This window comes from Sebastes umbrosus, chromosome 11 (genome assembly GCF_015220745.1).
Source record: "Sebastes umbrosus isolate fSebUmb1 chromosome 11, fSebUmb1.pri, whole genome shotgun sequence".
NCBI lineage: Eukaryota > Metazoa > Chordata > Actinopteri > Perciformes > Sebastidae > Sebastes > Sebastes umbrosus.
The window spans coordinates 22,919,273-22,991,361 of record NC_051279.1 but is presented as its reverse complement, the minus strand read 5'-3'; the positions used below and the strand labels follow the sequence as shown (position 1 = coordinate 22,991,361).

Below are 72,089 nucleotides of genomic sequence, written 5' to 3'. Positions count from 1 at the left end.
ATTCATTTCCTGTGGTGTAACCTCTTTGGCCCATGTGCTCGGGAGTCTGGTAGATAGAAAACAGAGCGCAGAGTTTGTAAATCAGCTTGCAAACATGGGGCAACACCGTTTTTTACCTGCTATCATCTGTCTAGCTACAAGACTGGGACAAAGTTTGCATTTTTTATCCACGGACAGCTGCATCAATTTCGGGCAAACTGCTCACTGGACTTGTGGGGGCTGGGTTTTGGCGCAGTAGTAAATTATTTTTATTCAGGGTATTATGTAGAGTTTATTTTTGCAAATCTTTTGGTGTGTGTTAACAAAATAAGATTGTACCATTAACTCAGCTGTTGGGCTTGAGTTTCCCCAAACCCTGTTCTTCAGCTATCACATTTAAACACACAAAAAATGTGTGCGCACATGTGTTACAGTAAATGTGTATGATGTTCCTGAGCTGTCAGATACAACCCATAATACCCATCCATTATCTTCATCTCCCGCCCCCCCCCTTCGATGACAGGCCGTTTCCAGCTGCTTTGAAACAGTAGCGCCCTCAGCTGTGTACAGGTCTCTGATCACACAAGAGCTGCATTCAGAGGGAAATTGAGTGGATAACTGGATATGGATCATAAAGGATGCTGCTCACTCAAAATATCCCATCCAAAGCATTCCACTGTAACTCAACTCAGCAGAGGAGGGAGGAGGAGAGGAGAGTTCAAACAAAATGTCAGGAGGAAGCATGAACAGGTGTCTCCTCATGTTCACTGCAGGGCAAAGAGAATGAAAAACTATATTCAGTCAAATCCAAGTTATTAAACGGTTTATATGTAGTATTTAGAAGCAGCAAAATAAGTTATTTTTACTATAGAATTCTCAAGAACAGAAGTTTAATTACAGCAACTAATGATTTGCTCTTTTTTTTTATTTAACTGCATCTCTGTATAACCTATGTATATTTCTGAAATTAGTATTTTAACTATTTTAATGAGGTGTACTTTGTGTTGTGTTGTTGTACTTGCCACTGCAGTGGCTCCATTTTTAGTCACTTTATAACCAGAGTGGATTTATTTTTAGGGTTTGTAAGAATCATTCCGGGGATTCTTCTGTGCTCTTGCAGCCTATTCGCCACATCTTCATCAGAATGTGTGTTCTCTACATTACTGCTTATATTTTCTTTAATTGGAACAAGGGGAAAGTGTCATTATTATAACTTTTAACTATCCCTGCTAAATGAATACATAACAAATAACTCAAGCTCCACTCTTTGTTTGAGGGCGTGCCAAACTAGCCTCTAGGCAGGAATTACACAAATGTGTTACTTGGTGACATCACCACATTATGGAAGAAAAGGCGGGACTTCAAGCGAGGCGTTTCAGGCAGTTCAGGAGCAGTGTTTCTGTGGGGAAAAGTAACTCCCTTTGGCGAGGACTTTGGGCTTTGTAACTTTACAGACCTTTTACGTGCACAAAAAAAAAAAAAAAAAAATATATATATATATATATATATATATATATAACACTAAAGGAAAGAGAAAAAGCACAAAAGCATAATAGGTTATCTTTTGGCAAACATAATTTCAGTTAGATAACGGGAAGCACACAAACAGTAATTTGCTAAATTCAGCAAATATACCTTGGAACTACATTCATGTGGGACAATTCTGCCCCTCATCATTACATTCAGTGATAATGAGGGAAGTATAGTGTGACTGTGCCTTGTAGTGAGGCCGGCGGAGAGTAAGAATGTAAAAATAGGGGTGGTGGATTGGTGTAGTGGCTCCAATTTGCATGCAGGGGTCCGGAGTCTTCTCCTTCCTTTCTTTTTATCTTCAACCACAATCTTTTCCTACTGTCCCTATACTTTGACCAAGTGATTTAGTTGCCTAACCTTAACCATACCATAACCGTCTAGTTTCCATAGCCACAATCTTTTCCTTAACCATACCATAGTTACCATGCACATATATATTAAAGGGAAAGAATGTGACTTGTGGCTTTTGGAGAATTGTCTAATATCTGCATTCTTGTAAGGTGATAGGGTTGGTTAAATTTGAACTGCTTCATTTTGTTTTTGAAGATGGAGAATTGATTTGACTTTAGTTTAGGTCCTTTCTCATTGAATTGCATATGCTTTGTTCATTAATGTTAGATTCCAGTGTCAGTTCCAGGCCAGTACCATCCCATCAGTCTAAAATCTTTTTCTGTGTTTGGAAAAATTGTAACTCTAAAGAGTATGATTTGTTGGCAATGGGCTAAAACATGAACATTGTATTTTTACACAAATGTATGTTAACTAATAGTGTATATCCAGAGCACTAATGAAGTTGAATATGTCCTTAAATAACCCCAGAGAAAACACACACTCCAAACTCCTTCTTCCCTCTCTGTGAAAAACTTGGGCATGACCAAAGAACATGATTTAGAAATAAAGATTGCTTATGCTCTTTGTTTATCTTAGATGGCCTTGTAGATAAAGTCAACATCACAGCTGGTGCACTGAGTTTGATTCAATCACACAGCTTTCATCTAATATCCCCCACAACACACACACACACACACACAGACACACGTAACCCACCCCCTCTGATTCAGGGTCAGCCATGCCCATCTCCTCTGCTCTGCATTTAGGACTCATGAATAAGTAATGACATCTCTCATCACCTCAGAGCGCTGACAGTCAGGCCAAGAGCTTTCATCTGCTCCAGCCCATGTTCAATGTTAATGTTTTTCTTCCTTTCTGATCATGTGACAGACAAGCAGCTGACCCGAAACCACCATAAACAGTGGCAACCTGTAAGTGCATGACGGTGAGGAAATGGAAATATCGAGCTACATTATTTGATTTTGATTTAAAGTCATTACTCAGGCAGGATCAACGCTAGAGTTTGCAAACTTTTTCAAACCCCAGTATTAAAATGTCTTTCTGAAATATTCTTGAAAAACAAAAAAAACAGATTGAATTTTTTCAAGGTATCCTCATGCAGCGGTTCATATCTTACAAAAAGTTATTCTTCATTTTTCGTGCATTTTCTTGGTAATGACCAGCAACACGTGACAAATGTCCAGCAACACATGTCAATTTCCGCTCATTACATATATACAGTCTTTTCAAAATAAAATTCTGCTTTCACAGGAAACAACTTGGTTAGGTTTAGGCAACAGAACTACTTAATTAGGTTTAGGAAAAGATCGTGGTTTGGGTTAAAATAACTACATTTGAAATACTTGGTTAGGTTTAGGAAAAGATTGTGGTCTTATTTTCCTATGAATGTCCAGCAACACGTGTCAATTTGTACTTGTTACATGTCTTTTCAAAATAAACTTTCATCTTCGCAGGAAACAACTTGGTTAGGTTTAGGCAACAAAACTCTTTAGTTAGGTTTAGGAAAAGATTGTGATTTGGGTTAGAATAACTCAGGAAGTGGTGTAACTGGTTTCACACCGGGTACAAACATCGGTCTCCTGGGCGAAAATCCGGTGTTGATCCAACCCGACCTCATCCCTACACTGCGTTTGTCGCTCTTTATACTTCCTTCGTCACCATTATGTGGATTATATACAAATTGATTTCATGGGATATACAAATTACAGTGCATTACTTTTCATAGGTAGCCTGTAGACGAACGGTGTATGAGAACAGCCTGATCTGTTATATTGTTTAGTAAGTTATTTTAAAGTGATATATTTGGTAACTTAAATGTAGCCTGTTTCTGCCAGGAACTACAATGAAAAGAGAGTCAATAAAGAAAAATGCCCTTAAGTGAGGACTCACAAGAATGGGTTGCTCTCAGGCCACTGAAAACAAATGCAGATAGAGTTAATTCAATAAAAACACAAAGGCAACAACACCTTACTCCTATGTCCATTGACTTTTTCAGGACAATTAAGACCAGCCTGGCAGTCAGTACCAGACCGACCAATTAGATAATCAGATGATCAAATCCATCCAAATATAGTGTGTAAACAGAGCATCAAAAAATGGCATAAAGTAACTAACTAACTGTGTTTTATTATAAACATGATCTATCTGCAGTAGCAGTTTAATGACAGAAGTATGCAATATAAGCTTTGTCTTTTATGGAAAAAGTCATTTTTCTCTACAGGAAGTGGTGTATTTCACAGCTGCAGTGGTTTCTTTGGAACACATTGGCATAATAAAAGAAGAACCTTTACAGCAGCAAAGGTAGCAAAAGCCACCGTGGCTGAACAGATACCAAAATTATACGGCTATTTGTGATGTTGAGAGCTTCTGTCAGTCCAGTGATGGCAAAGAAGTAGAGACAGTGCTGTAAGCACAGGGAAATGCAATGCAAAACACCAAAGCAATGACCATTTACAACCAAAGGGGACATACAAATCACCAAAAACAGGGATTTTGCCAGTTCGAAAAAAGACAAAAAAAGTGAATGGTCTGGTGTAGAAAGCACAAGATACCGGACATCGGCATTGGTGTTACCTTAAAGATGTCCCGTAGAGCTTTCTTGTAAACAAACAAAGTTTCTGTTTGCATGCAGTATTACTCACCGAAATACATCACGTGTATGATGTGTTTGCAAAGTGGATTTTTCTTAAACCATTGTTTACATCCATGTTTACTTGCTAGCCGTCTTCTTCTTCTTCCCTACTTTTTGCTGGTGTATTACTGCGTGTCCCGGCCAAGCGGCAACCTCCGGTACTGAGAACGAGGAAGTGCCAAAAACTGCATGGCTTCAAATGGCCACTTGAGGCTGGCTCCAAAAGCGAGTCACTCTCCATATACCCCCATGTTAAAATGGCCGACTTTACAGCAGAAATAAACATGTTTACAGCCTGGTACAAAAAACGATTTAGGTTCTCTATAGCTAATTTCCCCGTTTATGACTACGACAGAGTATTAGGGCCACATTGAGGGGAAAAAAAATCTGAGATTTTATTACGAGAATAAAGTCATAACTTTACGAGAAAATAATATTAGGAAAACATTACCAGCAACCAACCAAACGAGCAATTATTCTTGTAGGATTATGACTTTTTATCTCGTAAAATTACGACTTTATTCTCATAATATTACGACTTTTTTTCTCGTTAAATTACAATTACCGTCTCAGGTTGCTAGCTGCTAGCTGTCTGCTCTGGTGCTTCACCTGGGCAACCTCAACTCCACCAACGATCCTCCTCTTTGCCCATTTTTGGATTAGCTGTGAGTTCGGCTATGTCGTCACTGCCAAGATGGCGGTGGCCGGAGCCACCCACTTTGACTTTCACATCGGCTCTTCAGAAATCTATGTACATCACGAGACTACGTCCATTTTACACACACGTCTATGGTCCTGGCACAATACCACCACCTGTAGATGAGTGGAATAGTGTGAAACTTTAGCAAGAATGTGTATCATGTCCACTGCTGCATGTGTTCTTGAACAAACAAAACAGGGACCCATGTGTAAAAAAATTCTCTATAGAGCTACTAATGGTCAGAGGGCATACCTATAACATTTAGTTAAGGTTAGGGAAAGATTGTAGTCCCCCCCCCCACAGGTCTGTTGATTCATCTTAAATGTTACAGTGGTGATGTAGCTATTTTCATCAGTAGATTTATTGATGTGTGCAATTGTGCTTGTGATTTGGCTCCACTACATCTTATTTGTCATTTTGAAATATGGTGAAAACCAAAACATCCACTGATGGATTCGCCTTGAAGATGAGAATATGGTTTTAGGAGGTAGTAACTAATAATATCAAAGCCATCCCCATCCATTATGTCTCTCTCTCTCTCTCTCTCTCTCTCTTTCTCTCTTCCCTTTCATTTATTTGTCCTCCTCTTTTGTCATTGTTGAAGAGGTTGGTCGATGCCCTTCCCTCCTCCCTCCCCCCTCCCCCCCCACCCTCACTTTTGCATATTCATTTCATGTTAAATTGATGGATTAAGTTATCCCTGGCTCAAAATCAATCGTGGCTTGCTATTCCTTCTTCCTTTACACTGCTGGACCGCTATCCCAGAGAGAGAGCAAGAGAGAGAGAGACTGGGAGAGAGAGAGAGGATGCATTGAGACACTGATAAGGCTCAGTCCCATTATATGTCATTTTAAACAAAGAAGCAAAGCAGCCTGTGGAGACTCCCTATCAGCTATTAAACAGAGACGTAGCATGCAGCCTGAGATTGATGATTAGCATTTTCTCCTGGTAGAATAAAGATGCCGGCCTGGACCAGCGATAACCGGGAGAGAGTAAAAAAAAATGCTTCCCCTTTTTCTCCCCTCTTTTCCTCCTTTTTCTTTTAGTATTTTCTTGAATCCATAAATATCCATATCCATAAATTTCTCTTTTTTCTTCCACTCTTTTTTTCTAACTTACTCTCTCCTTTCCTCCCTCTCCCATCGCCCTCTTGACTCCCTCGCTTCTCTCTCTCCCTCTCTCTTTAGCAAGGCAAATAAATGCACAGGCCGTGTTGCGGTTCTTTTGTCTTTGCGTCCTTGTGTAATCTGTTAGGAGTGGACAACATGGAATCCCTTATGTCACAGTCGGAGACTTGTAAGTCCTGGCCAGATACAAGGCAGAATGACACGGAATGAAAGCGGGGTAAAAGGGGGATTTAAGTAAGAGTTTGATAGGAGCGTGTAGGGCCATTGTTTTCTTTGCTGCAAGACCAATGTCAACCATTGTGCCGGGACAGTTTTAACACTGTGTAAGGGCTGCGAGACAGCTGGGTTTAAGATGTAGAGAAAGGATGTTTCTGCTTGATAATCTATCTGCTGCTGAATGTCATTGTATGCAGCCACATTGGAAAATTACATTTACTGTTCAAAACTACATAGAATCCTCTCTTGCTTTTTTTTTTTTTTTATTTCCTTTAGAAAACACTTGTGAGAGATTTTGCAAGAATGATCTGTTTCTTTCTCATAATTACAAGTTATGGGACATGTCACCCCGAGTCACCAGACTGACCTTCACTGACTTGACCTTACTTTCCTCTGTCTTTGTTAAACTGCTTTTGAGTTTTGTCTCCTTCATTTAATTCTTTTTTATGAAGGACAAACGCATTTCTCTTTTTTTCTTTCTCTCATTAATGCAAGGCACACATTATATGGGCTGTAATTACACCACATTACTCTGTTACACTCAACAGTTCGTACGATTTAATTCTGTTCCTGGATTTGACTTTCTTCGTTGTTTTTCTCAATTCTGCTCTCTTCAGGAGTCAATGCTGAGAATCAGAGAATCACTTCTGCTTGGTAAAAGCAAACCAAATCTCTATTGAGGTGTACTCTCCAACATCTTCGGCTTCTTCTAAGTTCTAGTACCCAAATGTTTTTGCTTGTCTTCATCATCCAGATACCTTCAAACAAAAGACCTACATCAGCTAAACTTTACTGATAGTCTCAAAATATTTCTGACTTCTCAAGCAATAACATTTTCATAACTTTCCTGATGGTGACATCATAACAGACACTTTTACTTATTGGCCAATATTAGAATTGCTTTCTCTATACCAATGTAAACCAAATTAGATTCATACTGATTTCTGACAATTTGACTTTTCTACATTGCTACTTGCGGCCATGTACTGTATGTATGTAGGCTGTGTCATTGGGCCTCATGCAGGAGGCGATATAAGAACAAATTTCCTCTTATTTTTTGTTCGGATCCACGATTTGTTCTTATTTTCTTAGAACCTATTGATTTCTGGGATTTACCAATGTTTTCTTAATTTTGCTCTTCTCTTAGGTAAGAGAACATTTTACGAGCGGTCGAGAGCACTCTTACCAAGATAAGAAAAAAAAGATCTTGTTTTCACATTCCACAAATTGAGACATACGTTTTAAATTTGAGGAACATAAAAAAAATGCATGAATATCATATAATCAAATTAAGATTAGTATATGTTTTAGAGTAATTATAATGATTGGATTATTCAGTTTGTGGCCTAAAGAAATACTATTGGTCCATTGATCCAAATTAAGACTATAAAAACCCTCAGATGATATTTCATGCATTCAGCCTCTGAATTGCTTAAAACTTCTCTTCGATGCATTTTAATTTTCCTGTAACTCCAGTACTGACACTCTGGAAAATCACATTTTTACATTGTCTACTTTTATTTAACAGTACCTACCTCAATTTCACTACCTGCTGACGTTCTTCTTCTTCTTCCCGTATTTTTTTGTGGGATCTTATCAATTTGTGTAGAGTATTTGCACACAGCACAACACCTACCCTTATATAGTGTTTACAATTGGCCACATACCTCCAATTTATGATCAAGTGGGATTCATCATTCAGCACACCTGGGTAAGAGCAGATTTGGATGGTTAAAAATGTTTCTTAACAAAAAAATTAAGAGGAAATTTCAGAGAATGTTGATGCATGAGGCTCTAAAGTCAGGATACATGCTTGTGATAAAATTGTTAACAACGTACAATACAAATAAATTGCAGCCAATCACACAAAACTTTCCCTCAGGATAGTTTATCATGTTTTCATTCTGACTTAAAGAGCAACCTTTCACCAGCTATACCAGTTATTATCTGTTGCTTCCACATTGTTTTCAGTTGATATACTAGAATTCACATTGTCACCCATAAACAGTGTACACGTAGGGACATGCACATACTGTTAATAGACATTTATAATCACACTCATAAAGCTATGCTTGGCCCCCATGCAGAGACATACAAAAACAAAATGATGTCCACAAATGCATTGTGCAGTGCTATACACACATGCTAAACATGCAGTAGTAACACATATACATACAATAAAGAGGCTTGTACACAATCATGCAGATGTAGATGTTCACACACACACACACACACACACACATAGACAGACACAATGCTTGTCTTGTGGTCCTCCCAGTGGTCTTCCCAAGTGGTCAAAAGAACATCACTAGAGCTCCTCCACTTGCTCACAGCAAGTACTGCAACAAACAAAATCATGTAGGACATATCCCACTTTGTAGCAACTGACAACACATACATTTACATGTATCTATAAAGAAATAACGTTTTATAACATTGTTGCAAGTGGCTTTTTTTTTTTTTTCATCATAAGTAATAACAAATGTCCTTTAACTCAAAACAGTGGTGAGTATTAACTAGTGAATTAAGCCAAAAACAAAGCTATATGTAAGGTATTACTTTTTACACCCACATGAGTGGAAACAGAACCCCAAATCAAACTTAGGTTATAGGAGCAGTTATGTACAAAGACATAACAAGTTATGACTACATTTGTTTATACCATCACAATCCTATTTGAACCATACATGGTGCAAAATGAGCAGTTAATTATGACCTATTTCATACGTGTTCTACAACATTTTACATGCCTATTATTTACAGTGATAGTCTTGTGACACTTACTTGTACCATATACCATATATTATAGTTTACAAAAAGAACATCCTAAACTACCTTGTACAAAAATATTGCATAGGAAAATATAAATATGTACCTCAAGTGTGCATGCAAAGCAAAAGTAAATACAAAACATGAAGACAAAAGAAAGTAACTCCAATGGTCATCTTTAGATGATGCATTGAATCAACCAAACTTGACAGAAGTGAACATTAAAAGAAACATTTAAAGACCAACACAATGGTGGCATATTGCTCAATATTGAAATGAAAGTCAGTGCTGTAGCGAAAAGGCTGATGTGTTTCCTAGACAATATTACCAATTATGTTATACTGAGCAGCTCCATTAGGTTAATTGGTGGTTGTTTGATTTACTCAGCAGCAATATGCCAGTTATTTATATAGGGAGAGGGGGCTCTTCTTATTCATTCACATCCTACACTCAAATTTCCCTGAAGTCTGAGGATTAGAACTGGCTACCCTACAATCATAATCTCTAACCTCTGGGTTGTCAACACCGCCATAGAGATTTGAACTAGATGCCCTGGAGAAGATGAGGAAATGGCCGAGGGAAAGAGACAGAAAAGTCCAACAGGAAAAGAGAGCGTGAAATCAAAATCCCATTGCTTTGATACCTTTGTCATCACCATAGATGGTCAATTAGACTAAACAGTATCTGCCTTACAGAACAGGACGTGACAAGAGAGACAGAGACAGAAAAAAAGAGGTGGGGAAAAAGGACACATTTGTTGTAGTGTTGACAGATGTGGAGAAACAGAATGACATTTCCCAAAAAAAAACTTACCGAGAACATCTGACACAAGAAATATGACATCAGCCTTTCAGCAATCTGAATTCATCCTCCCACACTCCCCCACGCTTCTTCCATTCTCACATTCCCTGACCACTTGTTCCTATCAAAGGAGGGCAATTTTGTTTTTGTCTACATCTTTTCAATCTGCTTGTCGAGGAAAGAATTCACCCTCTGTTTCTCTCTCTGATTCTCTCTCTCCTTAGCTGCCCACTACTTGTCTACTTGACATTTGCCCTATCTGTTATGATGTGATATAATGTTTGTACTGGTCCTCTACTGTGTCGTGTAATTGAGCCAAAGTTCTCTTTCGATATGCCGGTTATGTTGCCTGTGTTGCTGCTTTTGAATGAGTGAGACTGACAAGAAGGAAGGGAAGGAACTCACTTCTCAGTCACCAACTGAAAATCATTTGGATACTTTTTGTAAAGATATTTTTGTGGTTATATGTTTGTCTTTCTTTTTACAGTAAAGAGGTTAACTGTACAAGGATCTTGGGGACATTATAGTTACATACATGTCTAAGTGCACAACTCTGCCACCATCGGGGCGTGAGTTTATGTGTGCATGAGAGTGTAAAGCGCTTTGTCCGCTACGGTAGAAAGATGCTACGTAAGTGCAGTCCATCAACTGTTTACATGTCTAAGGCCAATATGGCTCCATGACACCCAATCATATGGATATTTAAAATTAATAGAAATAGTTGCTTCTTTAAAACTTAAAGAACACTTTTTCCCTCTCGCCGAGAGTGAGATTAGTAACTTCCTGTAATCTCCGCTGGTCGCTTGGCAACCTCACAGTGATGACGAGACCCTAGCCAAGAAATAGTCTGGAACATAACCTACACAACGTGACGTTTTTACACTTTGATTTATAAGATAAAATGGATTAAACCAACTCCCATGGGAAGGCATATGAATAGTACAACATTATAGGGACATTCCGTGTGTCATGAGAACGCATTTTAGCGTTTCCGTAATTTTTACGTCACGCAACAAAACTACGGTAATGTCCGCAGCTAAGTTTAGGCAACAAAACCACTAAGTTAGGTTTAGGTAAAACATCATGGTTGGGCTTAAAATAAGTACGTAAACTAGCAAAAATACATACGGAAACAATGTCACAGAAATACGGAAAACACGAATCACAAATGTCACTTTGGGACACAAACACCGGCCTTTCGGTTGAAAGGCCGGTGTTTGTTGGACCCATCCACCTCCCACCCAGCCAGCAGTCTCTCTCACTAGTTCTGAGCTTAGCATATTTACGCGGATGTGTTCACATTACAGTCAATACAGTCTACATGGTGTACAAATGATACGACTGCAGCTAGAACGGCGTTGTCATTCTTATGCCATTTAGTGCGACCGGGCTGATTAAACAGACCATATACAGACCATATGTGTTAGTTAGTGTGTTTTAGCGGTGCTTGGTGGTAGGTTTCCAGTCTGACTGCCGACTGTAGCTTTATGTTTATACACCCATGGGAGTGGTGTCAATCTTCTCATGTAACTCTCTGCAAGAAAGCAAATAAACCCAATTTCAAAAATGTCAAACTATTCCTTTAACTATTCTCTTCTGTACTATTCTTTAATGTTTCATTTGATACCATTAATTAAAAAAAATACTTTGTGGAAATATAAAATAAACCTGCATTTTAACCTTCAAAAACCCTCTACTGTGTGTGCTCCAAAATCAAGACATACATTAAAAGATAAAGTCATCTATCCATCTCAAACACAGCAGCTTCAACTCCTATGTTTTCACTGCCAATGAACGACTAGAAATAATTTTTGGAAAACATAAACTAAATATGGGGCATATTGTTATGACAAATTTTAAAGCGATGCCTATTTTATGGTCTTCGGCTGAAAGTACATCACGCATAACAGGAGATGTGAACCACTGATGTGATGGGTGTGCCTTTTAGTGAGTATCATTTAAGCCAAATCATATACATAATGGATTATTCCTACTAAATTATGAAGCATAACACCTGCCACACTGTGATGTTGGCAGTGTTGTTGTTATACTTCAGAAACCAGAGTGATGCGTGTTGAAAGACCTGGTTCAGTGTATCATTAGTCTGGTGGAAGATCGAGTGAGCAATTGTCCCAATTATGATAGAAATAAAATGAATAAGAGGAAAGAATGTAAACTATCAGTGATCATAGCCTGTAGCCGCTGTATTCCCTTCTAAAGCAAAGCTTGGGGTTTTATGTGCATCTCACATACGCACCCTCGCACACAGACACAGGTCACCGATGTCCTAGTGCCTTATCACGGTTTTAGCACTGAGGCAGATCAGTGGTTTCTGTCAACCAACACTCGACCCTTGATGATAGCACAACAGGGCATGGGTATCTGTATTGTGTGAATGTGTGTGTGTGCATGCAATAGTTTATCTGTTTCCTCTTCCTGCTCTCTATCATCCAGTCACATTCCGAAGCCATGACCTCCTCTTTCATTCCCAAACAGGCTTACATCTGTATTTGTTGTCCTCCTCCTCTGTTTTATTCAGCGCTTCAGTCTTTCTATCTTTTACTTTCTTTCAAGAAGCTTGAGAACACCGCTGAAAGTGAAGCTTACACCGGTCATACCGTATATACGGCTTTCTCTCAAGGTCAAAAGGCCATCTCTTGACTATTCCAGCAACATTTTTCAAGTGTCAAATCTCACATCCACGTGTTCAGTACATCAGTCTCACCTCCTGAAAGGCTGTCTCTTTTTTTGCGATGGAGGGTGATGATTTTCCCCATCAAACATTACCCTTCAGAAGAGGGCACTCAGCACCACTTACTGAATTCTTTACAAAGAAAACACACACACAAACACACGCCTGCATAATCCCTCTTTACACGCTCCCCCCACTGTGTATCATGTCTTTGTTTTTGCCTGTGTAAAATTACAGTTGTACAGGTGTCCAGCCGGCAAAGCGATGCCGACAGACAGGCACGCAAGAGGACAGCCAAGCACTTGTGTTCGCCACAAAGATCTTTCTTGTCTTACAACTGGCTGTCCTGCCCAGCGTGTGGCTTTGGTTACAAAACCCGCTCTTCTAGCGGGAGCCCCCTTCATCTCCCTGAGGAACACAGAGGACGACGGAAGGTGCTTTCCAAGATGAGCGGCAAAGTGGCTTCCTCTTTCAAAGGGCCGCGGATGTACATGGCTCATGGATTCCTGTGTTAGCTGTGAGATAGCGCGGCACCTGGAGAGGCCATACAGGAAGAAAGGACAAGAGACCAGAGGAGAGAGATGAGGGGGAGAAAAAAAAACAGAGAGAAGCCGCTTGGATTTGATGCCAGAGAAGGGACCGGCAGCTTTCTCAGATTTCAAATGTCCGTTGTGTGAAATTGTGGTTTCAAACGCTAACAATCTGACTACCCTCATCCTGCTCTCATCATCAGCATATCATGAAATGTGTAGATTAGCGCTTTCACAAAAGCATCCTTGCACAGAGCTGAGTATTGTAAATTCTGCTTTTACCTGTTGGACAAAATCCCCCTCTGTGGAATAAACCTTACAGTATTATACTTTTTGTTTGAGCGTAGAAAAAAAGTGGTTTCTCTTGGAGCCAAATGTGAAGCCTAAAATCCATGTGTTTATATCGCGCACAAAGACAAATGACACAAAAGGAAACGTCTTTGTTCTTGAAGCTCGGGACAGCAGTAAAACAAAGGGCCTTTGGTGATTGACACATCCAGAGAGTCCCCTGCCAATCTTGCGCACAATCCATTTCCTCAAGCCAAAGTGTTCTCTTTGTGTGTTGAATATGTTTTGGAACATGCCGGCCATTGATTGACATGGGCGCAGGGGCTGGTAAAACATTACTGTGGTGTGAAGCAAACAACGGTCCGTCTGTCACACTGCCTCAGATGTTTGGCCTGAGGGGGTATACTGGTATAATAGTGGTACAAAAATCTGGACATTCCCTCTCTTGTTCTCATTCTCTCTCTCCTCCCTTTTCTTCCTTTCACTCATTCTTGCTGCATTCCCATTTGTATGTTTGCCCTTAAATTATCTTTCAACTCTCAACCTGGTCTTCTGACCGTCTGCATTGATCGGCTGTATGTCTTTCTCGTATGCTCTGCCCCCTCTTTCTTTTGTTTCAGCAAGACACATTCGGCCTTCCCTTCCTTCATGGTCAATTTTAAATAGTACAAGAAGCCGTAAAGGCAGATTGGCAATGATGGTAGGCACCCAAAGTGCTAGCCGTCATTCACATGCCCCTTGGGAAGTGGAAGTACACCAGATTGTCCTCTGACTTTCCCTAAAGCAACACAATCTTAAACCACACTCTGGGAAATATCTGTGTATTAACACTAGCATGACTGTATATTTTAACAGAAATTATCCATAGCATGTGAATCACGGGCATATTTCTGTTTATTTACATTTCAAATTGCATTATGGGACCTTGACCTTTGCTCGGACTACTTCTGGCGGCACTAGAGGCAGCGACCGCGACCGGCGGGCACATCATAACATTTTATGTAAGTCTGCATTTCAGGTGTAAGTAGTGTAAGTTTTTTATGGAAAAATGAACAGAGTGAGTATTTTATTGGCAGTATCAGTAGTTTGAAATATTATATTGTCTGGTTTTGGTCATTGAATTTCCAGGATATAGGTTATATTGCTAATGTGAGCTAACATACTGTTAGTGAGCTGGTGCTCACAACGCCATTATATCACTTTTAATGATGATCACCACAGTAATGTTGACAAAACCTCATTAAAACATTGATAATTGTCCTATTTTTGGTTTGGCAGCACATCAAACGTGTGGCTTTTGAGTAAATACCATGCACAACAATGATAGTGACGTACTTCTACTTGTTTAGGATATTGAAACTTCCTTTTTTCCCTTCAAACAGTTGGAAGGCATAGTAGTGACACCCAGTGCGAGTCACCACCTTGCACCTTTCTCTCTCCAAATGAAAACAATAGGAAAAAACGCTGTATATATAAAACGACCTGATACTTGTGTATTTCCAAAATGTCATATGGATTGATTCAACACTGGCATTACAATTTTAATCAGCGGTGTAGAACCAGGTGTTAAAACGCATGCGGCAGCCCTCCGGGCCATAAGAAATTGGACAAGGCACCAGGAAATTGTGTCTCCTCCAGAAACAAGTGTTTTGTGATTGTTTACCCCATGTCTTTAAATTGCATTTCTTCCTTTTTAATTTAAGCACCTCAGCTATGGGATTGAGGGAGGGAAAGAGGGAGGGAAGGGGATGGAGGAGGAATGGGGGAAACCTTTTCCACTATTTTTTTCCCCTTTTTCTATCCCTCCATCTTCTCTAGTATTAACCCTGTCTGATGTGATTCCTGTCAAATGCAAATGTCACGACCTGATATGGTCAGCCCACGGGGCACTTTGACTACATGTTCCACACCCAAATTAAAATATGAAGTGTGTGAATGGTGTGTGTGTTTGCGGGTCTGTGCCTGCAAAATGTATGCCGGCACCGCGTGTTTGTGCACATGTTTGACTGGCTGATCTTGACATACTTGCAATTACAAAAACCGTAAGCAAAAGCAAGATTGCTGAGAGGACAAGGAGAAATCAAGTGTGATAAATAAAGTACGGCTTCCAAAATACAGCGCCTTTGTTCACACCGCATGCTTGAGTACCTATATGAACATGTAGTCCAATCAATGGGTTTGTGAATGGGGGGACTTTAAAATCTGCTGTGCACGCACAATACAGCTTATAAGCAGTTGAGTAAAACACTGTGGTAAAGATGTGTGCTGCTTTTAGTTTTTCTTTGTCTTCCAGAAACTTCTATTTCCCAAAAGTCAGACTATGATTTCAAGTTGTCCTACATAACTACAGTACTTCAGTATAGTTATTACTTCATCACATACTCAGACAGTGGACAAATAAAAATAAATAGCCAAATAAAATGTGACAGCCAGGTTTTTGTGGTCTGTTGAAAATTGGCCAAACAACACTCTGGAATAAATGTGTTTTTATTATATTGTCATGAGTTTTAATGACATGCTTTCTTAAGGCTGCAGTGGGTGGAAGTGGAGCAAATATGAATCAATATTCTGTTACTGTAATGCCTATTTTTGGCCTCAAATGTTTTCAGAAACATCTTGTAGTGTACTGTTTAGCTGTAAAATGAGAAAGTTTGTGACCCGGCAGCCATATTGAGATCAGTTTAGGAAATAAGCACCGGCTACCAGCCGGAGCAAACTTTCTCATTTTGCAGTTAAACAGTACACTACAAGACGTTTCAGAAAACATTTGAGGTGAGAAATAGGCATTACAGTAACAAAATATTGATTCATATTTGATCAGCGTTGCCTAGTTTGACCGTTTGATCGGAGTTCGAGAGTGATTGACAGCTGCCTCCGTTGAATGAACAGCCAATAGGAACGCTCTCTCTCTGAAATGACCTGTGATTGGCCAAAGTCTCCCGTCACGGGCTAGATTTTTTAAAGCCTGTTAACAGAGCCATGAGGAGGTGCAGTAGTCTAGTTTTCTCTCAGAACACTTGAATTACAATATGCTGAAAGGTTATTATGGAAATTTTGCCCAATGATGCCAAAAAACATTCTGCCTACTGTAGGTTTAACATAGAACATTTTATTCTATTTTTATTTTTAATTTTTTTTATATTCTGCGTACACCCTGCTGCAGTCACACATTCACACTTCCTCCTCTCACATATTTCAATGAGAATGGAACTTGGCATGGTGTAAAAGGGAGTCAGTAAGGCAGGATGTTGTGATTGCGACTCACTTTGAAGAATTAAAATGAGGTCACTGCTGACATTAACGTTTCAATCCACTCAAAGAAAGATAAAATTCTTGCTGGGACTTGTAATGAATAACAGCATGTTGGTTGGATATTGTTCTGTAATATCTTTCTGATTATCGATGAGCCTACAATTCTTTTGTATTGAGGATGAAAATCAATCAACTCAACATCTTGTGCCATAAATGCTACAAGTTTATTTACAAGTCACATGCAAGCCATCTCTATATTTCATCTGTGATTAAGTTATGAGTTATGAGTCAGTATTCTTATCCATTGAAAAGACAGTAGAATGGATGCTTTAAATGTAATTGTTGATCTTTGGAATAAACGTTATCTATTTTCCGGTGTCTTCTCTGATGAAAATGGCTGCTAATAAAGAGGCGGTAGTCCCTGCTCTGTTTGGAACAAATAGGAAAGGTTATTACTAGCAGAATACAATTGTTGTGGAGTGGATGAAAAATGTCTTGCCAAGTGGATTGTATCATCCTCAAGAGCTGTATCTGTAACTCTGCGTGTGTGTTTGTGTCTGTGCATGCATGTGTGTGTTTGCAGAAGTGATTTGAGTGGATGTAATGCTCCAGTTTTTTTTCATTCTGAAATACAGTACTCCTGAATGCACTGTAAGGTTTTAGCCACTAGAGGGAAGCATATAATCAGTTATGGAGAGCCATTACATTGAAACAAGACACAATAGGCCTAATAAAGTAAGTCATATGCTAAAAGGTATCAGGCCACTGTGAGAGATGAGTGCAAAATTGTCAGATGTCCTATGCACTATTTATAGTATACTGAGTAATTAATCTTCCATAGGTTTAAAACCATAGTGCTGAATGTGATCATATTTTCAACTACACACACATTTACTGTGCAATGGATCAAACTCAAATGCCCATATATATATGGAAAAACGTATTTATCTTTTATAAGTTTATGGGTTTCATTGAATAATTACAAAATAAAAATGGTTTCCAGAAAGGCAATAACTTCACAGGGCCCATTCTGCAAAAAAAATGTCTGTCTATATTAATATCATTCAAATACAAATAACCTAAACATTTGGACTTAAGAAACTGCTTTGGACATATGTATATTGCACTCTTTCACTAAAATCGCTGTTCAGTTGTAGCATCAGTATACTATATATATATTTACCCACAATAATCCAATGATGACATATAGGCTTAACTCTTTACTTATTGATATATGTTATCTATAAATATAATGTTTATGATGTCATGGCTTTTGTGAGTCATTTCACAGAGCTCATGACTGCATTCAGAGCATTACACCCACTCAGTTACTTATGTGTACGCATACATGACACACACACACACACACACACATACACAAAGGGCAGATATAACACTTGTGGTTGGTACATTGTTACCTAGCTGTCCAATAATAACCACCGACTTTTATGACTCCCACTCTTCTGAAGAGCTGGACACCAATTCTAGTCCACTAATAGGAACAGTATAACCTTTCCTTTTGTTCTGAGCAAAGCAGGCGGTTCTGCGTCCTCATTTGTAGTCTTAGCCACCAGAGTGCTCTACTATAGATAGATAGAGATAGATAGATATTTCAGAAAGTAATGGCAGAGATACAGTAAGCTACACAAGCTTATTTTAACATGGTCATGGAGCATATATACTGTATATTTGTATTCTGGGGGTATCGTTCCTATGCAGAGGGTAGTTTAGTTTATTTGTTGACTACACTGAGGGCGTTTTATATTTTAATAATTTATTTATTAATTGTGTTGAGTTGAATGTGCTACTTATTTTGTACTGTAATTACCTTGTGCCTTTTCTACCTTTTTTCATTTCTTAAAGCTGGCTCGGTGTAAACTGCTCAGAATTCCAATGTACTTATTATAGGTGCAAATGGCAAATAAAACTCTTGAATCTTGAATCTTGAATCTTTTCTACTTTTGGCCGAGGGCATGGACAAAATATGAGGAACTCATGTACAAGATAGGCTAAACAAATACAATAGCCCTACAATAAACACGTTTGCGAAGTTAATTTTTTTAAATATTTTGAAACTTTTATTTCTGTGTTGTTTTTTTACTTAAAAACAAAACAAAAACAAAAGACAACACTTGGATTAAAACATCCTTTATTGTCTCAATGGAAATGTAACCTTAATTCGATTATAAATTAAAAAAAAGTTAAGATTTCTTGCAGTGCTGTTGTGTTTTAGTGAACAGATGCTGTTTTTATTTTATGTTCTGACAGGACACTACAACAGACAGCATTGTAGAAATAAAAAAAATAAAAATACCTATGTTAATACCTATGGTTAATACCAATGTTGTGGCTGGTTGTTGTCATGTTTACTATAAGTACAGACGTAGGCAAAGTTGTTGGTAACGTTCCGTTAAAGAGAGAAAAACCCACAATGGTCACTGAAATAACTTGAAACTGACAAAAGTAATAATAAATAAAAATTTACTGAAAATTAACTATTGAAAATCAGACATTGCTTTTGAATTGTGGTTCAACAGAATCATTTTAAAAAACAAACTGATGAAACTGGCCTAGACAAAAATGATGGTAGCCCTAGAAAAGATGTAAAATAATTTGACCATAGGGACATATTAAACTAAGGTGTGTCCTGTAATTAGCATCACAGGTGTCTTCAAACTTGTAATCAGTCAGTCTGCCTATTTAAAGGGTGAAAAGTAGTCACTGTGCTGTTTGGTGTCATGGTGTGTACCACACTGAACATGGACCACAGAAAGCTAAGAAGAGAGTTGTCTCAGGAGATCAGAAAGAACATTATAGACCTTCATGTTAAAGGTAAAGGCTATAAGACCATCTCCAAGCAGCTTGATGTTCCTGTGACTACAGCTGCACATATTATTCAGAAGTTTAAGGTCCATGGGACTGTAGCCAATCTCCCTGGACGTGGCCGCAAGAGGAAAATTGATGACATATTGAAGAGACGGATAATACGAATGGTAACCAAAGAGCCCAGAACAACTTCCAAAGAGATTAGAGGTGAACTCCAAGGTCAAGGTACATCAGTGTCAGATCGCACCATCCGTCACTGTTTGAGCCAAAGTGGACTTAATGGAAGACAATCGAGGAGGACACCAAATCATAAAAAAGCGAGACTGGAATTTTCCAAAATGCATATTGACAAGCCACAGAGCTTCTGGGAGAATGTCCTTTGGACAGATGAGACAAAACTGGAGCTTTTTGGCAAGTCACATCAGCTCTATGTTCACAGACGAAGAGATGAAGCATCCAAAGAAAAGAACACTGTACCTAATGTGAAACATGGAGGAGGCTCGGTTATGTTATGGGGCTGCTTTGTTGCATCTGGCACAGGGTGTCTTGAATCTGTGCAGGGTGCAATGAAATCTCAAGACTATCAAGGCATTCTGGAGCGAAATGTGCTGCCCAGTGTCAGAAAGCTTGGTCTCAGTTGCAGGTCATGGGTCCTCAAACAGGATAATGACCCAAAACACAGCTAAAAACACCCAAGAATGGCTAAGAACAAAACATTGGACTATTCTGAAGTGGCCTTCTATGAGCCCGGATCTAAATCCTATTGAACATCTGTGGAAGGAGCTGAAACATGCTGTCTGGAGAAGGCACCCTTCAAACCTGAGACAGCTGGAGCAGTTTGCTGACGAGGAGTGGGCCAACATACCTGTCGACAGGTGCAGAAGTCTCATTGAGAGTTACAGAAATCACTTGATTGCAGTGATTGCCTCAAAAGGTTGTGCAACAAAATATTAAGTTAATGTTACCATCATTTTTGTCTAGGCCAGTTTCATTAGTTTGTTTTTTTTAAATGATTCTGCTGAACCATAATTCAAAAACAATATCTGATTTTCATTAGTTAATTTTCAGTGAATTTTTATTTATTATTACTTTTGTCAGTTTCAAGTTATTTCAGTGACCATTGTGGGTTTTTCTCTCTTTAACGGAACGTTACCAACAACTTTGCCTACGTCTGTATTATTGCAACTGGCAAATGTCGAATAATGAATTTGTGAATTTCTGAGATGGTAATCCTCAGGGGAAAAGGGAGCATAGAGCCTAAGTTACAGTAAATATGCATGAATACAATTTGTATTCCTAATGAATACTTGAAAATACATATATACATGAATTTGTACATTTGTTTTATTCTCTGTTAGAATTCCCCTGCATTGTTATACTTATGAGGGAACGTATGAGAAAATAAACTCTATTGCAATGGGAGATGTAACAGACTACATGGACAAAATAGTGTATGTTGCCGCAATAGGCCTACAACTTGTGTAGCTTACTGTATCTCTGCCATTACTTTCTGAAACATCTATCTACACTGTTAAGAATTTCCCAGTAAAATAACAGTAAAGAACTGGCAGCAGGGTTGCCTTTATGTTACTGTAAAATTAACATTTTTATACTGTCGCTGAAATTTACAGCTTTGTACTGTTAATGAAAAATACAGTTTGAGCTGTTTTTTTTTTTATTAATTTCACAGTATTTTACAGTTAATTTACTGTTTAAAGATATAGCTGTTTTTCACTTTTCTTTTACATGATCTTACTGATTTGTTTTAATGCACTATTTAGGTTGTATTTTTTACATATATTTTAATAAACATTATTTTTTGCCTAGATGAATAGAATTAGCAGGTTACAGAAATATAAATAGTCACACTAAATACAATTAAAGGCACTTGTTAGGAAAAAGGCTATAATAATAGACTTGTTGACACTTTTCCCCAAAAATGTCTGTCTATAGCTGGCTACAAGCACATAATGCAAACCATAACAACATGTGAGTGAAGAACAATAAAGCTAATTCACTGATTTTCCAATCATGTACAATGTACAAGCCTCACATGTGCAGATCAGGTCCCAGAATTAAAAAAATACTGCATGAAACTGTTTCTGATGATACTTTAGACAGATGATCAGCAGTAAAGTGCTGTTTTTTAAGAATACTATGAGTGTAATTTAACAGGTTTTCTTTTGTATTAACAGTAAAGCACTGTTTTTAGCAATAACAGGTTAATACTGTTGAAATCCTGCTGTAAATTAACAGCAATTGTTTACAGTGTATCTATCTATAGTAGAGCACTCTGGTGGCTAAGACTACTAATACAAATTACGATATTTTTGGATAGCTTTTGAAGGCATCATCACAGGTTTCCAGGACACACTGATATATATATATATGGATGAGGATGTTTCTGCGCATGCGCCCTGTCAGGAGAGCGGAATCGTGGCTCCCTTTAGCATCCAGAGCTAGCGGGCTGCTGCTGGAGGAGGAACAACACGGTGTGGTGGAGGGAAGGAAGGCGTCCTGCGCACTGTAGGGCACAAATATATCGGCAAATATCCCCAGCTAATCCTTGAGCTAACCATTATCCCTCCATGCTGTCCGGGAAAAGAAGATAACGGTGATAATAAACCACTGCCACCTCAATTAGCCTACAAAGGCGCTGATAAAGGGGAACTGCGTTTCTGCGTGAGAAGAGGAGTCTTTACCTTTGTATCTGTTTGGGATATTGTGAATATATCTGCAGCCTCTTGTTAAAGAATGAGGTTACCTAGTAACAGACACTGTGCGATGGAAGGAGACGGGAAGAAGATGGACCAAGCTCCTCCGTTCAGAAACCCTTTTGTGCACGTCTTGAGATTCAGCCCTCTGGAGAAAGCAAAGGTAAGATTATAGATATTTTGCATGCTAAATAAACACATTTCTCTTGTGCAGCTGTGTTAACATGTTGCTGTAGTAGTTTGCAGCACAGTGGAGAGGCTGTCACCATCATTTAACTTGCATGTAGAGTCAGCTGAGCTAGTGTTAGCAGTGCTAACAGTAGCAGCAACATACATGTTGCTTTCTCTCTCCATCCTGTGTTGTTGTTGCTTTGCTGCTTTAATGATGCTGGGAAAAGGCTGAGGCTGGGTTTTTTTTTCTTTAAAAATTGACGTTTAGCTGCAGCAACTGTGCTATTTCAACAAGAGGATGTATAAAAGATGGAAATCAAACACCTCTTCTCACCTCTCAGGAATCTGCTAACAATCCACTTAGGAAAATAAAGCTATTGGAGCATGGCCGCCTGCACAGGATGGGCCTATAGCTTGTTGCTCTTTTTAACTGTGATCACCTATCAGAAACATCAGAGCATGTTGTGAGTGTGGGAGCTTTTATACCACGATTTGGTGTTTTTTTTTTACTAATGTGCCATTTATTGTATACACAGGTTGTGTGGCTTCCCTTTAATTCCTCCATAGCTTTGTTGGTTTGTCTCATTCAATCAGCAACAACACGTGTGTGGATGGTGGCAGAATGGGATGGGAAAATTATTAATTTTTCCCAAATTTAACGTTATAACTTAAATATTTTAGTTTCTGTTTCTGTTCTGTTTCAGTTGCATGATTAAATTTTTTCATTTTGCAGCATGGAGCAGATATGCAGCCCAGTTTATCCCTCATTGGTGCTGATAATCAGATTTAGAGCTTCCAGGCTTCTCTGCAAAAAGGTGTTAACTTGCATGTTACTTCATGCTTCCATACACTGTTTTTTATATTTTAGAGCTTTGCTTCAAAAACTATTACAATGTATGCTTGAGATGCTGCCTGTAGAGTCATAACAAGACAGATACTAGTTCTTATCAGATTGAAATTGCACTTAACAGTTACAATTGTGTTTTTTGTGCAAACATTTGTTTGCATTATGCATAGAAACCTCCACCCATCATGTTCATTCTTGTGAGCATTAGATTATCTTGCTCTTTCAAACTGGGGCTGCTTATATATTTGGAGGGACATGTGGGATCTGTGTAGTTCATCTCATATGAACTCTCTGAATATGGTGTGTGTGTGTGTGTGTGTGTGTTTACGTCAACCCTGAACCATGTGTTAGCATTAATCAGTGCATCGATTAATAGATTCTGGTTCAATGAAACCTACATTTCAGCAACATAGAGATTCAGATGAGGTTTGAGAGGATTTTCTTTTTTTATTTGTGTCCATGGGCTTAAGAAGCTGCGTCAATGTCTTGTGATGTTTGAGTACGTAGTTCATTCAATTCACAACAGAGAAAAGTAAAAATACTAACAAGTAAAATTAAAAATGGAAGCATGTATTCTAAAATAGTTTGAGATGAGTGCATTGTTGGTCATCCATAGCTCTAAGATAAACAAATACATAGCCTACATGTACTGTATTAAGTCTGCACAATATGGTATACTGTAAAGTATTTGTAAACATCGTGGAATTGGGACACATCTGTGGGATATTTTCAGTAACAGAGTTCAGCTTCAGTTTTATGAATGGCGTTACTCTGGCTTAGCAGGCATGAGCGAGTATCTTGTTACAAGTGACCTAGGGAGGCTCACACCCCTTTCTTTCCTTCTGGCTCATTTGACAGAGACTGAAGGGGAAAAAGGTAGAATGTCAAGTGGATCAAAGCCAAAGGAATAAACAAAGGCAGGTTTTCTGTTTTTTCATATAAGGAAATAAAATCAAGGAAGTTATCAGTGGAGCAATACACATATTACATTTATTTAGACAAATTGCAAAATATGCCCTGTGAAAGCTTGTTAACCACACTTTGTGATTTATAAGGGCAAGTTATAGTCACAATTGCAAAATGATGTTTGATTTTGATAACTTTGCCATGAATAAATTGACACATATTACACACAACTCCTTCATTCTCCCCTACAGTGGAATTTAATAAGTCATGTTCTTGGCAACAGAGCTTTTTCTTTTTCTTTTACGCATGCACATGTTGTAACTTTACATTAAAGAAGATTCTTGTAAACACTAGGCCTATGTGCTGAAGTAAAAGTGGGCCATGACATGATGGAAATGAGTTTCCTAGTTGTTCTGATGTAACTGAGGATAACGGTTTTCAGCATGTTGAGCTGGTGTGTCTCGCTTTCGCATCCGCAGCAACACGAGGAAGATACAATCTACCAGTTGACAGACAGATGAACCCACAGAGTCCTTTTATGGGTTCAAAGAGAAAAGCAACTGGTTGTATGTGCTTCTGTTCTATTGTAAAAATGACAGTGCTAAGAGACAGACTGTCACTGATTGGCATGAGATGAGGATTGTTTCACCAGTGTTACAATTACTGTAATGAAACCTATGCATGGAAGGTTTTGTTTTGTTTGTGTTGCAATTATTGGCCAGATGGATAATACAAGCAAGCAAACAAGCAAATCTGTTCTGGCTACATTATATTTGTAAAATCTTCCATATTGGCCACTATGAGGGATTACAGATTATAATAGGAACAGATGAGTTTTGTTGGATTAACCCATGCCATGAGATTATGCTTGGTGTTCGACCATAAAGCTACATACGACTACATAAAGCTTAGCCTATAGGCAGTGGCTAAATTAAATACCATCCTATTTGTAACAAGCCAAATTGGCACTATTGTTCACAGTGCAGGAGTCTGTGCAGTAGACCCTACAATTGAGAGGAGCTGGGGATTTCTTTGCTAATCTGTGACTTTTACTTCTTTTTTGTGACAGAGTGTTGCTGTCAAGAAAAGGGGGCATAGTAGTAACGTGGATATGTTCTCCTAATAGGCGCACATTTGTCAGTTGACCCAAATCTTGGAGCAACTTGCAGGTTCTCATTAGTAGGCTGTACTGTAATTCAGTAGCCTGACCTTTCAATCCATATAAAGATGCTCTTGCAGTTTTGCACCTTGATGAGCTAATGAATTGATCAACAGAGTTGATTAGTATGGACCTAATGTGAGAACACAGTGCAGTGTTTTTTGTTTCAGATTTTAGGTGTATCAGCAAACATTCCAGCCCTAATCTAGCCATAAAGCCTAGAAGTCGGTAATGTGTCAGAGGGCAAGCTGCTAATGTTAAAGTTGATTCAATTCCCAGTTTAGGTTAGACAAGCCTAATTTACATTCCTTGTGTGATTTTTATTGGGGAACTCCACAAAGACCTAAATCTGTTTTGATCCTGCCAAAGCCGTAATGAGTCAATAGCTTATTCCCACACTATCTATAGATCAGTATGTCTGTGTATTGGCATCCAAAACGGGCAAATGATGTGTTCCTCACATCATACATATTCTTCAGACAGAAGTTTAGGTTGAAAAAGGTTCAATAACTCTCAGTATAGTGTCAATAACACAGCATTGCTTGTCATTGAGACCTGAGGGTGTAGTTAAAGCAAAGCCTAAATAGAGTCTTACAGGAATGAGTCCTAAAACCAGGAAATTAGTTAACATTTTAGTACTTCTGGTCACCCCGTCTGGAAGTCAATGGGTTTTTAGTTAGATGCCTGAAATAAGGTCTTTGGTTAACACAAAGCTGAAGAGATTTTGTTTTGTTTTGTTCTACAATATAAAATACATCAATAAATACCCCACTCTTGGATTTTGAAGCCTTTATGTGTCTTAAAAAAAGGCAATTGCTAACAAGTGGCTAAATGAGACTACTAAACATCATCACGCCAACTCGTCCGTCTTTACTGCCTTGTTGCGTATACTCGAGCTCATGGGACCGTGGTGTAGTTCATTTATAGCTTAACGTTAGCTTTTTACTTCCGGCGATTGCATTTACACTTCAAAAACCATAAAAGTGGTGTTCATTTGTGGCGATTATCTTGCTGAACAAAACGTGTAAATATCATAAACGTGTGTTTGCCACAGAGCTTATTTCCTGCAGTATTCCAAAACCCAATGGAAAAATCCCATTGGATTTGGTTGGCCTACAAAAATTTGTCATCCCCGGAGCACTCCATTGGTCTCTACTATTTCTATTTTGATTTATTTTTCATCTTATAAGCCTTTCAAACTCATGGAAGTATTACTATTTTTCATCTTCTCACCGGTACCTGAAGCAAAACGTCCACACGTTTTTTTTGACACTGCTATTTTTGGCCTGAGTTCCAGCAAACAGTCTTTTGAGCCCCAGCCCGCAAAGTATGATCACTTTATGCAAAGACACTGTAAAATATTACAGATTTCACTAATGATTATTATTAAGTGTTCATTTTGTTTATATGCCCCACACAGTACAACCTTATCAATGAGTTTGAGAAACTAAAGACTGTGCTGCATATTCTCCTTGATCTTAAACACAGTCTGAGAAGGTGTGAAACTCTGCATCTGAATTTTGAAAACAGGAAGCTCATACACACGTCTCTACTGCCAATAAAAAAGGTTACAGTTCAATCTTTTTATCTGTTAGAGATTTTTTTCTCTGCTTTATTTAGCACAACTTCCTGTTTCAGTGTGGCTCTAGTCAAGAAAAGACCATACAACGTGATAGAAGGCACGGATTGTGGCCATGTTTGTGTGTTTGTCATCGTAAAAACATTTAGACCTATAGATCTGATCACGTAGTAAAAAGAAAAAAATTAGGATAAATAACTATCAGCTACATGATGGCTTCGAAAAAGCAAGTCCTTTTGTTTTGACAATGCGTTCAGAATTAAAGGATGCACCTTGAGTGTGAAACTGAAACGGATGCTTGTATCTACTTCACTGACCTTTGGTTGCACATTGATGGTTAAAGATGCAGACTGGTTTCGACCTGGCGGGATCTTCTTCATCAGTGCAGAGATAATAACAACGGACTGGTAACATCTGTTTCACGATTGACTGGTTGACTGGTTTACATCTTGTTAGTAATACCTAGAAATAGCTACACTCTCAACATGGAGTAGAGTTCTGCAGTTTTAGACTAGCCTGTGATTCTGATACCAAGAAGCCCAAGTTCATTTTGTACATTTACAGTATTGCTACAATTTAGGCCCTGCTACAATACAATTCCCAAGTTGCAGCGGTCCAGATAAATGTTTATTTTGTTTCCGCGTTCACTTTTAAGGCTGTGACAAGCCTTATTGCATGGATTTAAGATGCCTTATAATGCAATGCTGGAATTCACTCCAACTCCTAAAAAAAGCCTCTCTGCTTTTGTAGCATTGCTTTTATTTTAATTCCAAGTGACATTCATGCATTCTCATGCTTTGGGTCTGAATAAATCTTTTAACAAATGCATTATACAGTGGCTCTCTCACTGCATTCCTGGCAAGACCCCTTTTTATTATAAGGAAGAAAAGTACTTACTCAGTTGTTTGTTCTTTCTTGTGCAAAACTGTGTACTTCACATTTGTATAAAAGGAGAACTATGTGTGGTAGTCATGTATAATTAATTTAAGTATCTTTAGAGGGATCTTGGGAGGAAAGTAAACAGTTTAGAGGACTATGAAAAGAGAGAGAATCTAGCGTGGTGTGTCACTGCGATAACAGTGGCAGGAGTAGTATGTAATGTCACGTTGCAACTTCCTCACCCGAAACCCAACAAACCACATCTATAAAAAAAGTGTTACGATGAGAAAAACCCTCCAATTAGTGTCCAAAATGTGTTCACTGCTTATTGTCAGTAGTTTAACAAGCAGGCTTTAAATTGATTGATTTAAATGGACCGTACTGTCAGACAAGAACTCTCCTCAGATTAGATAGTGCAGATATGCTTCACGCTGCCCCGTAGTGGTTAGGATCAAGACCAATATTGACAGAAGATAAGCGCTGCTCTCAGGCAGTCATAAAAAGCTGTAAAGTATACAGTCACCATTTGACCCAGACAATACAGCTCCTTTCTTAGAGCATTTAAGTGTGAAGAACACATGCTAGAACATATGTAGCTTTTACATGATTAGGATATATACATATGAATAAGAGCCATATTGTGACCTGAGAGCAGACACCCTCGTCCGATTTTAAATTGTCTAGTACAGGCCATGCTGCAGGCCCGCTGCTCTCTGCACTGTGTAGGACCGGCGGCACATAAGGGGGGAAAAAAAGCCTCTTTCTCAGCTTCATTACATGTTGGAAGTTAAACTACATATGCATTTTTTTTTTCTCCACACCAGATGCTAATAGTTAATTGCTTCTCATAAGACGACGCCATCATTGTTTTTTGACGGGCTTTCCTTTTATAGTGCTTTCTCAAAGATGTAATAAAATCAGTTATGTTCTTGCGTAATGTCAGTCTGTTTTTAGAGTAAACTTTTGGTAAATTTGGTGATTTTTGGCTTTCACGGTTAAGACTTCACATTAAAAGGCATTCATTGTGAAGCCGATGTAAGTCAAACTGAGACTGTAACGGTAGAATGTGTACTGTTGGACATATTTCTTTAACGCTTTTCCTTTTCTCTTTTCCTCGATCTCTTCCAGATTGCATTAATGACAGTCACACTGTTCCCCATCCGTCTACTCATGGCTGCATTCATGATGCTGCTGGCTTGGCCTTTTGCCTTCCTGGCGTCAGTAGGGCGCTCGGAGACCACCGTCGAACCCCAGTGCCTCTGGAGGAGGTGAGTGCTTTGTTTTGCACTTGTGTGTGTGTCTGTTTGATGGTGAATTAAAACATTTTTTTATTTTGTATGCAATGGGCCACCTATCGATTAGTTAATTGATACATTAATTGTAACTATCTCTTTTCTAGTAGTCCTTTACACCTGCGATTGTATGAATGCAACTGTGACAAGGCAGATGAAATGTCTGACATGAGTTTTAGGTTAAAAGAAATCATCATATGATGTTACCTATCTCATTTTATTCTGAATAATTCTTGATAGTTCAGTTCGACCCTCTGTCTCAGTCTTGTGCTCCGTACTGCCTGATTGTGTAATAGTCTGTCCAACAAACTCCTACAGCAGCTACAGGTCTCCTCTTCTTAAATACTAAAAATACAACCTGAAAGGTTAATGAACATTCAGTTTGAGTAATGTCATATTCATACAGGAGACTTGGGTATGGATGATGCTTGTAATTTAAATGTATGGGTGGGTTGGTGAGAGAGGTCGAGAAAGAAGATTTATTTATTTTGTTTTTTTTAGACTGAGTCAAGGTCAAGTAGGGAGGAAAAAAGATAAGATAGTGGAATGCAGAGAAGACACAGGTGGGTACCAACCAAGATAGGGATAAGAGTAAGACTAGTTTAATACATTTACAAAATTATGTCCTGTTGGACAAAGAGCATGCGAACTACTCTTCAACGTCACTGAGTGAAATTATTTTTTTTTCTTTGCACATTTTTAAGTTATCAATCCCCCTTGAATCTTTTAAAACTTTCATATCAAAGTGTCTATTATCAGGCCTATTTTAGTGCCAATGCCAGCTACTTAATGGCATTCTTAGCAAATCCAAAGTCCTGGCCAGGATGTCGACTGGTCTAAAGTGATGACAGTTTAGCATGTGACTTAAGTTGACCACGAAGAAAGAGGAGCGTCCAGTTGGGTAGAGGCAGAACAGAGTCAACTACACTAATTCTACATATGCAGTGGAAAAAGTGCCTCACATGATGTTAACAGTGTTATTTCTCACTGATAATGATGTCTTTTTTTAACTCTTGTCACGACTCACTGACCCAATTTATTTGATACCACAAGTTTACTCTAAAACTACCCAGCATTAATCTTCTATTTCAACTATGTCATGTCATTGGGCATATGCATCTATTATACTATCTGGTGTTAGAGATTTTACCCCCCATCTGCAGTTTTAGAGTGACCCTCACACATGCACGATCTTGTTTCCAGACTGGTGGACATAATTCTGAAGAGCATCATGCGGGCCATGTGGTTTGCGGGTGGTTTCCATTGGATGACTGTGAAAGGGCGAAGGGCATTGCCTGCAGAAGCACCCATCCTCACCCTGGCACCCCACTCCTCTTACTTCGACGCCATCCCAGTCACGATGACAATGGCCTCAATTGTCATGAAGGCTGAGAGCAAGGACATACCTGTCTGGGGCAGTAAGTAACAAACGAATACAACTATCTATGACTATGACCCATATTGTGAGCGGGGCGAACAGGCGATCTAAGGACTCCAGTCTGAAAAGAAGTGATCTGATTCTTCATGACAGCATCACATAATCTATTTGACTGAAGTACAGAATCTCTCTATGCATAAGCACAGTTATTACCCAAACTTGTTCAGCCACATATTATGGGCTCCAGGGAAGGTTAAGTATATACAGTATTCCCCTTATGTTGTGATGTACCACTTTGTAAAGGGCAGGTCACACCAGTTTCTGTGATTTGTTGCTGCTGTATCAGTAAACAGAGGGGATTGCCCAATCTACATTGCAGAAATTCTTTGCAAGAGTTGAAGCCAACTACAGCTTGGCTAATGTTCAAATGTGTAAACACACGGAAAATACACATGCCTTGATGAAGAGGAAGCAGATGATATTTCCAAAAATATGAACACTGAGTTGTCAACTCTGACTCAGCAAGTTAATTTTGTAAATGATTATGACTTTTCAACCTTCTGCGGTTTTGTTACACGGTCCTAATGATGTTGCTAAAGTCATAAAAACCATTCATGACTTGAGGAAGCAGAAATCAAATGTACTTCTCTGGTTGAGTGATCACACTCAGACCGGGGAAGGAAAATATCTCAATATTAACTGAAAATACTTAATGCCATGGATCTAAGGATTCAAAGTTATCCTATCAGACATAATAGCCAAGGAATTCTTTTATTTTACATTATTGACAGAATGGTTAGCTGGCTAACGAGCCTCAATTTTGAACCTGAACCAGGGGTCCATGGGGACTGAAATCCTACCTGAACCTTAGAGTCTCTGTATGCTTTGTTTCAACCTGCATCTCTGACTCAGTTCCTACCAATCAATTAATGTTTAGTGCTGCAACAAATGATTATTTTCATAGTTGATTAATCTGTTGATTATTTTCTCGATTAATTGATTAGTTAATTGGTCTATAAAATGTCAGAAAATTGTTAAAAAATGTCAATCATTGTTTCCCAAAGTCCAAGATGACGTCCTCAATGTTTTGTTTTGTCCAGAACTCAAAGATATTCACTTAACTGTCATAGAGGAATAAAGAAACCAGAAAATATGCACGTTTAAGAAGCTGGAATCAGAGAATTTTTTTTTTTTTTTCTCTTAAAAAATTGCTAAAAAACCGACTAGTCCATTATCAAAGTAGTTGGTGGTTAATTTAATAGTTGACAACTAATCGATTAATTGTTGCAGCTCTAATAATGTTAGAGAAAATGGTATCGCAAATAAAATCATCCACTTGCCGTTGTTGCCATTAAATTGTTAAAGGAAGACTTTATTGTGACTTTATCATATCACCACCAAGGATCCCACCAAGCAGCAGGATCATTCAGATAGCTACCTGGACTTATTGTCGGTTCACATGCAGAGGTCAAGCAGGCCTTGTTCCGTTGCAGTCAGTACACACAGTAGTGTAACAGCAGATCCTATTAACTAGCCCACAAGTTCAGTTACCTGTCTAGTTGCCAATTTAAGCATTTGTTCGTATACCCCTGGCAGCAGCAGGACATGCAGTGAAAGGCCTAGGTGTGTGTTATTTTAACCTCCCTTTCTCCTCCTCCTGCTCTGCCAACTAAGGCAGTAATTGGCCTCTTTGTTACCTCCAGGCTGAGTGAAGCTTGCCAAGTTACTGCAGCCTTATCTTGCTTGTGTTGCAGGATTGAGACCATATTTGGACACTTTTACCCATAGGTCATCATTGTCAACATGATGTTTTTTGAAGAAACCTCAGTAGCATATGGATACATGGACATACTATAGATCTTACATTTTCAGGATTCATTTATAGTATTATTTTTGGTTAAAAGGTTATCCACCTGTGTGTCTGCTCATTTTTAGTTTGATTAGTCATGCTGGCCTCTCAGTAGGAACCAGGCACCAGTGCCTGGCCAAGCAAGTGGAATCCAGAATAAGCATTAAGACCTGATCAGCCACAGTGACGTGTGTAGAGTGTCTCTCAGGGTACCAGCTAGAGCCCTAATCCCTTCCTGTCGGCAGACAGCTCACAGTTGGAATCAATTTCTTCATGGGCTAACTCTCTTCTTTCTTCATTTTATGTTGTTCCCACTCTCCTTAACTTGTTGTGTTTCTCTCTCTCTCTGTTTGACTCTGTGTCTCAGGGCTTTTCTGTGTATTGATAAAGATGGGCTGGACAGGAAAAATGCTTCCATCATCTAAAAAAAAGTCTCTGCAAGTTTAACCTAGAATATTGAACCCAGTCTTTGTCAGATCACAGTTCCTCTTTCATTTCCTTATACATTTTTCCTCAGTAGTTCAGCTGTGTTGAATAGGTCTCAAATGCAGGAGACATCCTCAATCTTTGCCCTGCAAAATTGTACACTTTGCAGATATGTTTTAGTTGAGTTGTCCTCTCATAGTGCACTCACGTTGTGTTCATTGCATTACTCTGTCCGACCTTTCAAGAAGGTTGTCTTGCTCTAACACAATCAAGTGGCTATGGAAAGGAAGTGAAATTGACATGGTGTCACTCCCGTGAGAACATTTTTGTTAGGCTGTCACGTTGCTCTTCAGAAAAATAGAAGTTGTATAGTGGTGAGTGGACTGTTGTGTGTCACTTAGAAATCAAGTTTGTTGCAATGGTGCTGTCGTTATTTTTGTTATATTTTTGAGGCAAACACAGTTTGGCTTGGTGGTAACTTTTAATTAATATTACAATATAAATCACATTTTTGTAATGGATCAGTATCAATCATGATATTGATGTGTGTAAAAAGTTGATGATGTTGATGATGACTATGATGTTTCTAGCCCGTAATCAGAGAGGGAATCCCGACCTTTCGTGCATTTGTGATCAACATGTGAGACTCATTCAGACTTATGCAACCAGCATGTTCCTGTGTTAAGTAGAGAAGTTACATCATCTACTGTATATAATAGGACTTTTCCATTGGCACTTATGGCAGCGACGAGTCAAATCATGCCGCGCTGATTTGCATTTCCATTGCCAGTTTTAGCGCACAGAGCTGTGTCGCGCGGTGCCCGAGACCATCTCCGGAGTCTGGCCAAAGTGCGCCCGACCTGCCTCCAAGCAGGTTGCGGTGACGTCTTGCCGGCCGCGGCTAACCCGTGACGACCCTTCTTCTCCCCCTCAAACAAGCTTGTGTTGTGTGCGAGACTCAACTCTGTGCAGGAGACCAGAGAGACTTTTTTAAAAGTCTGTAAAGACGAGCTATGCTTTCTTCTCTTGCTGGCTTTTTCTTAGCCGGTACAGTGAAGTGTTTGTGCTACTGAATCAGATTGTTTTAAAGTCATGATCTGATGATCATAATGTTAATTTAAAAAATATGTACTGTTTGAGGAAATACAGACATGGCCTGTATTACCAGGTTAAGAGAAAATGTCTAAACCAACAAATGCAGATACAGATAATGCAGAGAAGCTTTAGTTGCGTAGCTGTCTAAAGAAATAAAAAAAAGAATAACAGTTTCTGTATTCATTTGCATTTTCTGTTCTCTGTTTCTGCTTTCTTGCTTCCAGCTTTGATTAAGTACATCAGGCCAGTGTTTGTATCGCGGTCCGACCAGGACTCCAGGAAGAAGACTGTGGAGGAGATCAAACGCAGAGCCCACTCTGGAGGGGAATGGCCTCAGGTAAACAGATGGAAACTCTGGTGCACACTTGTGTATGTGGTTGTGGACCACACATACACGTAACAGAACCTGATTTTAACATTAATGGACTTTATTTGGATTGTTTTACAACATGTATGCCAAACGGAGGACAATATCAAGCAGTTATCCATTTTTAACTATGATTTACTGAGGTATGGGGGGGCATACATACTGAGCATCTGACTTATAGCAACTTGCAATACGATGCAAGCGAATACAGTACACATAGTTATTCTTTGTACCATTCTGTTTAGGAAATGGTAACTGATTTTTGTAACCATCCCTTCTTTCCCCCCAGATAATGATTTTTCCCGAGGGAACATGCACCAATAGATCTTGCCTAATCACCTTTAAGCCAGGTAAAGCTCTTCCCCTCACCATTTTTCTTCTTATTCAGCTTTCCTCTCATTCTCTTCCTTTTGAAGTCACACTGCTAGCTTGCTATAACATGCACACAATATGTCATACTCAACCTAGTGAGCACTCATTTAAATTAAATCACCTATTGAATTATTGTCCAATTTAGCTTTAAGTGTGATGTGCGGTCTTAATCGTCGAGGAACTAAAGTCATTGCTGGCATTCCCAAGGTTTGAATTATGATGTGAAAGTTGAACCTGATATTTGCCTTGTGACTGATTTTCTGTAAGAAGAACATTTGCGATTAGATAGACGAATAACAAATAGGTATAGGGTTGGGCAATTGGCTGTATCTATGGCTGATGGGCTTTATTTGGCAGATGTTTGAATAACCAAATGAGTGGATTTACATTTCTGCATTGCTTTCACTGGTGTTTTTGACAGTAAAATTTCATTGTGTGCACTTTTTCAAACATGTTATTAATATTCTGATTTGTGTGCTCTTGTTCTTAACCCAATTTATTGTTAATGCAGATAAATCAAATTAAAATAAATATTTTTTTACTCTTGCAGGGGCATTCATTCCAGCTGTACCAGTGCAGCCTGTGGTGATTCGTTACCCTAATAAGCTGGTAAGATTGGTTATGGTTACATTAGTAACACACGCTTAATGGCACGGTTATTTGTAGGAAATCTCAGACACAATTTATTTTTACGCAGTCAATTAAATGATATCTGTTTGATATTGAAACTTAATATCAAACAGATAGGGGGTAGATTGTGTCTCCTTTTTTGCAGCTAAACTGTGTGATAAATTGCAAACATGATTGGTGTCACACAGGTTTCCCTCAAGAATAATCAGTAGCCCAACATCTGCTCACTGATCCCCATCAACAACCCATTCTATAGTGTGTTCTTTCATTTAGCAGATAGCCTATAATACAAACTAAACACTTCAGAGTACCAGGAGTACGTATCAGCCAGGTATCCCAACTGTATCAACATATGAGAGGTGCATGTTATGCAAAGTATAAAGTTAAAATTGTGGCAGTACTAGGAGATTACATTACATGAATGGTCTGCAGTACTAAAATGCTAGCACTCTGTGTTAGTTCTGTGAGGCATTTGCATGGGCCATATTGTGTGTGTGTCTGTATGTATACTATGCATGCCCTGTAGCCCGCTTGGCACCTCACCAGAGTCTCACTCAGTGGGTAGGTAAAGATCTTGCCGGTCACATGGTGGGAAGAATGATATTTCAGTTATATATAGTATCCACGAAGGAGAAAATGTTCCGAGTAATGCAGAAATATCAGCAAACTCAGCAGAATAATATAAGGTGCTGTGAGATCCTCCTTCAGTCAACACTTGGTGTCGTGGTCATATTGTGCATTTTTTTTAAGCCCTCAGGGTCTGGTTAGACAGCGATGTCGTTTAAATATGAGGATAGCGGTGCACATTGTCAGACTCGGTCCATCCTGGAAGGCATTCATAGTGTTGCACTCAGTTTTTTTTTCACATGAAATGTGACATAAATAGTTGTGTACCAAATGAAAAAAGGGTTAGAGAGAAAGAAAGTTCAAACCCTGGCTCCTTTCTCCGCTTCGCACAGCTGGCCAATCACGGCGTGATGTGGGTGTAAATGTCAGATTGTCTGTTTTGGAAAGTTAAAGAAATTGGCGGACACAAACAGTGGCTATTAGTAAATTGTCTGAATCTATGTTTAAAACCAATGGATACCTTGGGTTTTCTGGTTTCAAATGATACCAGTATCTTCAGTCTAGCTTTAAAACTGACGTGTTACTATTACGTTAACTTTGACAGCCCTAATGTAGATACAACTGGCCGTGTGCATATAGGACTCATGTGGTCACAGCAGCAGTTTTGAGTGACTGTATTGTTTTGTTTTATTTATGAAACATTAACATCTGTTTATTTTTTAATTTATGATTCAAACTTTACTTCCCATTGTGCTTCAAAACAGCCCATGGCAATAAGTATCAATAAAGCTTTTTACTGAGAAAGCAATTTGTCCTGTTCCAAGTTCTGGATGCTCAGATGATGCTGAGTTTGTCAACTAAACTCATTTGTGCCTGGCATTCCGTGTAGAACGACGGACTCTCGATTCAGCTACTGGCAGGCTAAAGAGGCTGATTTAGTTGAAGTTGTTTGAGTCGGGTTATGAGAAGAATTCAGTGAAGCGTGCAGAGCCACTTTCTGATAGCCTCACTGGGAATCTGGCTAATCATGATATGACTCAGAAGGCAAGTCCAAGGCATTGCTCAGGCTTGTTGTTAGCGAGGCTGTGGAAAAACCAACAGAGGACAGTGAGAGAAGGGATTTTTTGATGATCTTCTAAATCCAGCAGTCTCTTACTGAAGGAAGTAGTGCTTCGATGTTTATGCAATATTTGAGGCCTGTTGCATAAAAATCACAATGTTGCAAAACATGAGTGGTGCCAGTCCTTAAACTGTGGTTAGGTTATTGAAATCACATGGTTGACACATGTCTTAAGTATAAAAACAACCCTTTGCTAAATCACTGTGTTTACATGAACTTTCTTAACTCCAGTAACTCCCCACTTTTTGCAGTAACCTGATTTCAGAAATGTCCATGTAAACAGGAAAGCAGGTTTTCTAACCTGGTTAACACAAGTACATTTCTGTTTAGGAGACCTGAGCACTTAGCCATGTCAACCCAGAGCTGAGAGTTTAAATGTCCACATTTGTATTTAAAATAATCTCAAATTTAAATACCCTAAAAAATATGCCAAAAATGGTATAACATTTTTTTTGATAGTAGGTGGCTGAGGAATGTGGTTATGCAAACTGCATTTAAACCAGTGTATTTTGAGTAAGTGCATGGGAACTGATGTTGACCTTACTTAACCTGATCACACAATTATCTGATTTTTGGTGTGAAAATAAGCATGTAAGCTTTGCCTTCTTATTTAGTGCAAGAACAGCTGCAGGAAGGAAGTTAACAATTGATTGAAAACAATGCATTCTGGAAATATTACTATTATTATTTCAAACTATCTAGCTATGTCTTTGTGTCATGTACTTTTTACAGGACTCAATCACATGGACGTGGCAAGGGCCTGGAGCGTAAGTACACAATTTCTTCATTTCATATATGGTGTGCTTCAGTTTCTACCTGTTGCTGTTAAAATATAGTAGAACATGTATCTGCATTGTGGGGTTTTTTTTGGTGGTTTTTTAAGTAAAAGCAAAATTTTTCATAAATAAATAAATAAAGTAAGCTCAAGTTCAATACAGAAATGCTGAAACTTAATATTATGTAGTAATGCTGTTTTGTGATCTTCCAGACAACAATTATCACCAAAATTATATATAGATATGATATTATTATTATATTGTATTTAGATTAAATGACTAGCACTACTGACTACTGAATACAAATAGAATATGAATGAAAAAATAAAAAAGCTTTTTGTAGTGCTTATTGATAGTGTCTGTCTCTGTTCTTCTCAAGGAAATTAACTGTAGGGATATCTTCTTTTTTATGATTCTATGATTATATGAATGGATTACACACAAGGTTGACATTAATTACATTCTACAATTCAAGTGCCGGCTACTATTTTGGAAACGAACATTGTGGTCTGAACTAGAATCTCAGCAATGAGGTCTCAAATAGACTGGAAGCAGATTAGTTATGGCTGCAGGAAAGAGACTGCCCTTGTTATCGGTCTCTGTAGCTTCCTCAGAATACTATGTCCTCATCATTATGGTGGGTCTTTGAATGCAATTGGCTGTCTTCCCAGCTCAGCTGAGCAGAGCTATACATTGTTTGACTAAATCTCTAAAAGACACACACAGACTCTAACATACAGTATGCATATAGAGTAGTAGTAGAAGTGTCATTTCCTCACAAACATGTAAAAGTAAGTTTAAAAGTAATACCACATTTGTATTCATACCTGGATTGAGCTTAGACGCATCTTGTTCTTAAATTATTGAAAACATTAAAAAATACCTGCTCCCTCAAAACGCAGACTGGCCAATCCTAGCATAGCATAGCATCGGCCAGCTCCGACTAGGGTCCGACGGCTATCCGGCTCTGCTCAATAGACTCTCAGACTCCCAATCGTTTCAGATTTTCTTCATTTTCAGGCTGGTTTTGTGGATTGCGAGCTAGTCATGGTTAACCGTTGTCCTTGGGGCACGTATAATGGTGATACCCGTTACCCAGAGAGGTTGGAAGGAGATATAAGCTTCTAAAACGTTACATTTCTATGTAAAAACCTGTAGAGTTCACATTAGCAGAGTACATTAGCACATCATTAACTAGTGTTAGCACTATGCTACACACGCTACTGAAAGTATAAAGTATACATGATGCTTTTGCTTTACAATGATTGTAACAGTGAACAAAGACCTACCCGGATTTACAGGAACAGCGTTGTTCCTTAATTTCATCGTCTTCTGTCTTGATCGGTTATGCGGTGGTTCACTTTCGATCTGTAGGCTTTAGCTTCTATCTTTATTTTTTTTTAACCTGTTTCCACGGCTGAATCAGTTTGGCATCCTCCTAACAAACGCATATTGTAGACCTTTCTGTCTGCTTCTCTCTTTTTAATTTTTCCAAAAATTTGCTAATGTTTCTTCAGGGAGTGCAGCTAGTGACAGCTTGATGGAGTAGCAGTGGAGCTTAGCGAAGGGTGAATTATGCAAAACTTGAATCTAAATTGGCAGAAAAAAGTATTCTCTTGTCGTCCCTATGATTTATTGTATGATGGCAAAACATAATTGAAATTTCTGAAAAAAGTGAAGTGGTGCCTTTAAAATGGACTGTACTGTGTATTCTCAGTGTAAAATCATTTGCCCCATTGACATGGAAATGTGTCTTTATTTGTTTGTTGTTGTTGATGATGATGTCCTGTTATCATCCAGGTTTGAAATCTTGTGGCTGACACTCTGCCAGTTGCACAACGAGTTTGTGGTCGAGGTAAGCGTGAAATTGTCTCTCCATACTGCATCTCTTAATGTCCCTGTAGATCAAGCCATATTGACTCATGATGATCACTGCACTTGCAGCATTCCAAATTATTGAATGAATGCTATGTGACAGAAAGCCATCATTGATTTCATCATGCAACAGCACAGACACTACAAATGTGTTCTCCTTTCTGTGTTTTATGCATTTTTTTTTAATTCCATGCAGGGAAATACATGTTTTTTTTCATTTGTCCTAAATAAATGAAATGTATGTTTTTTGTAAATATAAAAAACTTATAATTTAATGTCTATACAATAATAGAATATCTTGTGATGTTTGAGATTTGGCTAATTCATAATTACCATCTCTCTCTCTCTCTCTGCGCAGTTCCTTCCCATCTACACACCCTCAGAGGAGGAGAAAAAGAACCCTGCCCTCTTTGCTACCAACGTGAGACGTATCCTGGCCAAGTGAGTTCAGTGTTCACATGATTTGTGGCAGTTCATCCTTTGAATGTACAAAAAGCAAAGTGGAACCAAAATTAATGAGGTATCCAGTAATAACTCTCAACAGCTCACTTATAGACAACAAACAACAACATACATTACTTTTATTTTGTCTTGTCTCGAGCAGTTAGACACAGCGCTCCATCACTCTATGGCTTTGGCCTGAAAGGGGTGACTAGGTTTTAAAGGGAGATACAAATGATTTACTGTTTCATGATTTAATGCATGAGCATTAATCACGTGAAAGATCACAAACGTCATCCTGCATTGAGTTAACACCTGAACCGTTATTCACATTCTGTACCACCCAACATCGCTGTACATGTAAACCATCTTATGCAGTGCTCAGGTTGCATAGGCTATACTTACTACCTGTGTTACCGTTCACTCCCACACTTTGCGCTTCACTACTTGAAGCAGCAAGGGATGGGAAATGTACGTTCTACAGATGGACAAAGAAAAAAAACTACACACGTTGTTCTCAACATCAAAGTAGCCATATTGGCTACTACATTGACCTTCACGAGCCTTCAGCGAAGTTTGTATTGATTTGCAACACACTGATGTCCCGTCATTGTCTCCTGTGTGCCATGCTCAGAGCCCTGGGGGTACCCATCACAGACTATTCATTTGAAGACTGCCAGCTGGCCATGGCAGAAGGCCAGCTCAGGCTGCCAGTCGACACCTGCCTGCTGGAGTTTGCCAAGCTCGTCAGGAGACTGGGGTGAGTAACTCAAACCTTCCAATGCAACGCTCACATCAAAGAGAACCAAGTGAGGGGCAGGGGGGGTGAGACAGGGGCAGAATACTCACCAAGCACCACAGGGACCCCGGATTCAATATCTGGCAGTGGATTCCAGCAAACGCAACTGGTCGTGTGCACAGGTGGTGAAGGCAGTTTGTGGTTTGTGTCCTTGTCGCTTGGCGCTATTGACTTCCACTGGTTGGTCAGGTGCCTGCACAATATGGTATCTAGAGGGGGGGATAGTGTCATCGCCACACATGGTTTCGGTTTCCTGGTGAAACTCCTCTCTGGCAGGTGAAAAGAAGCACCTGGCAGCAATATGTGTGTTGGTGGAGGCACATGACTGTCTACTCTCTCCCCAGTCCAACAGTTGGCAGTGATAAGGACCACTGATGGTGCAAGGTGGAGGGATAGAAAATGGGAGGAAATGGTGTGGACAAAATACCTCAAACAGTTCAACAAAATGCATCTAAAGCATCTAAAATGATTGGATCACCGTTACCACAGTTACAGGACATTTACACCACTCGCTGCAGGAAGAAAGCACTTTGAATCACGCAGGACACAAGTCATCCAGCATATACACTTTTCTCTCATCTCCCTTCAGGGAAGCGCTTACAGAGCATTAGAGCTCAGACCTCTTGCCTCAGAGGACAGTTTTTACCCTCAGGCGGTCAGACTACTGAACAGTAGCACTAAATGAATGCTGTGGATTGTTTTATGGATGTTTTAGGTTGTTTCATAATTTTATTCTCAGGTATTGTCTTATTTATTGTAGTATTTATCAACTGTACTATTTATATTTTATAATATTAATAGATTTTAAGGGCTGAGAGAGAGCCAGGGTAAAATGCATTTCATTGCATTTCACTGTACATTGTACTTTTAAATGCATTTGACAAATAAACTTGAAACCTTGAAATGCAGCCCAAGAGACTACAGTTTAAAAAAATATCAGTGGAATTCATACAACTCCATGGTTTAGTCTTGAAAAAATGACACAGAAACAGTGTCCCCTGTTGTACTGACTGTATCGTTTTGACTGTTTTTTTTTCTCTTTTGATTGTGGCTATTCTCCATTTCCTTGTTCGCACAATGGCCAAGTTAATAAATAACATACAGTTCATTCCCCCTCGCTGTCTCAGGCAGAAACCCCGGAACACGGAGAAGGTTCTGCAGGATTATGGGAACAGAGCCAGGAAGCTGGAAGGTCAGAAGCTGGACTTGGATGACTTTGCTCAGTTCCTCGACGTGCCAGTTTCAGAGATGCTGCGAGACATGTTCTCTCTTTTTGATGAGGTAAAAGAAACGCTTTTTTTCATTCACTACCATGATAGCTCTACTGTCTTCCTCAGTGTCCCCACTACCAAATAACTCGCATTGTGTCTCTTACTTCATTATGACTCACATTATGTCACACTTGCATTCACTGCAAATATAGAAATGCAATACAACTATGTAGTTACTATAAATAACTTGGAGATGTGATATGAATTTAGTAAGCCAGTCAGTTGACAAAGTGCTTCTATTAAAAACACAGTTAAGACTGGAGGCTGGATTGGATCTGGCTGGACCAGATGCTTTTTGGAAACTAATCACGGCACCTTGCTCTTCATTCGGGGATACATTTGCAGTATACTACCCAAACAAATAATACAGGTTTTATTGCAGCAATGTGTTCATGACCAAAACAACAATCACCCGCAGCTACTTCTGTGAAATAAATAAATAAGTAGCCTCGCTCACATCCTCTGTCTTCATCTTTCGTTGTTTTTTTCTTCTCGTTTTTCCCAGCGTGAAGATAACTGCATGGATATCAGAGAATACGTGATAGCCTTATCTGTCGTATGCAGACCTGCCAAAACTCTGGAAACGATGAAATTGGCCTTCAAGGTATGTTCTGTTTCAAGCTCTACGCTTATCTAACCACTAGGCAGAATAGAGTTCTCTGCGCTTGCTTAGGATCAGCGTGACATTTGCTCCCTTAAAATGCCACTCACTGTAGGTTGTCTTGTGTTTTGCATAACAGAGTAATGAAATAGTTCTAGCTTACTGACACATGTTTACACGTTTTGTTCCCCCCCCACCCCCATGTTCTTGCTCAGATCTGCATTTCTTAACAGACGAGAAGTGCATTTGTGGGTTATCATTGCAACTGATCTGTTGGTGTGACTGCACGGAAACCAAATTCTGAGTCATCGTCATGTTTTTACTTGAATTGGTTTTCATTGTTCTGAAAGTTGAGCAACCTCTGTGACCTTGTATGGGCTCATGAAACCCATACAAATGTTTTATTTAGAATACCATCAATTATTTCAGAAAAGGGGAACCCACTTAAAGAACTATTTAACTGGCTCCTAATCTGACAACCCTGTCAGAGGGGAGTCAAAGAGATAACACCTGCATTTCTCCCCCGTTGTATCTTTTCCAGATGTTTGAGGCAGAGGAGGACGGGGCCATCACAGAGATGGAGTTGGCAGTTATTCTGAAGACAGCTTTAGGGGTGACCCACCTCAGCGTGTCACGTCTGTTTACCGCCATCGATCCCAAAGACACAGGGAAGATCACGTTTGGTAAGAGGCCGAATAGAATAAACCATCTCTGGTCAGTAATTGACCTAAATATTTTTTTGATATTTGCATGGTCATCAAAGCAGTAGTCTTTTTTTCCTGGCTTTTTTTTTTTCCCTCTCATGAGGAGCAGTAGATTCAACAACCAGGCCATTTTTTTTAGGCCTTCTGTCTCATGTTGTCTTTGTCTCTGGCGCCCTCCTGTGGTCTTTCCACAGATAAGTTCAGATGCTTTATGGAGCAGCACCCAGACTTTGCTGAGGACTACCTGTACACAGAAAACGCAGGCCTCCACAGCGGCCCCTGCCACGGTCACCAAACGAAGCCCGGCCTGACTCTCCGGAACCTGCAAGGCACTGCCACCACCAAAACAACTAACGGTATCTGCCCCGACTTCAGCCCCAAAGACCACGACGGCACAATAGATGGACTTTTCAAAAAACACAACTAAAAGGGTTTAAAAAATGTAGTGGGAGATAACTGACACCTCTCCTGGTGAGAGGGTGTTGTGTGTGTGGGGGGAGGGGCGGAGGGTAGTTGTTTGTTAGAAACTTGTTTGAACAGTAAGGGACTACATTTCAGTGACCACAACTACAAAAATGAAAAAGTTTGCCGTACCCTTTTTTTATTAGTATTGTGTCCATGCAATTTCTGAGGTTATTTTCAGCCGGGTAACAGTTTTATTTTGTTATAAATTCCTTTTATTTAATTTTTTTTCATAGCAAAGATCGTCAACATGCTAAACAATGGCGGTTTCCGATACAATGCTTGAATACCTGAAGGGCAAGCACTTATCCAAATTCCTGGGGGCAAATGTTAATTTTCTTTTTTCCTTTTCCCTCCAACATAGTGCTAACTGTGCATGTTTTCAACATGAGGGAAGCAAGAAAAAGCCCTGGAAAAGTGAAGTTTTTAGCGAGATCATTGTCGGATTCTCTTTTATTTGTAACTTGTATCTGTTTCCTCTCTTTAATGGTAGCTGCCTTTTTAACTGAAAGTGCAGAATTGCATGGGCTCATGTTATTTTGAGCAGGATTATTTATCTAAAGAAGGGGAGGCCTGAGGCTACCGGTGACAATTGGTGAGCTACAGTAGCCACATTCGAGGTGAACTCCGGTCTCTATGAGTTGACGGTCATAATTGCTATGAGCCTGTTACATATACAGTGATATATTTGATTTAGCTCAGGGTTCAGTGACAAAAATGAAAAATTTAACTTGTATGATGTCATCATTTTTGGCGCTCACTGGGTTATGTGCATGTCTTTTATGTCTTACGACATCAGTACTCTTCTGCCCAGGCATTCCTCATTCACATTGACTTCAGATTTATTTCAGGTTGGCAAATTCAAGTGTCTTTTTTTATTATTGAAATTACACAACGTGGACCAAAAATGCATTGGGTGATGTTATGTCACCCGTCATGTTTTTACTTTCCTTTTCAGTCGGTGGTGTAATGGCAGTAAGGGGGGGAATTTACAATGTGTGGCCATTGAAAGCACATTCAGTTAGGTGGCTTTGTTGGGTATTCTAAAGGCAAGGTCATACTACTTCCCTTTCTGTCTTACACTGCTACAATTTTATTCATTCCTACCATTTTCACAGCATACCCTCAGTCTGTCTGAAACTCCTACTGTTCCGGTGTTAAACAATGTAATATTTAAACATTGGCCCCTTAGTCAACTGTTATTATTCACTATTGGAGTCATGTTTTAAAGGAGATCCAAGCACCTTTTGCATCCAATCACATTCGAGGGACCAGTTTGGAATTGGAAAATATCCACCTATGGTAATATTTATGCCTTGTTTGTTTTTGTTTTTAATGTTGGTCTAATTGGCACACACATATTTGTCACTGAATGTGATTTAATTACTTCTTAGTGCACTGACATGCAGCTTGTGGCCATACAATGTGTTTTTTAATCACAGGCCCGGTGGGCTTATGCTTTATTATTACTATTTAAGATTATACATTTTACCTTAAATCAGGCAAATAGTGGAGCTGTTCATTAGTCTTTGGTCTTTAAATTATTCATATTTTAGGACACCGTTACCTTGATTGATACTGGAAGTAAAAGTTGTATTAAGACTATTTGCCCAGTATTTTATGTTATTGTTTTGTCTGATTTTTAATTCAAGAAATGATCTGAAATTACAATCAAATTTTGGATGTATTGGCAAAAAAAATCACACATAATGATGCTCATTTCAATCATTTGCCAACAATTAATTGGCTGTTTTCATCTTCTTTCTTACTCTGGAAATAAGTAAATACATTAAGTAGTTAATAAATAAATATTTAAACAACAGAAACACAAAATGAAAATTAGATTATGCTGCAACTTCTCTCAAAATGTGCAGTGCTTTACATCATGTAATTTTATAGCACTACTAATTGTTAAAGGGAATACCTCTTGTGAGCAGATGAGATGAAATGCATTAGAATCTGTTAGTAGCCAGTTATACTCGGGATCTGTGCATTCATGGTTTGATTCTGTTGACTCTCTGTACATGGATATCACATAATAATTTACAACATACCTGTTTTTTTCTATACGTTCATCGTGTCGGTGAGCCTCACATTCCCATCCCATTCATAACCACGCATACTGTACATGCATCCCCATTACGGCTTTCGGTGAAGCAATAGTTCACATCTCTCAAGCCTTCTCAAGATGTATGCTTTTGAAGAGTTCTGATATGTATTTTGAATATTCCAAATGCAGGACATTTTGTGAATTTTTGATATACGTATATGAATGATTTTTATTTTCACTGCCATGACGAAAGATCTGTGATCTTCTCTCCTCTGCAGATTGTATTGATGGTGAAAAATGAGCCACATTTTTTGTTTTCCTTTGTATAATACCGCAATTGTTTTGTGCTGTATTCCTCCTACACAGTGTAAAATTTTATTGTTGTTATATTATTACTATTATCGCTGAGTTGACTGCTTAGAAACAAAAATGCAGATTTCTTATGGAAGCCGATAGCCTTGAATCTATAGAATTTTTATCCTAAAAAAAAAAAGAGAATGTATAGACAATCTTGTCACAATCAGAAGCTACTCAAAGCGCTGATCTCCAGTGGACATTTTACGAAGAAATCATGGTTTTCAAATGTACACTTTTTATCCTGTTTGAACCCTCTCTCCATTGACTTTTTTATGTTTCATGTTTAAGGCATGCGGGTTGAAATAAGCAAAGTGTGTGCAAGTGCGTCGGGCCTTGAGGTGATATCTGCCACCACATGACGGGCCGCATCACACAAACACTCCAGACTGTACGCACATAACATATTAAGTCACAATCTTTTAGTATTCCCCACTTTGTCCTTTTTAAATTATACGTATTTGTGCTTGCACTTTAGATTCTTTTCTTTCTTTTTTTTTTTAAAAGAAATATCACATTGCCGTAAAGCATGTTAAGTTTGTAGGTTACAGTATTGTAGCTCAATTTTGTTAATATGAATATGTTTTGCATTCATATATTAGCTGCAATAATGGGAGCAGAGAGGAAATTAGGGATCACAGATTAAAGGAAGCTGTACCTTGTCCCACATTTGTTTTTGTACTGTAAGAAAGAGCTCAGTTAGTTTAAACATCTAAAACACTTTTTCGACCTGCTTTTCTGCCTTGTCTCAGGATTGTGGAAATTTTGTAGCTTGAAAGGACTTTGTAAACTTGTAGGACTCGGCTACAGCGTTCTGATTTGAATGACTAAAAACTGCACCGTGGAATGAATAAGTATTAAATGTACTCCTAAGTGATGTGATTTTACAGCAGGTGGTTAATTATACAATTCACTGAGGGAAACCATACTGTTTTTTGTACATAGGTGGATAATCTGAATGTGAATTTCAACTGATTGATTTTCAAGACCTGACCCAGAATGAAATGTATTGAGCCACAGAGACACCCTCATGCAGCTTTCTTTGTTTACTTTAAACCGAAATGTCCATGTGAAGGTCTAAAGGATGATATTATATTTCATCAGCAAGTCAAATATGTACATTTATATAAATATATATTCAATATTTACATTCAGAACAACGGCGTTGGGGCTGTATGAAAATACTGGGTCCATTTCTTTTCACACTTGTTTCACTTCCCTTTATTTCAAATACCTCCGTAGAGGTGACACTCATTTTTGTACTTGTTATCAATCTGACAAAATGTAAACCTGCAAGAGATAAACCTGTATTTATGCTACTGCTGCCTGCTTCCAGTTTGTCCAGCAGCTGAGCCTAAGACGAAAGACTTGTGTACTCTGACAGGAGCGATAGTGTCTTTCTGATGGCTCACTGTCTGCGGACCAAGAAACTGAACATTCTGTTTTCTCTGTCGCATTACTTCCTGTCTTTTTCTATACTCAACAGGTTTTATTTTATTAATGCATTTTGATGATGAAGAGTCATTACTGCAAGCTACTTTGAATTTGTCTGTTCAGGACTGCTATGATATAACTTGTTAATGTGACTCTTGGATTGAATTAAAAAATGAAATGTTAACACAGTTGTGTCGCTGTCACAATGGTGATTTGATGATGTGTGTGTGTGTGTGTGTTTGGCAGCATGGTGTAGAGCTAGAATGTGAGTGTGTTGTATGAGTTTTACCCCAAAAGAAAGTGATTCCATTCTGCTCAAATTGAAATAGATTTTTCTATATAGCTTGGTCATTGTGTTGTGAATGGAAGTATAAATGCAGCAGTGATCTTGCGGCTTGAAACCAAAGTGATTCTACATCCTCAGTTTTCTACAAATTCCCTTCCCCTCTTGCTGGCTTAATGTTTCCCTCTTGAGGTAGCATAGTGGTAATGCAGTTTTGGGTGTTGAGTGCAATTGCATCAGGTGTGTTACAAGTTTTTACTCATATTCAAATAGCTGTCTTGCACTTAATTCCTATTTCAGGAGGTGCATAGTGCAAGTGGTATTGGCAAGACTCCGGCAGCAGGAATCCATATCATCAATATTATTGAATGTGACCATCAATACCTCTTTAATGAAAAGTCTATGACAAATGATGTGCATGTTAATAGGCAAGTTGAGTTTACCATTATCAAAGCTCTCCTGTGCTATAGGCCCGTGTTTGCTGTCATTGATTACATGTTTTCTATAGATGATGTGTCTCTGGCGCGCAGAAGGGCCGTTGTATAGTGTTGGGTGGTTATTTTATGACAGTGATTGAAGGATTTCCACTAACAATGTACTATGTTATTTTTCACTGAATGTGTTGATCTAATTTTTGTTTTGCTTGCCTGGCTGTTTTTAACTTGTGTTGCTCTCCTGTCTCTTTCCTGCAGGTTTTACCGATTGGCAGACTTTGTGGACCAATATTCAGAACTATTTATTAGCCATGCTATAGCGGCATGGACGGTCGGTCCACCACTTTGGTCCAGACTGAACTGTCTCAAAAACTACTAGATAATGTGTCACAACATTTTATATAGACATCCATGGTGCCCAGAGGATAGATCCTAAAGACGTTGGTGATCCCTGGCTTTTCTTATAGTGCCACCAGATGAAAGTTTTCACTTGTCCTGAGAAATATCTCAACATCTACAACATGGATTGGTCCAAAATTTTGTACAGATGTTCATGGTTCCCAGATGATGCATCCCAATGAATCTGATCATCACCTAACTTTTCCTCTATAGTGGCCCCGCAGGCCAAAGTTATCACTTATCTGAAAAATATATATAGGTATAGGAACACTACAACATTTTGTAGAGACTCATTCATGGTTCCCAGATGATGTATCCTAGCGATTTTGGTCATCACCTGACTCTTCTAGCGCCACAATGAGTGTTCCTATTTGTTGAGTGAAATGTTTCGACAACTATTAGATGGATTTTTATGAAATTTGGTACAGATATTTATGCCCCCCTCAGGATAAACTGTAATATCTTTGATGATCCTTTTTCTTCAAGCACCATCATTCTCATCGTTCTTTGGTTTTTGACCAAATAAACTAAAGGTGATTCCATCAACCTCAGCTACTTTGTGTTAAGTGCTAATTAGCAAATGGTAGCATGCTAACCTAAGCTCATGGTAAACCCTAAACATCAGCATGTTAACATCATCAATGTGAGGATGTTGTCATGCTGGCGTTAGCATTTAGCTCAAAGCACTGCTGCGTGCAGCCTCACATAGCCCTTAGCATGGCTGTAGGCTCTTTAAGGCATTAAGTGTTACGCTATAAGGATCACTAATATTGCCTTGTGTGTAACAGGGGCTTAGCCGCTCTCATATGTAACTTCAGACAAAGTGATTGTGGCGTTTTCTCATTAACTCCACAGACAATTTGTTTGAGGCGAGCACTTGCTAATTAAATGTTTTCTTTTAATCAAGAACTCTCTTGCAGATCTTATTATGCATCATTTATGACTGAATGAGACATCATCAAGAGTCCCCACAGAGTTGCTCAGCAGGTAAAATGGTAGTCTGCGTTTGGGAAGTGGGGGGGTCTAATTGTCTGGAATCAGTGTTTATGGTCGTAGCTCAATAGACGAAGAATTTGCCCTCATTCCTCTTGTGTTTTTTTTTTTTGTTCCTGCAGGAGTAAGCAGCCAGTGCTCAGACAAAGCAAGACGGGTGGAAGGAAAGCGTGTGGTTCTACACCGCTTCTCAAAGTACATTTACTGCTTAAGATCCAGATCTAACAGCTTGGACAGAGCAGGTCAGACATTAGAATGGAAAAGAAATTTCCACAGCAAGGTGGAACATTGTTGTTGTCAGTATCTAAGGCCTAGTGTAGCCTATGTGCTTGTCACTTCTTTTTAGCGGCAGGAACTGTTTGAGTATAAGCAAGAAGGGAAAGCTTTTGTTAATCACATTACTTGAAACATATTTGCTTTTGTTTGGAGGAAAGATGATTCTTAAAGGCCCAAGATTATATAATTTGTACTATATGCACTCTCATTTTTGCCACCACTTTTTGCCCTTCCCCTTCATTTCCCCTTATACCATTCCTCAGCCCTGCCTTCCTCCCCTGCCTCACCCAACTCCTGCTGCCCCCCCTCTTCCTCCTCCTCTTCGCCCTTTTTCCCTCTGGGTCTCAGCTGTTGCATTTATGAAAACAAGACACTCGATTATGTTCACCTCATCGTTGTCCGAGCTCCATCGGAAACCTCATATATCCAGCGCAGCCTACATCGACCCAACAATTTCTGATATGAGGCCCGAGGCTTGATGGATGATTGTGTGCGTTGTGGTGGCGGCAGCGATGTTGGGGATTAGTGGCCGATTGATCACCGCGATTGGCTCGCAAACAACAAGCTGTCATTCTGGACACGAGCGTCATAAATCTGTCCGTGGGGAGCGGGCTGGTTGGGTTATTTAAAGCCCCGGTCCTGTTTTAGTTGAGTTTGAAATGTGAGAGGTCTGGGTGTCAGGGCTGATTGTATTTAGGCCTGTTGGACATTACAGGTAATGAGATTTCTGCCTATTGACAAGGTGGGTGGGTCAATTGGGTTTATTGAGGGGTGGAGCAACAATAGAGAGAAAGAAAAAGGTGACAGGGAGGGACTTCAATGTTTTACTGAGTGGAATTAATTAGTGGATTTAACACAGCAATTAAAGGCTCTGGAAACTTGTTTTATCAATCAGTGTCTTACTACGAGTGGGGTCCTACTGAACTGCGAAAGTTCAGTTTATTTTATTTCAAGTTTTTTTTTCTTCTTTTATTTGTGTTTTTGTCTGTGCTGATTTTCATGGGTTTGACGTGGGCGTGGCTCTGTTGGAAAAAGTTGATGTCACCAATGAGGATTTAGCAGTGGGCTACCTCAGGGTCTGAGAAGTGAAGCCAATGATGAAGTGCCTTAAACTTGCATTATTTCTAATAGCCAGCAGGGGGCGACTCCTCTGGTTGCAAAAATAAGTCAGATTGAACAGGAGTCTATGAGAAAATGACCCTACTTCTTACTTGATTTATTACCTCAGTAAGCATTGTAAACATTTAGTTTATGGTCTCAATCGTTAGTTTCAAGTCTTCTACAATGCAGCATGATGTTCATTTAGTAAATTATAGTCCCATTTAGAGTCAAATAGACCATAAAGCAGGGTATGCTTTAGGGCACGGCTACCTTGTGATTGACAGGTCGCTATTACAGCGTTGTCTGGTCTGGGTGTTGTCCTTGTCGTTTCTTACAACTTTAACCTTTTCACAGTGTATTTTGAGTTCATGAAAGTTAATTATAACCTTTTGCCTGAAAACGTCTTATTCAGAGTTCAGTTGTACTTAGCCACGCCCTTTGTGTCACTTCTGGTTGCAAAAAACAAGATGACGACGGCCAAAATGCTGAACTCGAGGATTCAAAACGGCAGTCTACAAACCAATGGGTGACGTCACGGTGACGACGTCAACTTCTTATAGACAGTCTATGGGATTTAGCCATATTTGAATCAGAATCTGATAATAGTTGTTGGGCTGTTTGTTTAAATTGCCAGGACACTGTCAATCAAATCAGAGCAAACCACACGCGCACTGTCCTGATGGAGTGGACTGCATTAACTGCTTATTTAGTCGTAAATATTTAAAGTTATTGAGAAAAACTGAAGAACTCAAACCAAGTTTTCAGGAGGTTTAAATAGTTTTCACATCTTTACTCGCACCATTTGAAGCTGTATATGTAACGTCACGGCAAATACATTCAACGAAAGCTAAAAAGCTTTGCGGTCTGGCATCAGGGACTGCTTAACCCCACGCTGACCAAATATGAGGTGGATCTGGTTAACCTGCTAAGAGTTGTACGCCAAAATATAGCGAGTGTAACTTCCTGTTGCCACTAGGTGGCGCTATGAGTATGATTCAAAATGGGCCTGTAGATGTCTTCAGGCCTGGACGCTCATCAAAAGTCTTTAATTTGGAAAAGATCTGACCATCTGGAGTTGAGTTACAATGGTCTGTTTGTTCATGGCGAGTAGTCGAAATTCGCCATGCCGCCACGGCACCACCGTTGAAAAAAAATGGACAATCTTCACAGGGAAGCATTATCCAGGTCTTAAGGCTTTTCTGACAAATTTTGAGATGGAACTGAATAATCTGTAAGGAGTATGTTGTAAAAGTACACAACATGTAACTTCCAGTTACCAGTAGGTGGCGCAATGACTGGGAGCCCAAATTTTCATGTGGATGTCCTCAGGCCAGGACTCTTATCTCACATGCGAAATTTGGAGCAGATTGGAAAATGTATGCCAAAGTTACAACAACTTCCTGTTTTTTGGCAAAAGGCACTTTTTCGCCGCCAAGCCACGGCCACACAGTTCAATAAAAGATTTGAACAACTTTTCATCACAATGATCTTAAGATACTAATGACCAAATCTGAAGTTGATCAGGTTAAACCTCTAAGAGGAGTTCGTTAAAGTACAGCGCGTGGAAATGATAAAAAAAAAAAACTACATAAAATTCAAGATGGCCGACTTCCTGTTGGGTTTACAGTGGGTTCCAACTGACTTTTTTTTACGTCTCAACATGTTACATATGCCTACCAAATTTCATAAATCTAGGTGAAACCCAACGCCGGGGCTACTCAATAGGGGGGCGCTATCGAGCCATTTTGCCACACCCATACACGAAACCCATAACATATATACATTTTCACCACTTCTGATACATGGGCAAAGTGTCGTTCGTTTTCGAGCATGTTTAGTCCCTCAAAAATGCGATTCATTTTGCAGAAAAATAATAATAAACGGACCAATTTCAATAGGGCCTTCGCAGACCTTCAGTCAGTGCTCGGACCCTAATAACATTTCTAGAACAAGAGATTATAATCTTATATCAATTAAATTAATTTGCATATGTTTGAATCAAAAAACAGACACAAATATCATATAGGACCTTTTGCTATTTCCTATTTGTCATAAAATGTAGTTGTTGGATTTAGGATTAATGATTTTAGATAGAGAAAATGAGATAAGATTGATTATTTTTTCCTTACCGTTGATGTAAGATTTTTTTTTAAATATATTGCCAGTTTTATTTATTCCAACGTTAACAAAACATTTAATCTACCAAGAGACTATCTCTACAGGATGTACTGTATGTATAGAAAATAGCATTCATTATATCATGCTGTGAACACCTTCTACTATAGTCTTTATGTTATGAATATGAATCCACAATGAAGAACAGATGATAAACTTGCCATCTAACTTTTAAGCTTCTGCCACAGCAGTTATATCCTCGGGCAAAGAAAGATCCATAATGTGCTTACATTATATACAACGTACGTTAGAATAAAGCATCTGGATCAGGATGATAGTGAAGACAGAAAAAGAAACTTTTCAAATATTTAATTTGCAAGGAATCTCATTATCGGTGTGTATACATGATCAAATGTTTTATGAGTTTATGTTTGTGTTTACTCCCCAGATTTACATTCACTCGAAAGAAAAGTCATCCAGGAAAATCAGGTGAGAAAAACTGCAATGATGGGAGAGAGAGGAGGAGGAAGAGACAGACGGAGGGAGGGTGAGGAGAGAGGGAGGAGAGCGACGGCGATGGGGGGTGTTGTTGATTGATTCTCTTACAAGAGTGGTATCGCAGACACATCTCCATACCAGACCACAGGGTACTCTGGTCTCTGTGAGTCTGTCACTGGAGCCAAGGAGGGTGGGAGGGCTTTTCTACAACTCCCCATAGATTAACAGTTCCTGTCATCTTTTTCTGTCTTTATCCTCATCTCTGACTCTATCTCTCTCTCTGTCTTTTTTCTTTCAGTTCCTCTAAGCATTTTTGCATCAATCTGGGTCCGAGTCTAACTTGTCGAGGACGGTCTGCGTAAATATGGTCAGCATCAGTTTGCAGTGCACTGAAGAACATCAGCACAACTGGAATTAAATTGTCCAAAACTGACAACTGGAGGAGCTTTTCACCTGTCATATTTCAAAGGTGAGTGTTTTTGTGTCTTTGAAAAGGTTCCTTTTATAATATTTATTGTTATGATTTTATTATTTTTATAGTTTTATTTGTAATAATACAGCATATGGCTGTAATCAATGATGATATATATTGTTTTATGGTGACATGACATTTACAGAATAAATGATTGCATTTGGCAAAATTTCTAGCAATTTAGTGGAGTAACAAAGGTTTAAATAATAAGGATAGTTATGATTGGTTCATGTTGAAAATGATGGATATTAATTTTTTCAATAACACATTTTAGACTCACTGTTGTGTTTTCATCTAAAAAATGAAAAAACAGCAACATGGAAAAGAAGAAAAAAAATGCACATTTTCTATTAAAGCAATTTAAATTCACTTGATCACTTAATATAAACATGGCCTAATACTGGTACTTTTTCTACTAAAGATCATTTTTTAAAAGTTCTAAAAAAGAAATCTGCACATAATCTGGTGGACAACATGTTGTGGATAGACCGGGTGAGTCGACAGCGGGACAAATCTGTGAGCAAAATGGCGATCAACAAGTGTGAAATGAAATGAGCACGCTGTGATGGCCTGGTGGAGACGCTCCCTCATGTTACCCTCAGAATGGATCCCACTCTCTGTTGCTCTTTCTGTATTTCATGTAACAAATCTAAGTCTTGAAATTAATTAATACAGTATATTTTACTCTTTGTGTATTTCTCTCCCATATAGTCTGCTTAACATGTTGAAATGTTTTATTTATTTGTTGTTTTTTTACAGTTTTTATTGCTGCATTTCTTTCTCATTGTTGTGTTGAAACCAGTTCAATCGGATTGTGTTTGCAACGATAACCCAATTTCCCAAATAGGGAATAATTGTTCCACCTTATGTTTTTCTCAAGACTCTTCAGCTGCACCTTTACCTTCCTTCCTTCCTCCTCTGCAATCAGCGGCATTTCTCTCCTGCAGGCTGTGCAACCCTCCATGCTGACAGAGAGAGTCCCTGTCGGCCTGATGTCGTCGGTTGTAGCCCCGGAGAAGCCCGCCTCCAACACAATGGGCCCTAAAGAGGTCAGTGCACATCTGACACGCATGTAGTGGATTAATGGCACGCAATTCAGTCTGATTAAGAAAACCTAATTGAATCACAGCATGGAGGGAAGTTTCTTAATTAAGTTCATTTCTCTCTGATTTGGTCTCTCTCACTCAATTTCTGCAGACCTAAAAAGCGTTGGGTGGGAAAAAGAACCGTAATGGTAACGAAAGCCAAATTTCCTGGAGGCTAAAATGGACTTAATGACTTCTTGAGTAGAATTTTTTACAATTAACTTACTCCGAGGGCGTCGTATAAAGCCTCGGCTGGTGCGTGAAGAATTGATGAAGTGAAGGTGATAGTCACTGTATGGGAAGTGAGATGATAATAAAATAAGGGTGAGACAATAAATTATCCTTTGATGTTTTCAGCACCTATTGCATCTGATTGACAATTACCTCCTTGACTTCTAACCCTTTAGGTGGAGCTAATCCTGGTGAAGGAGCAGAATGGGGTTCAGTTCACCTCGACCACCATCGTGGCTCCGACTCCTGCTCAGACTCACCCCAGTGGGGAGGACGAGAGGGAGACCTGGGGGAAGAAAATTGACTTCCTCCTGTCTGTGATCGGATTCGCGGTGGACCTCGCCAACGTCTGGAGATTCCCCTACCTCTGCTATAAGAATGGAGGAGGTGAGATGGATTAAAGTGGTGAGGGGGGGAGGAAGCTCGTGTCTAAAGGGTCCCTTACCAGAGATAGTGAATAGAGAAGGGAGTAAGGGAGTGAAGGAAGGATGTAGGATGTGAGACGGTCCTCTTCTCCTACGAGAGTAGTGAAGGAAGGATCTGAAGAGCTGGTGGTGGAGCATTTGTGCGTGGTTGTGTTGAAAGGACAGATGGAGAAAAAAGGTGAAAAATGGGAAAAAAGAAAATCCACACATGCTTGTATGTTGTATATTTTCACCTGTATGGCCAATACGCGCATGCACATGCATGCACAGACTATTTGCACATGTATGCAGATGTGTGTGTGTGTGTGTGTGTGTGTGTGTTTCAGCTCCTTTTGCTCGCTGGTTGTTGTTTGAGATTTTTTTTTTCAACCCTTTACAGAGATCAAAATAGGGGAAAAACCACCACAGCTGCTCCGAATAGATTAGCTCTAACAATCACTGCCACTAATTATGGCTGTTTAACATGGAGCTCTCATTACGTTCAAGAGCTTTAAATGATAGCCATAGTCGGGGCTGACTATATGTCCCTCAAATCCCGCACGTTGTCATACCTGTATTTAGGGAAAATATTACTGAGTTTAATTTGAGGCAATTAAGCCATACTTTGAATTGTTATTTTATTTGATAGCTGACAGTAGAGAGATGACAGTAAATTAGAGGAGAAAGACACGAGGAATGACATGAAACAAAAAAGGTTCCCAGTTAGGTGCACACCAGGGACGTTGTGGTTGATGGTCAGCACTTTAACCCCTAAACCACCGAGGTGCCCGAACCCAAACTATTTAAAAGAGATAAAGAGATATTTAAAGTTGATAATCCCAATATTCCCTACTGTAATCCAATCATTTGTGGTAGATTATAATAACTCCATAAACCCTGTATAAACCCTGTTATACCTAATTTAAAAAGGACCTGAACAAATATCACTAAAGTACAATTCAATTACAAAATGGTAACTTTATAATGCATATGGGATTATAAAACTTTTTTTTTTATATTCTCCTGAATTATGCATGTAAAGTATTTCAGCCCGTTCTCAAATCCCAGAGCGACAAATACAGCCGCTTTGTCACAGCCATCGGCGTTAGATACCGACGCTGAAGGCACCCTTTAGCGTCGGTATTAGACGCAGCGGGCTTTCCATTAACTACAAAGTAAACCCATCTCAGGGAAAGTTCAGTGATGACGTCATTTAAAGAGCAAAAGACTTTCATCCAGGAGTCCAGCTGTTCATTCATGTCCCGTGTTCACAACGTACAGCGTCATTTTCACTGTGCAAACGGAGTAGTTTGAAGCCCAACCAACCTTAACCTAACTATAGTGGTTTTATTGCCTGAACCTATAAGCAAGGGGTTTTGTTTACTTCACAACATGAATATATGTTTACTACAACTGAAAAGTGACGCAAAGGGGTCTGACAAAGCGTCAGTATATGACGAGTTGGGATGAGAACGTGATGAGCATTTTGGAATGTGACCTTTCATCTAGAGATGAAGTTTGACCTGTCTGTCTGTGTGCAGGTGCGTTCCTGGTGCCGTACCTGTTCTTCATGGTGATATTAGGCATGCCTCTCTTCTACATGGAGCTGGCTCTGGGACAGTATAACAGAGAGGGGGCAGCAGGCGTCTGGAAGATCTGCCCCATATTTAAAGGTAGGAAGTGGTCAAAGGGACACATATTCAGATATACAGACAGACACATGCCCACACTGGAGAACATACACATGCGAACTCTTGACCATGTGTATTTTAAATCTGTCTGTCATGGTATGTACATGCCTGTCTGTCTGATAATGGACCTTTAATATCTACATGTCTTTCTGTCTGCCCACATGCCTGTCTGTCCACATGCCAGTCTCTTTTGTCTGCTTGTCTCTCCGTGTGGAGCGGGGCGACAGGCATTGTTTATCCTCCCCAGAACATCAGGTTCTGTTGGCAACTCAGATGGAAAGCAAATGAAAATTGGGCTTTTAGACTCTTGTCCTGATTGTCCAAATCCTTCTGTCAAATAAGTGGCGGAGAACACTCTGTAGGGGTACTTTTCAACACATCGATAAGCAAAGCGCAGTTCAGGAGGATGCCATCCAAACAAGCGCTAATGGAGAAAGAAGCATTAAGACCGATTCACGTTTCTGAGCAAAGTCATTGGTTGAAAATATAATAATACACTTTGTTTGGTTCAACTTTTTTTCTTCTCTATACAGAGTTTACAAGCTGTGACTTGTGTGTGTTTTCATCCGTCTCTGTCTCTGCACTGTATGTCCTGCTCTGGTAAAGTTATAGTTTCACTTAAATCCATATTTAACACCTAAAGATGCAACGGAATACGGCCTCAAATACCGTTATTACCAGCAGACCATCTGTTGCTTCACAGTATGATGCCGCACCGCTGTGTTTTGTTAGATCACATCCTTGTTGGTCTGAAGGTGGCCTTACGGTGTGTACTGTACGTGCTCCCTCATGGTGTTTCTGCGTGTGTTTCTGAGCGTTTGCCTCCTGCATGTGCGAACATGTGCCGTCTGTCAGGGACCACACTGTGTAGGTTGACGTTCTAATCACACGCTTCACTCTCTCTCTCTGTCTCTCAGCGGGGGGATAACAGTAATTATTCAAATACACACACATACACATGCCCATATTGACAGTAATTATTCTGATCAACAAGCTGGTTTCCTCTCGCGATCGATGCATTTGAAGAAAATGACAGAGAAAGACAGACGGAGAGAGAGAGAGAGATGGCGAGATGGCACGGCCGCATGTGGCGCTAATAAGAGGCATCGCTCCCTGGACAAATATCACATCCACATTACAAAAGGAATCGATAAGGCCCACTTGTGGTCATGCCTCTTAGCAAAGGTTGACAATTACATTCTGCCTTAGAAGAGTGGACACTGTTTCAGATTTATAGAAAGGGTAGATGTGTTGATAATGAAGGCATGAAGAGGCAATCTTTAGAAGATGTGGTGCTTTCTGCGAGGCCGCGGGCCTGTTTATAATCTAGTGTGTACTCACACTAAGCGAGAGATTGGGCTTCCTGGTGTGGTGGAATCTGTCAGGATTTAGTCACTGTTCAGAAAAGCAATATGAAAGTTTGAACCGTGTGTGGAGCATATTACTTTTTCTACTGATTCACAGTGGTTCTTAATGACCAAATACCTAAAAAGCATAATTTGTTTAGCTTTTCCTGCAATTTAAAGTAATAATCTCAAAGATTTTCATTTAAATAAATGTCTGTTAAGTCACAAACTATTGCCGAATAACACAATGGTGATTGAGCCTATATGGCCCACTGATGAAAGCCCTTGAATTTACAGTATTACGAACTGAGTGTCTGTGGAGACATTCTCGGGAAAAATCACAATTGGCGATCTCAGGGAAGTGAGATCCAAAAACACTCCTGCAACCACCGCTGATCGAATGAGACCGAATGAGAATGAGACCGAGATCTTTGAGATTGTAACTTTGAAGACGATTTCGGAACCCATCAGCTATCGGTCTGACAACGGATAAGCCTCTGGAGGCAAGGGGGTATATTTTTGGGGTTCCGGTGTAACCAGTGGATATCCGGGCGAAGACTTATTTTTCCGCGCGCTGCTCATTGTTTACAGTCCGATTAGCAACTTGAGACGCGAGACTGGAGTTGGAGTTGAGTGATGACATGTACGACCGGAGTGTTTCGCAAGTAGCCAGTTTACGAGCAAATTTTAAACGAAAAAAATGCTAAATCATCGTCAGAAGATAACAAAGCATATAATATTATGTGTTATGTTTTTTTTTTTTTGTGTTTTTGAATGTGCATCCTCTCACCTGGATATCTTTAGTGATGGAAGAAGTATTCAGATACCTTACTGTACTTAGCCTAAGTAAAAGTCTCAATACAACACTATCTAAATACTCCATTACAGGTCCTTTGACTGATTTATTATTATATAACATTATTTGTGTTACTGCTGTATCAGCAATTTACTATTGTAACTGGTCAAGGTTTAGCTATTTTTAACTACTTTATATACAGTAAGGTAGTTTTAAAGTAGCATTCAAGTACCTTAAGTAAATGCACTTTGTTACTTTCCAACACTGAGCAAAGTCAATTCCCCCCTCCTTCTATCTCTGTATTTCTGTCTTTAATGCGTATAAATATGAATCATTTGTGTGCCCCAAACAGGTGTAGGCTTTACAGTGATCCTTATTTCCCTCTATGTGGGTTTCTACTATAATGTCATCATCTCCTGGGCGCTGTTCTACCTCTTTTCCTCATTCACCGGCGAGCTGCCGTGGGTCCACTGCAACAACACCTGGAACAGTCCTAACTGCTCCGACTGGGCTGACAACACCACAGGCAGCGACATTTACAAGGCCACCCCTGCTCAGGAGTACTTTGAGTAAGTTGGCCTGAACTAAGGCTATAATATTTGTTCATTACTATTTGTTTGCTATAGTTAGTTCTTATTTAAGAAAATGCAATTACATAGATTTATAGTCCGTTTGGAGCCCCACCATGCCCTTGAAAGTACTTATGTCACAGTGAAACGTGTATATCAACTTAGCAGCTAATTGTGAATGTCAATTTTGGGACCTAAAAGTAAGGTGATGAAAAAGAAAAGTTGCTTGCTTAAACTTAAAGCAAAACAAAGTCTGATTGTAAAGAAGTCTATGAGAAAATGACCCTACTTCTCACCTGATTTATTACCACAGTAAACATTGTAAACACGAGTTTATGGTCTTAATCGCTAGTTTCAAGTTTTCTTCAATACAGCATGATGTTCATTTAGTAAATTATGGTCCCATTTAGAGTCAAATAGACCATAAAGCAGGGTATGCTTTAGGGCGTGGCTACCTTGTGATTAACAGCGCTGTACTTGGCTCCACCCTCTCGTGTCACTTCTGGTTGCGACGGCCAATTACCAAGATTGCGACCGCCAAAATGCCAAACTCGAGGCTTCAGAACGGCAGTCCACAAACCAAAGGGTGACCTCACGCTGACTATATGCCCACTTCTTATATACAGTCTATGGTTATAACACATTATTCTATTCCAAAATTAAAGTTAAAACTGTAATGTTCTATTGTAAACTATCTTTTGTTGAGGTCTTTTAACCTACAGCAAATATGGAAACTTCAAAACCACTGTAGTTAAAGTCAAACATACTCCATGTATATGTCCAACTACTAAAACATTGGTGTAAATCTAAGGTTTTATATCACCCACACCTTTCCACTGCAGGAAGGGCACAAGAAACAAGCGTGAATTTGCAATAGCTGCGACCATGTACTCGCATGCATCCACGCATTCATGCATTCAACTTTGGCCGCCAAAGGATTCGTTGGCCGACTGTCCAACCAACTGACTCGCAGCTAAATAGTTTGATGCAGTAATGGAGCGGAGTAGGCTTGATGCTCTCAATCTAATGTCTTAGAATATCTAATTATGCTTAAAGAAAAAAGAAAATATTCAAAAATGTACATCAGGTATGTTTTCCTCAAAATGCATCTGTAGCTTGGATGCAATTAGCTCATGCAGCCTCCCACCCTGTGAGGCTGACCAGGTGTCTTCTTTTCCAGCAAGTGGAGGGGTTGTTCTGTTGTGACAGTTGAGACATTTGATCCATGCTAGTTGAAATGGCAGTGTGCTATTTACACAGAACCACCTGCAGACAATTTGACCACATTGGTTGAGCATTGGCTGATCTTATTCAGCCTCATTTGTTGGGCTGTCTCTGAAATTATCTGAATCAAGGTGTCAGCTATGTTCAGTCTTTCAGGTGACACATGTAATTCAGCTTTACAGAATGCAACATGAAAGCTCACTTTCAAATCTGTTACTTTTTAATGCCATTGAAGTTTTCCTGTCTTGGCAGGCTATTATGATCATTGAGACCTTTTTAATTTACTAAAATGCAAAGTTGTGCAGCAACAGATGTTGCATGTGGCATCCATCTGGTCAGATTGCCTCGGGGCTTACATGTTTCTTGTCACCGAGTTGATTGTTAAGACAATTTTATGCAGGATATCAAGATCCAGATCCAGCTGTAAAGCTCAACTGAAGTTGTGAATAATAATGTGGTTCATTTATCCTGCATCCTGAATGCACCCGGTATTAGCACATCTAGAATCAGTTCATTCAAGGTAATCTAGAAATGTATTTTTGTCACAGATCGTAACTGCACCTTTGTCTCTGGCTTGGTCACTATGTCAAAGACATCTACCTCTGCCAATAGACTGCATATATAGATGGACGACGCGTCTCCATGTCCTCCCATTGTACAAAAGTGAAGCCAAAATATCTTTTACGGGAGCTTCCATCTTGAGATTTTTACGTCATTTGGAGACAGAGTCTGCGCAGTAGTGATCGGGGTCTTGGAGCAGTGTTATCGAGCACATGCCGTGTGTGACACTATGTAATATTTAACTTTTTTCAGTAAACGTTTTAAACTGGATTACATCTCCTGTCATTCGCGTCAGACTGAAGTTACTGTGACGCACCTCTTGGAAGAAGAGCTCAATGCAACGTCGCGGTATGTTTTTGACTGAATAAAAACGTCGGACAAGATAAAGAAAAGAAAGACGGACAGCTGCTCTGAAGTTAATGAAGATTCATGATGCTAATTGATACAACCTGTTAATTAGCAACGCAGTGGATTTCTCCGCCTGCAAATACAACAGCTTGCCTTAAGGAAAAGCCAAAGAAGTTTCTGCGTTTTTGAGAAGTTGTGATGCACCTGTCTGATGAGAAAAGTGGAAATACTTTTTACTCATTTGCACGCAATTTATGCATTGCTTTGCTGATATGGCTGAAGATAAGGAAATAATTGATGCTGTGGAAATGGAATCTAAAAGAATGTGCAAGTTAACTGAGAGAGCACTGGAGGATAAACTGCATCGGCTGATTGGAACCAGGAGAGGAGTATTAGCTCGGATAACTGGTAAAAGAAAAGAAGTTGACAGTTTGATGAGTGATGCTGACAATTTGCAAAAAGTGCAAAAGTTAATGCATAATGATTTCAACCCTCTTATTGTGGAGTTTAAAAAGCTCAGTATGCAAATAGAAGATCTTCTGCCTGAAGAAGAAAAGGATGCAGATGTGAGCAACTGGGTTGTGCCTAAGATGTTGGTTATCAGACAGTTTGAAGAAGAAACTGAAAAATGGATGGATGCTTCAAGTGAAAGCAAAACAAAGAAAGAAAATAGAGCATCTGATGATGATGAGACAGACAGTAGTAATGATGAAGATGATGATGTATGTCCTGAAGATAGTGCATCACAAGTTGGCTTTAACAAACCAGCACAAAGAAAGAGCTCAAATGTTGGACGCTCATCTGTCATGTCTGTCAGATCATCAGTTTGTGTAAATGAAGAAGCAAAGCTAGCAGGCTTAGTTGAACGTGCTGCAGCTTTACAAGAGAAACAAGAGCTTGAATTGGAAGAAGCACGTCTTAAAGCCAAGCTGGAAAGACTGACTTTAAAGGCTGCTATTGCTGAGAAAAGAGCTCAAGTAAAGGTGTTGAAAGACTATGAGAGATCAGAAGATGGCATGAACAGCTATGTCCGCTCACATGTGGCAGGTGGAGCTCGAGTGAAGGAAGAGGAACGGAGACAACATCCGCTCGCTAACTTACCTGTATCTGGAGGTAAGATGTCATCCAGGTCGTTGCAATTTACACAGCCACAGGTTGTGAGGTCAAGACCCAAAGACAACACTGACAGACAACAGGGTGACAGAAGCAATGATGACATTCTTCAAGTAATGCAGAAGCAAAATATGATTACAGAGATGATGGTTACTCAACAGAAACAGGCTCAGCTGCCAGTTAAAGACATTTCAGTGTTCAAGGGCGATCCACTTACCTATAGATCATTTATCAGAGCTTTCGAACAAGCCATTGAACAGAGAACTGATAGTGATCAGGATAAGTTGTACTATCTCCAACAGTACACTGCAGGAGAACCACAAGAACTTGTGCGTAGAAAAGAGGATTCATGGAAGCGAAACGACTGCTTAAAAAGCATTATGGAGATGAGCTAATGATAGCCAGTGCTTACATTGATAAAGCATTAAAGTGGCCGCAAATCAAGTCTGAAGATGTAAAAGCATTGAACACTTATGCTGTCTTTTTGACTGGCTGTCGTAACACTATGGAAGATGTGGAGTTCATGGAGGAAATGGATAACCCTACGAACATGAGAATAGTGGTATCCAAATTACCATACAAAATGAGGGGAAGGTGGCGCAATTCAGCATTTGAAATTAAGGAAAGGAGAGGACACAGAGCACGATTTGCTGACCTTGTTATCTTCATTGATCGTCAAGCAAATGTGGCTATGGATCCAATCTTTGGAGAACTCCAAGATAACCGCACGTCCACAGCCGGCAAAACCAAAGAAAAAGAAAAACCTTTCAAAAGTGGAATGAGAGGAAGCAGCTTCGCAACCAACGTGTCAGTGGAGAGGAAAAGACCAGATGCAACAGTGAAGCAGGCTAGCACAGTAAAAGCAGCTAATGCCTTTGAAACACCATGTCTTTTCTGTCAAAAGAATCACACGTTGGAGTCTTGCTTCAAGATTAAAGAGCTGACACACGGTGAGCGTGTTGAATTTCTAAAGTTAAAGGGACTATGCTTTGGATGTTTAACACAAGGCCATCTCAGTAGGACCTGCAAGAGGAGAATGGTTTGCAAACAGTGCTCACAGAGACATCCAGACCTTCTTCATATAGAGAGAGAAACATAAAAATACATCTGCTCCAACACATGATGTCTGCACTCTAAAGGAAGAGGTCTCAGGAGCTCAGAAGCCAGTTACGCAGGAAATAGTTGGCTACACTGGGGCCGGAGAGACTGAATGTATGTTATCGATTGTGCCAGTGAAAGTGAGATCCCGTAAGAGTGGACGGTCTATAGAGACATATGCTTTCATGGACCCTGGAAGTACCGCCACGTTCTGCACGGAGGAGCTCCGAAAGAAACTGAACATGAAAGGAAAACCGACTCAGATCTTATTGAGCACAATGGGCCAAGATGAACCTGGTGGACAGAAACTGATTACCAGTTACATGCTTTCTGACCTGGAAGTGTGTGACCTAGAGGACACAGAGTACATTCAGTTACCTAAGGTTTTCACACACAGCAACATCCCTGTTCAAAAAGAAAACATCCGCAGTCAACAACAACTAGAAAAGTGGCCATATCTGAGCGAAGTAACCTTACCACACATTGACGCTGATGTGGGCCTTCTCATAGGAGCCAACAACCCAAAGGCAATGGAGCCGTGGCACATAATCAATAGTCAAGATGACGGGCCCTACGCCGTGAAGACTGTCTTGGGCTGGATGGTGTGTGGACCTTTAAAGAACGAGAACATAATTTCCAAGGATAAGACAGCTCATTACAGTGTCAACCGAATCTCAGTGGTGGAAATAGAACAGCTACTGGTCCAACAGTACAACACAGACTTTCCAGAGCGTCATTATGATGACAAGGAAGAGATGTCTCAGGAAGACAAACAGTTTATGTTGTCAGTGGAAAAGACAACAAAGTTTGTGGATGGACATTACTACATAGGGCTTCCACTGAGGAACGAAGCAGCTAAGTTGCCAAACAACCGCTGTGTGACAGAACAGCGAGCTGCTAGTCTCAGGAGAAAACTACGAAAGAATGATGTGTTTCTTGAAGACTACAAAGGCTTCATGGAGAGCCTACTTGATAAAGGCTACGCTGTTGAAGTTCCTCAAGAACAGCTTAACTGCGATGACAACAGGGTCTGGTACGTCCCACACCCGAAGAAAAAGAAAATTTGTGTGGTCTTTGACTGCACAGCTTCATTTCAGGATGTGTCGCTGAATGGTCAGCTAATGCAGGGACCTGACCTCACCAATACGCTCATTGGTGCTTTACTGAGGTTTCGGGAAGATTCAGTGGCGATGATGGCAGACATAGAATCAATGTTCTACCAGGTGAGAGTTCCAGAAGCAGATGCCAACCTATTGCGATTTCTGTGGTGGCCGGACGGCAACCTAGATGCACTGATGAAAGAGTATCGGATGGCAGTGCACCTTTTTGGAGCGACTTCATCTCCTAGTGTTGCTTCTTATGCTTTACGGAGAACAGCAGAGGGATAGAAGAGACACTGCAGATCCAGAAGCTGTTGAAACAGTTCTACGAAATTTCTACGTAGACGACTGTCTAAAATCTTCACCTACAGAAGAAGAAGCAGTTGCCTTGGCAAAGAACCTTCGAGACTTGTGTGCTGAGGGAGGCTTTAACCTCACAAAATGGATAAGCAATAGCAGAAAGGTATTGTCATCCATACCCACAGAGCACCGAGCCAGTGAGTTGAAAAACCTTGATCTCACACATGATGTCTTACCCACTGAACGAGCCCTTGGTGTACAGTGGTGCACAGAAAATGATACATTTGCATACAGCATCAAGCTGCAGGACAAGCCACTGACTAGAAGAGGTATCCTTTCTGTTGTAAACGCCATCTACGACCCTCTTGGCTTCCTGGCACCACTCATACTTCCTGCCAAGCTTCTTTTGAGGGACCTGTGCAAAGAAAAGCAAGGATGGGATGAAGAAATCAGTGGCCGGCAAGCCGAAAAATGGTGCAAGTGGCTGGAAGATCTCAACCACCTCTCAGACTTCAGCATTGACAGATGTGTTAAGCCTATAGGATTTGGGCGCACAGTCGAAGCACGATTGCATCATTTTTCTGATGCAAGTGAGAACGCCTATGGCACAGCATCATACCTTGTGTTGGTGAACGAGCAAGGCAGAACCCATTGTTCCTTTGTGATGGGGAAGTCGAGAGTGGCTCCATTAAAACAAGTCACTATTCCAAGACTCGAGTTAACCGCAGCAGTCGTCGCAATCAAAGTGGACAAGATGTTGCAAGAAGAAATGCAAGTCACACTTCAACAGTCCATTTTCTGGACCGACAGTACGACAGTTCTCAAGTACATCGACAGCGAGACGGCTCGCTTCAAAACATTTGTGGCAAACCGGATTACGCTCATACGTGAGGCTACCAAACCATCACAGTGGAGGTATGTCAGAACATCACAGAATCCTGCTGATCAAGCCACCAGAGGCATGAAAGTTAAAAGCCTGATTCAAGGAGAAACATGGATAAATGGACCACAGTTTCTGTTACAACCAGAAAGTGAATGGCCACAGAGACCAGATAATGTGACTCAAAATCTGCAAAATGATCCAGAGGTCAAGAACATCACAGTGAATACCATCACAGCTGAAGAAAAGTCTGACCCTGTGAACAAATTGCTTCAGTACTACTCAAGTTGGGACCGACTAAAAAGAGCAGTTGCATGGATTTTGAGAGCCAAGGAAACATTGACTGACCTGAAAAACAAAAGAAAAAAGTTACAGCTCTCCATCAGTCAGTCTGAAAAAGATACAGAGAGACAGAGGGTACTTGTGCAACAGCACATTGAAAAGTACAAATCTGCTATGGAAAAGAAACCACTTACATTGGAACAGCTAATGGCTGCAGAAACGGAGATCATCCGACACTCAAGCTCAGTGGTTTCCTGATGAAGTGAAGGCTCTCTACAGTAATGTGTCTGTCAAGAGAAATAGTCAGCTGTACAAGCTTGACCCCATTTTACAAGATGGCATCTTGAGAGTTGGAGGAAGGCTGGACAGATCTTCCATGCCAGAGGATGCAAAACACCCAGCAATTCTCTCAAAACACTCCAGAGTAGCCACTCTCATCTTGACTGATGTTCATGAAAAAATTGGACAGTGCGGACGCAACTACATGTTGTCGCAGCTAAGACAAAAAATTTGGATTCCTCAAGCAACCTCAGCCATCAGGAAGCTTATATCAGAATGCACAGTCTGTAGGAGACTCCGAGGCCGAATTGGAGAACAAAAGATGGCAAACCTGCCAGAAGATCGACTCTTACCAGATAAGCCGCCTTTTACCAACGTAGGTGTCGATTTCTTTGGACCCTTTGATGTCAAACGGGGCCGGAGCACTGTAAAAAGGTATGGTGTAATGTTTACCTGCCTCACCATCAGGGCAGTGCATATAGAGGTAGCAGACAGTCTCGACACCAGCTCTTGCATCAACGCTTTGCGCCGTTTCATAAGCAGAAGAGGCCAGATTACCATCATGCGCTCTGATAACGGCACAAATTTTGTTGGTGCAGAAAAGGAGTTGCGAGAGGCCATTGAAAACCTGAACCAGTCACAAATTGAAAAGGCTATGCAGAAGAAGGGCATAAAATGGATTTTCAACAGCCCAGCAGCCTCCCATCAAGGAGGGGTTTGGGAGCGGCAAATCCGTACTGTACGGAGGATCCTTAACGCCCTAGTCAAAGAACAGACCCTCACAGACGACAGTCTTCAAACTCTGTTGTGTGAGGTTGAAAGCATAATCAATGATCGACCGATCACAAGCCCATCAGATGATCCACGTGATTTAGAGCCTTTGACACCCAACCATTTGCTGCTGATGAAAGTACAGCCCAACATGCCACCATGAACTTTCAACAAAGATGATCAGTATGCTAGGAGACATTGGCGGCAAGTACAATATCTTGCTGATTTATTTTGGACCAGATGGATCCGTGAATACTTGCCCCTACTCCAGGAGCGCCAGAAGTGGACAAAACTGAAAAGAAACTTCGAGCTCGGAGATGTGGTGCTAGTAGTCGACAGTTCGTTCCCACAAAACACATGGATAATGGGAAGAATTATCCAAACCATACCAGACTCCAGTGGAACAGTACGCAGGGTGAAGCTGCAGACCAAAACCAGCACCCTGGAGAGACCTATAAATAAACTGTGCTTGCTGCAAGAAGCAATGTAAACACAAGAGGACCACATGATGAAGAAATGTGAAGAAAAGGACTGATAATTAAGAGTTGAAAAATGTTAATTGTAGTGTATTTATGAGAAATGACGTATTTGAGTTAGTTGCTAATTGTTTCAGTTTGATGGCTCTTAGTATTTGAGTTATTTTGTAATTGCTTAATCTTTCCGCTTAACCATTAGGGGCCGGATATGTAAGAGCCACAATGTGTGAATATAAGTTAAAATTAATAATTTCTAGTTATTGTAACTGACTTAGGTAATGTTTAAAAAGGTAAAGAGACAAACGCATGTATATTTAATTTTGACGATTTAGACTCCCTTTAATATAGTGAGAGAGTGAGTGTGCGCTAGAGTTAGGAGGCTGAGAGCTGCGTTAGGCACAGGAGCACATAGTTTTTCTACCGTGTGACACTATGTAATATTTAACTTTTTTTCAGTAAACGTTTTAAACTGGATTACATCTCCTGTCATTCGCATCAGACTGAAGTTGCTGTGCCTACAGCTCGTTTGTGGCTTATTTTTGGGATTCAGAAGGAATGCCACTACATCTGTCATCCTTTTGACCGCTGGCCACACATAGGGTCAAAGAATCAACCCTGAACTCTGGTGCGTACTGCACTGTACATGTGCCTCAGAGACAACATATGTGCCATGTAATGTACTGTATGCCTTTTACTGTATATCAACATGTGGAACATATGGATGTAGCTATTTCATATCTATCACTGTGTTTTTTGTAAACTGTAAGTAGATACTCAGGAGTGGTCATGGTTCTTAACAGCATATTCTCTTTTCCTTAGACGAGGGGTGCTCCACATCCAGGACAGTAATGGTATCGATGACCTGGGCCGTCCACGCTGGCAGTTGACTTCCTGTCTAGCTGTAGTGATGGTTTTGCTCTACTTCAGCCTCTGGAAGGGTGTCAAGACTTCTGGCAAGGTGGGAATGACACAATAGCCAGTAGTTTCTTTATGTAAAAACCACAAAAGTACTATGAATCCTATCCAAGAATCTTTAAGTGACTCAATTTAAGCTATGGAATGACCCCAAGGAAAAATGAAATGCTTCTAGTCCAGTTTAAGTCCACTAAGCAGTTTAAGACCACTGTATGTGTGTATACAAATGTGCATTTGCATTTTTACTGTCTTGCATTCATGCATATGTGTGACTCTGTGTTTGTGTGTGGCCTTTGTTTCTCTGTGTAAATGCGTGTTGTATGTGTGTATCTGTATCTGTGTGTGTACCTCATTCGACCCTTTCAGGTTGTGTGGATCACAGCCACGATGCCCTATGTTGTCTTGACTGTGCTGCTGATCCGCGGAGTCACTCTGCCCGGAGCCATCGATGGCATTAAGGCCTACCTCTCCGTGGACTTCCTGAGACTCTGTGACGCCAAGGTGAGTGTCGTCAGGAGAGAGAGGGGGGACACAAGTGAGGTGAGAGTGGTGGGGGGATGTAGGAGAGGAAGAAAAGGAGGCATGGAGAAGTAACTGTGGCTGAAAGACATTTTAAATTGTCTTTTCTTTACCTAACTTTAGCACTTCAAACAATGTGTAAAAAAACCCCTGAAAAAGTGGGTTTGCTCTAAATAGACTTGGCTTGTATCTTGTAACATATCTGATCGACTATATCATGCTAATGTGCTAAGCTAGACTCAAAATGGCAATGGTACGTCATAACATTATGTCATTAGCTGTGCACCTTACATACCAGTAATAGCAACAATAGAAAGCAAGTTTAGGTTGACATTAGATCATTCTAAAATTGTTAACAGTGTTAGTTAACTTCTGCAATCGTGATTAATCGCATGATTGTCCATAGTTAATTAATCACACATTTTTTTATCCGTTCAAAATGTACCTTAAAGGGAGATCTGTCAAGTATTTAATACTCTTTATCAACACTGGAGTGGGAAAATATGCTTGCTTTTTGCAAATGTATGCTTATATTTATTACTGAAAATCAATTAACAACACAAAACAATTACAAATATTGTCCAGAAACCCTCACAGGTAATGCTTTATCATAGAAAATATGCTTAAATCATAACACGGTAAACTCAAGCCTAACAGGCAAAAACCTGCCCAAAATGGCATGGGATTATCATCAAGTGGGCATGTGTGTAAAGGGTAGACTCGTGGGTACCCATAAAACCTATTTTCATTCAGATATCTTGAGGTCAGAGGTCAAGGGACCTCTTTGAAAATGTCCACGCCAGGAATGGAGCCAATAGTGACGTTATTTTCTATGTTGATTTTGCTGTAGGTGTTTCACTATTACATGCTCAAGATAAATATGGATCCCATATCAGGCAAACAGTGAGCCCAGAAAAAAAAAAAAAAAATAGGATAAGAACGGATAACCATAAGAAGATAGGAAAGAGTTAAAGTAAATTTAAAAATACAGAACAACAGAGCAGGGCAGAGAAGGAGTAGAAAACGTATGCTTGGGTGACACACAACAAACCCAGCACACGCTACACACCCTGGCGAAACGAATCATCTTTCATTCTGATCAACAGGGTTGAATGACAAAAGTTGCAGATCAACGAATTCAACAGATTAACTTACAATGTTAAGTACCGTTAGAGATGCATAAAAAAAAATGTGAAAATTGTTTGTCTAACCTGTTTCTAATATGTTCCTTATCTGTGAAAACCGCACTAAGGAGCTCTAAGCATGCAGGACTAAAGGACTCAGTTATGGAGGAGAGAGACAGAGAGATGCATGGCAGCAATTGGAGAATTAGATTAGATAGATTCATGGAGCAGTAATTTGCAAAATTACCCCCCGTATTCACTAGCGTCTTTCATCTACTGCCGTTGAATGAGTTTCCTGCAATTATCCCTAATAATGGCTTTTTTCCTCTCCTGTGCCTTTTGTTTGCCGCTTCACACAAGTGTGCTTGTTCTGTCGCTCCCCAGGTCTGGATCGACGCTGCGACACAGATCTGTTTCTCTCTGGGAGTGGGGTTTGGTGTGCTAATTGCCTTTTCCAGCTACAACAAATTCAGCAACAACTGTTACAGGTAAAGACACACACGAAGATGGAAGGAGGGGATTCACAGAGACGGACACAGGACGAGGAGTTGCTTCCAAAGACACACACACACACACACACACGCAACATAAA

The 72,089-nt window shown here is 39.8% G+C and overlaps 2 protein-coding genes across 2 annotated transcripts in view; both read left to right on the top strand.

The window, feature by feature from the left end:
- Positions 1-22,105: 22,105 nt before the first annotated feature.
- On the top strand, positions 22,106-48,002 carry LOC119497190 (lysophosphatidylcholine acyltransferase 1). The gene is made up of 14 exons (XM_037785127.1): positions 22,106-22,573; positions 29,080-29,219; positions 30,447-30,661; positions 34,216-34,328; positions 34,648-34,708; positions 35,281-35,339; positions 37,780-37,814; positions 39,624-39,678; positions 40,057-40,139; positions 40,774-40,899; positions 42,066-42,219; positions 42,715-42,813; positions 43,352-43,493; positions 43,709-48,002. Exons 1-14 carry the CDS (start codon positions 22,451-22,453, stop codon positions 43,939-43,941), a joined length of 1,638 nt encoding a protein of 545 aa, XP_037641055.1. The 5' UTR covers positions 22,106-22,450; the 3' UTR covers positions 43,942-48,002.
- A 7,272-nt stretch (positions 48,003-55,274) lies between these two features.
- slc6a3 (solute carrier family 6 member 3) overlaps positions 55,275-72,089 on the top strand; it is a 25,557-nt gene continuing 8,742 nt past the window's right edge. The window contains exons 1-7 of the mRNA XM_037783503.1: positions 55,275-55,434; positions 55,878-56,088; positions 57,647-57,778; positions 60,291-60,507; positions 69,759-69,897; positions 70,221-70,355; positions 71,882-71,985. Of these exons, the coding sequence (XP_037639431.1) occupies positions 55,348-55,434; positions 55,878-56,088; positions 57,647-57,778; positions 60,291-60,507; positions 69,759-69,897; positions 70,221-70,355; positions 71,882-71,985 (1,025 nt within the window). The 5' untranslated portion in view covers positions 55,275-55,347. The remainder of the gene's footprint in view (positions 55,435-55,877; positions 56,089-57,646; positions 57,779-60,290; positions 60,508-69,758; positions 69,898-70,220; positions 70,356-71,881; positions 71,986-72,089) is intronic.

Excerpts from the sequence above, each read along its gene's own strand:
- LOC119497190 (XM_037785127.1), top strand. The coding sequence starts at position 22,451 with ATGAGGTTACCTAGTAACAGACACTGTGCGATGGAAGGAGACGGGAAG. Across the intron at positions 34,709-35,280 it reads CCTAATCACCTTTAAGCCAG|GGGCATTCATTCCAGCTGTA; the intron begins GTAAAGCTCTTC and ends TTACTCTTGCAG. Across the intron at positions 42,814-43,351 it reads CGATGAAATTGGCCTTCAAG|ATGTTTGAGGCAGAGGAGGA; the intron begins GTATGTTCTGTT and ends TATCTTTTCCAG.